This window comes from Aegilops tauschii, chromosome 2, assembly GCF_002575655.3.
Source record: "Aegilops tauschii subsp. strangulata cultivar AL8/78 chromosome 2, Aet v6.0, whole genome shotgun sequence".
Classification (NCBI taxonomy): domain Eukaryota; kingdom Viridiplantae; phylum Streptophyta; class Magnoliopsida; order Poales; family Poaceae; genus Aegilops; species Aegilops tauschii.
The window spans coordinates 58,163,061-58,235,149 of NC_053036.3; the positions used below are offsets into that span (position 1 = coordinate 58,163,061).

Genomic DNA, 72,089 nt, shown 5'->3' on the forward strand with positions numbered 1-72,089 from the left:
TCCATATTATAATTAGCTAGAAGAAACGGCCTATCAAGCTTCCATTTGATTCTTGAGTGCAAGGCCATATTATGAAATGATATAAGCATGTCAGATTCAAGGAAGTTGCTGGTCTGATGTCACGTTATACCATTTGTCCTCCCCGAAGTACTAGAAAAAGAAAATAATGCATTTTCCTCTAATTAATAATTTTATTTTTGATGTTACTGCGAATATGTATGAACTTATCATATACTATTCATAGTATGATCACTGTGGTTGGCGTTTTGTATCTTTGTTTAGTATTGCACCGTCGTTGCTTGATTAACACGTAAAAATCACGATATTTACCTATCTTTGTACAAGGAATGTTTGTCTTGTACCCTTCTACGGTAAGAAGGGATAGAGAATTGTTGGACTTCTAAAATTTCAATGTACGGATATCTTATTTCGTGTAATAACATAAATCATCAGATAATTATATTTAACTCTATGACGTTCTTTGCCATTGTCGTTCGTCTCATAACAAGGTTGTCAGAAGGTCTATGATTACTAACCGAAACATAATCTCCTTTTGGTTGTTTGATTTGCATCAAGATTTGTCCATGTATATGCTTCTTTTATTGCGTATGTTTTCCTCCTCCTGTAGCATCGCACGGACATTGTCCTAAAAGTTGACCTCAAAGTTGCAAAATATTACTCACCAATGCCATGATAAGTGATGAAAAACGCTTTGCATGGAATCTCCCGCCTGGGCCGGCCCAAGGATAGGGACCTACTATACTGTGCTCTGTGCACAGTGAGCCCGTCTGGGCCGGCCCATGTGCGGGCGCCTGTTTTTTTAGTTCCGTTTTTTATTTTTATTTTTCTGTTCCGTTTTTGTTTTGTTCTACTTTAAATAATTTGGAACTTCAAAAAACTTTTGCAATATAAAAAATGATAATTTCGAAATAAAATGTTCAAGAACCATAAAATGTTTCTGAATTCAAAAAATGCTCGGAATATTTCTAAAAATATTCGCAATTTTAAAAACCTTCATAAGATCAAAAAACGTCCATGATTTTGAAAAAAAGTGCGTGTATTAAAAATTATTAATGAAATTGAACAAAATGTGTGCTAATTCAAAAAATGTTCATGCATTTTAACAAATGTCCTAAAATTTAAAAAACAGTTAAAAATTACAAAAGGGTTTATTGATTCATAAAATTTTTGCTGCTTCAGAAAATGTTCATGCATTTAAAAAAATCGACCAATTTCGAAAAAATGTTCATCTATTCTAAAATTGTTCGCCGATTCAAAAGAAAATTCTTAAAAACAATTCCCAATATAAAAAATGTTCACAATTTTTAAAAAGTGTTTGTAAAGAGTAAAAAATGTTCACAATTTTGTAAAAATGTTCACGAATGACCAAATGTATGTAGTTAAACAGTAATGTTTCTGAGTCTTTGTGACTATATACCCGTGTGAATTTTGAAGAATTAACTGCCGGGTGGATCGGAATATTATAGTATTTTTTAGAAAACGTTTCTTGAAAATAATTATTATTATTTTAATTACTAAGGTTTTTTACAACTATGATTTTTTTTCGAAAATGTCAACATTGCTGCAATTTGTGAATAAATTTTAAAAAACATTTTATTGCATTTGTGAACAAATTTTCAAAATCATGCGATGAGATGTGAACAAAATGTCGTCATCGTCATTGGAGTTTATGATTGGTGTGCGCTTTGTGGTATGATTGGACACCTACATACGGAGCACGGGGACGGTGTGCACGCAACCTCTAAACTGATCTTTAAAGAACTTCGAGCTTCATGGAGCGGTAGAGGTGGAGGTAGAGCTATGATACGTGATCAAGAAAATTCTACCCCTGTTGATCCGGGTGGCAGCAATGGTGCAGCCGTTCTAGCAGCTATGGACGTGGATAAAAACGGTCTTGTGCCAGGTGCAGTGGAGGAACTTGATTCCAACAGGAAGCGAGATGTTGATTCGCGCCACCAATTCACACCAGCAAGCGCGTCGAACCAACCTGTTATGCTAGGAACAATGGTGGTTCAGCCTAGTCCGTCTGGTGAGCAGGATCCTAAGAGGATAAGAACAGGAGTGAACTCAGTTACGAGTGGTCTGAACAAATCAAACAACTTGTTATCATCGGCGGGCTCCGAGGAGGGGCGCCGCCGGGACCAATGAATCTCATAAGCTGGAACTGCCGGGGGGCGGGGAACCCCCGGCCAGTTCGTGAAATAGCGACGATTCTCAGTCGCATTCCCCCATGTTGGTCTTTATTTGTGAGACTAGGCAGAAAGCTACGAAGATGAGGAGAATTCGAGGCCGTATTGGTTTGAAAGGCTTCGAGGGAGTAGATAGCAATGGTATGAGTGGTGGATTAGCACTGTTTCGGCATGAGTCGTGCGTGGTTGAAATTTTGGGTAAGGAGGAAAGATATATCGATGCTTTGGTCAGATTGAATGTTGATGCAGAACAATGGAGAGTCACCTTTGTTTATGGAGAGCCACGTGTTGAGAACCGTCATCTCATGTGGTCGAAGCTACAGAGTTTAAAGAACGTGAGCGACCGGCCATGGCTTGTTATAGGAGATTTCAACGAAGCCTTTTGGGACTTCGAGCACCTCTCAGCTTCCCCAAGGTCGGAACAGCAGATGATCGCGTTCAGAGATACGCTTGAAGTCTGCGGTCCGGTTGACTTAGGCTTTTCTGGAATCCCGTTCACATATGATAATTTGCGGGCTGGTGTGTCCAATGTTAAAGTACGCTTGGACAGGGCAACGGCGACAAACGACTGGCGTAATATGTTTCTGGTCTATTCTGTCCAGCATGTTGTATCTCCGTGTTCTGATCACGTGGCATTGGTGATGAAGGGCGCCCCGGATTCTGGCCAGGCAGGCCCTAAAATTCGGCGATATGAGGTGTTCTGGGAACGGGATGTAACACTGCCAGCAGTAATTAAAGAAGCATGGGACTCGGTTGGTGATGTGGACAATTTAGAAAAACTTCAAGCTGCACTAAGCAAGACATTGGCTACCCTTAGTACGTGGAGTAACAAAAAAATTGGTAATATCTCTAGGGAGCTGGCCAAATCACGTACGCAACTTGAGGAGCTTATGTGTATGAATACAGATAGGCAGGAGATTAGACGTGTTACTGACAAGATGAATGAGTTGATTTATCAAGAGGAGATGATGTGGCTTCAACGTTCAAGAATCATGTGGCTGAAAGAGGGCGACAGAAACACAAAATATTTTCAAAGTAAAGCTGTTTGGCGTGCCCGTAAAAATAAAATTCGAGAGTTAACTGATAGTATTGGAGTGGTGCGCTCTAATTTTGAGGATATGGCGTCCTTGGCAAATGAATATTTTCAAGGCATATTTTCGGCTGACCCAACACTAGATGCTTCACTTGTTCTCGATCTCCTTGAGGTTAAGGTGTCAGACCAGGACAACATTCGGCTGTGTGCTCCTTTTAGTGACAAGGAGATATCAGATGCATTGTTTCAGATTGGACCTCTTAAGGCTCCAGGCCCGGATGGTCTACCGGCGAGATTTTTTCAGCGTAATTGGGATATTTTGAAGGATAGTGTAATTGGAGCGGTTAAGGAATTCTTCTCCACAGGGATCATGCCGGCAGGGGTAAGTTCTACCTCTATCGTTCTTATTCCTAAGATTCCTAATCCTACTACTTTCTCCCATTACAGGCCTATCAGTCTTTGTAATGTTATTTACAAAGTTATCTCTAAATATTTGGTGAATCGTTTGTGGCCACTTCTGGATGATATTGTGTCTCCGGAACAGAGTGCTTTTATTCCTGGGCGAATGATCACGGATAATGCTCTTATTGCCTTTGAGTGTATACACCACATCAAACAAGAAAAAGATCCAACCAAAAGTTTTTGTGCTTATAAGCTTGACCTCTCTAAGGCTTATGACAGGGTGGACTGGAAATTCCTGAAGCAGGTGATGCAAAAGTTGGGTTTCTCTCAACGGTGGGTGGACTGGATAATGTCTTGTGTCACATCGGTGAGATATTCTGTCAAACTTAATGGGACCCTCTTGGATTCATTTGCACCGTCGCGTGGTCTTCGGCAGGGCGATCCTCTTTCTCCCTTCTTGTTCCTTTTTGTGGTTGATGGCTTATCTGCAATCCTCAAGCACTATGTGTCTGTGGGCGAGATTTCTTCGTTAAAAGTGTGTAGAAGAGGCCCCGGGATTTCTCATCTTTTGTTTGCTGATGACACCATGCTGTTTTTTGAGGCATCACGTGCTCAGGCTGAGAAAGTTAAATTGGCTTTGGATATTTATGGTAAGGCAACTGGACAAAGTTTGAACTTTGATAAATGCTCAATTCTTTTTGGTACTGCGTGTCCTTTCATCACTCAAGAGGAAGTCAGAGGGGTACTAAATGTGTCTAGCTTGGTGTGTGAGGAAAAGTACCTCGGCCTTCCTACCCCTGATGGTCGCATGTCCAAAGGGCGATTCCAAAACCTACAGATGAGTTTGACTAAGCGTTTGATTCAGTGGGGTGATGGTCTTCTTACCCAGCACGGGAGGGAGACGCTTATTAAATCTGTGGCTCAAGCTCTACCCACGTATATTATGGGAGTTTTTAAGGTGCCTTTTTCAGTTTGCGATGAACTTACTAGGATGGTAAGAGGCTTTTATTGGGGAGCTGAAAAGGGTAAAAGGAAGGTGCATTGGCGTGCATGGAATGATCTAATGCAACCCAAAAGTAAGGGTGGTGCAGGTTTCCGTGACTTTCGTATTTTCAATCAAGCATTACTAGCTCGGCAAGCATGGAGATTGATTTCGATGCCGGACAGTCTGTGTGCACAAGTGTTGAAAGCTAGATATTATCCAGATGGTAAGCTTGAGGATACTGTTTTCTCTGGAAATGCATCTTCGTCTTGGCAGGCTATTAGTTATGGTCTTGATCTTCTGAAAAAAAAGGATTATTTGGAGGGTGGACAATGGAAGAAGCATACGGGTTTGGCGTGATAACTGGATTCCAAGGCCCTTTTCCTATAAACCCATAACGCTCCAAGGAAGATGTAGAATCTGTTTTGTTTCGGATTTGCTCAATGAGAATGGTTCGTGGAATCTTGTCTTACTGCAAGAATTTTTTCTGCCGGCGGACATCGCTGAGATAATGAAACTTCGGGCATCACCGCGGTTGGAGGAAGACACTTTGGCTTGGGGTCCTGGAAAATACGGAACTTTCTCAGTTAGGAGCGCTTACCAATTTGGTTTTGACGAAGCACACAGAAGCACAACAGCTGGTTCGAGTTCTTATCCGGATGGTCGAAGGTTTTGCTGGAGACTTATCTGGTCAGCTGATGTACCCCCAACAGTTCAAAATTTTGCTTGGCGGGTGGCTACAGATTCTCTGCCCACATGGAGGAACAAACACAACCGGGGCCTTGAATTAAATGATCTATGCCCGGTGTGCTCTATGGAACCTGAAGACAGTTTTCACGCACTTTGCCGCTGCACACTGTCAAGGATGCTTTGGGATACAATGACAGATGTTTGGTCCTTGCCTAGTATTAATTCCATGCAGAACATTGGTAAAGAATGGCTGCTACATGCGTTACAGCCTCTTTCGGATATTGAAAGGTCCATGCTACTAATGTTGTTGTGGCGGGCGTGGCATATTAGGAACGAGGTGGTCCATTACAAACCGCCACCGCCTATGGAAGCCTCGAGGCGTTTTTTGGTGAGCTACCTTGATTCTCTTGTCGGTATTAAGATTGACCTGTCCTTGGATGTAAGCAAAGGGAAATCTTTTGTCACTTATGATAACCCTTCTAACTGGTCAACTGCATTTACAAGAGAGACGGGGCCTAAATGGAGTGCTCCCAAGGCTGGCTGGGTTAAACTTAGTTCTGATGGTTCTTATGTAGAAGATGGCTCAGCAGGCGCTGGCATGGTGTTGAGAGATGACAAGGGTGAGATTATTTTTTCCTCTTGTAGGCAACTTTTTTCATGTCGGGACGCTCTTGAAGCGGAATTATGTGCATGCATGGAAGGGTTGTCGTTTTTGATCCAGAAAAGTCAGCTTCCTATCAAGATTGAGATGGACTCTATTGTTGCAGTAAAGTTGATCCAGGAAAAGGAGGTGGATAGATCAGTTTATTCATCGCTCATTAAGGAGATTAGATATCTCATGTCTATTCGTGATTCGTGTATTACTCATGTTAATCGTAGCCAAAATAAAGTTAGTGATAGCATAGCTAGATTTGCTCGTTTAGAAGGCAGAACCATGACTTGGATCGGTTCGGGTCCTATGGCTGCTATGGAGCTTGCTATGACTGATTGTATGAACTTCTTGAGTTGAGTAATACATTATTCACCCGCAAAAAAAAGGAGTTTATGATTTATTTTTTCTCTCGTTGCAACGCACGGGCCCTTTTGCTAGTAATAATTAAAAAGAAAACCCAAAAAGATTTCCCGTTCTTCTTTTGCTTGTTGGGAGCTTTCCTGTGTAAATAGTTTTATTTCTTTTCTTTTCTTTGGGGGTCGATAAGAGAAGACCATGATGAAATTGTTAAAGTGGCTCTTATATGCATTATTGTTGATTTAACCAAGAGCCCATGTTGCCTTGTCTTCTCCTGTTTATTGAATGCTCGCAGATTCCAGCTTAGTCCAATGCACGTGCACTCTTATTATTATTCACATCGTTCGGTCGTGCAAGTGAAAGGCAATAATGACGATATATGATGGACTGATTGAGATGAGAGAAGCTGGTATGAACTCGACCTCTCTTGTTTTTGTAAATATGATTAGTTCATCGTTCCTGATTCAGCTTATTATGAATAAACATGTTTGCAATGACAATTAGAGATTATAGTTACTTATGCCATGCTTAATTAGCTAGGAGCTTATAATGGTTGACCTTGCATGCCAACATGTTATTAAAATGGTTGTGATGTGGTATGATTGGGTGGTATCCTCCTTCGAATGATTTAAGTGACTTGACTTGGCACATGTTCACGCATGTAGTTGAAACAAATCAACATAGCCTTCACGATATTTATGTTCATGGTGGATTATATCCTACTCATGCTCGCACTCAATGTTTATTAATTTTAATGCATGTTCATGACTATTGTCGCTCTCTAGTTGGTCGCTTTCCAGTCTTTTGCTAGCCTTCACTTGTACTAAGCGGGAATACTGCTTGTGCATCCAATCCCTTAAACCCCAAAGTTATTTCATATGAGTCCACCATATCTTCCTATATGCGGTATCTACCTGCCGTTTCAAGTACATTTGTATGTGCCAAACTCTAAACCTTCAAATGAAATTCTGTTTTGTATGCTCGAATAGCTCATGTATCAATTAGGGTTGTCTGTATCTTCCATGTTAGGCGGGTTATTCTCAAGAGGAGTGGACTCCGCTCCTCACTCACGAGAAAATGGCTGGTCATCGGGATACCCAGTCCCATGCTTTATGCAAATCAAATCAAATTAATTGCAAACAAAACTCCCCCGGGGCTGCTGCTAGTTGGAGGCAATCGTTGTTTCGAGCAAGCCATGGATTGATGCTTGTTGGTGGAGGGGGAGTATAAACTTTACCATTCTGTTTGGGAACCGCCTATAATGTGTGTAGCATGGAAGATATCGCCATCTCTTGATTGTTATGTTGACAATGAAAGTATGCCGCTCAAAATATTATTTATCTCTATTTCAAAACCGAGCTCTGGCACCTCTACAAATCCCTGCTTCACTCTGCGAAGGGCCTATCTATTTACTTTTATGTTGAGTCGTCACCCTCTTATTAAAAGCACCAGCTCGAGAGCACTGCTGTCATTTGGATTCATTACTATTAATTTATGTTGGGTATGACTATGACTGGATCTCTTTTACCATGAATTACAATGTTTGGTCAGTCCTTGATCTTTAAAGGTGCTCTGCATTTATGTTTTGCGGTCTCAGAAAGGGCTAGCGAGATACCATCTTGTTATATCATATCATGATTGTTTTGAGAAAGTGTTGTCATCCGAGATTTATTATTATTACTCGCTAGTTGATTATGCCATTGACATGAGTAAACATAAGACCTAAGAGTTATTGCGAATATGGTTAGTTCATAATCTTTGCTGAAAACTTGAATGCTGGCTTTACATATTTACAACAACAAGAGCAAACAGAGTTTGTAAAACTTTTTCTTTATCACTTTCAGTTTATCAACTGAATTGCTTGAGGACAAGCAAAGGTTTAAGCTTGGAGGAGTTGATACGTCTCCGTCGTATCTACTTTTCCAAACACTTTTGCTCTTGTTTTGGACTCTAACTTGCATGACTTGAATGGAACTAACCCGGACTGACGCTGTTTTCAGCAGAATTGTCATGGTGTTATTTATGTGCAGAAACAAAAGTTCTCGGAATGACCTGAAACTTCACAGAGAATTATTTTGGAATATATTAAAAATACCGGAAGAAGAATCCACGTCAGGGGGCCTCCACCTGTCCACGAGGGTGGGGGCGCGCCTGCCCCCCTGGGCGCGCCCCCCTGCCTCGTGGGCCCCCTGACGCTCCACCGACCTCAACTCCAACTCCATATATTCACTTTCGGGGAGAAAAAAATCAGAGAGAAAGTTTCATCGCGTTTTACGATACGGAGCCACCGCCAAGCCCTAAAACCTCTCGGGAGGGCTGATCTGGAGTCCGTTCGGGGCTCCGGAGAGGGGAATACGTCGCCATCGTCATCATCAACCATCCTCCATCACCAATTTCATGATGCTCACCGCCGTGCGTGAGTAACTCCATCGTAGGCTTGCTGGATGGTGATGGGTTGGATGAGATCTATCATGTAATCGAGTTAGTTTTGTTAGGGTTTGATCCCTAGTATCCACTATGTTCTGAGATTGATGTTGCTATGACTTTGCTATGCTTAATGCTTGTCACTAGGGCCCGAGTGCCATGATTTCAGATATGAACCTATTATGTTTTCATGAATATATGTGAGTTCTTGATCCTATCTTGCAAGTCTATAGTCACCTACTATGTGTTATGATCCGGCAACCCCGAAGTGACAATAATCGGGACCACTCCCGGTGATGACCGTAGTTTGAGGAGTTCATGTATTCACTAAGTGTTAATGCTTTGGTCCGGTTCTCTATTAAAAGGAGGCCTTAATATCCCTTAGTTTCCATTAGGACCCCGCTGCCATGGGAGTGTAGGACAAAAGATGTCATGCAAGTTCTTTTCCATAAGCATGTATGACTATATTCGGAATACATGCCTACATTACATTGATGAATTGGAGCTAGTTCTGTGTCACCCTATGTTATGACTGTTACATGATGAACCGCATCCGGCATAATTCTCCATCACCGATCCAATGCCTACGAGCTTTTCACATATTGTTCTTCGTTTATTTACTTTTCCGTTGCTACTATTACAATCACTACAAAACCCAAAAATATTACTTTTGCTATCGTTACCGTTACTTCCATACTACTTTGCTACTAAATACTTTGCTGCAGATACTAAGTTATCCAGGTGTGGTTGAATTGACAACTCAACTGCTAATTCTTAAGAATATTCTTTGGCTCCCCTTGTGTCGAATCAATAAATTTGGGTTGAATACTCTACCCTCGAAAACTGTTGCGATCCCCTATACTTGTGGGTTATCAAGATCCGCCTACGTCTGGACTGGTGACTCGCTCGGTGCCTCCGCCTGCGCCCCTCGCACGTGCGCCTGCGGCTGGCCCTGGGCTGGTGATTCCTTCGACTGCGCTGGCGATCCGCTCCTCTCTCACGCCCTCTGCTCCGGCAACCAATGCGGGTAACTGGGGCGGGATGGAAAGACGTCTCCTCTCGGCGCGCCCAGAAAAACGGGCGCGGCGCCAGGCGCGCAAGGCTGCCCAGTATCCAAAAGATCGGCGCCATGATCGTCCTGCTTCACTGGCTGCTGCCGAAGCATTCAAGAGGCGCTTTGGCAATCGATGCTACCGCTGCCTGGGCTCAAGGCAAAAATTCTTCGAGTGTCGTGACCCTATAACTTGCTACGCTTGCAAGCGACCTGGTCATCTCGAGTGCGGCTGCCCTGAGCGCCTGAAGAACAAGGACAACCTCTCCTCCCCGCAGCTTGCCCCCAGGCCTCCACCCCATCCTGTTGTGGCCACGGCCCCCATGAGCTTGGCTGTGTTGCCCGCCCCGACCTCTAAAGTGCGTCGTTCTATGCCATCGGCTGCGACCAAGGCCTACGTCCCGGGAGAAGCATCTAGGAGGCCGGCCAACTCTAGCTGCATGGTGGTCAGCACTCCGACCATGGAGGCGGAGGCCCATTGCCTCCGCTCCGCTCATCCTGATGGCGGTCGGCCACTGCTCCGGCATCACTGGCAACATGGTGGCGTGCGCGGTGGAGCAAGATTTCCGCTTTCCATGGAGCGACATCGCTGTGGCACCATTCTACCCCGACGACTTCCTCCTCACCACGTCCAGCCCACCCAGCGTGACTTGGCCCTCGAGCAGCGGGGCATTGAAGTGGCTGGTGTGCAGTTCAAGTTTTGGCTGTGGCTTCCTCCCCCTGGCAGCAGCCGCATCTGGCGCTACTACTGCTGTGTGGCGATCGAGAGTCTACCGCTGAACTCGTGGGATTGGCACAGCGTCCAGGAGGTCCTCGGTAAGGACTGTGATCTGGACCTCATCAAGCGGCAATCCACCATCAAGGCCAACTGCTCGGCTCTCTTCACCTGGCTGTGGACGTGGCACCCCGACAAGATACCTCGCGCCTCCGACTTCAACGTTCTGCACCGCCCCGACATCATCCGGCCTCGGGAGTTCTTGCCGGAAGGCACGCCGGCGGAGGAGCGCAAGGAGGGGCCGTCCTTCCCCGTGCTGAATCACTTGGATGTGGTCAAAGATTACACGTCGATCTCGCCGACGGCCTCCCCGATGCATGGCGAGCCCCGGAATGGCCGCGCACTTACCGCTTCAAGGGGAAGTGGCGCTTCGGCACGCGTGATGGAGACGACAGGCCCAGAGCGGTGGGCTCATGCTCTGCCCGCTTCGCCAGAGACGGAGCGATGATGAAGAAGGAGATGGCGGGGGCAGCAGCCGCCGTCGTGGCAAGCGTGGAGGGGTGCGCAAGCGCTTCTTCCAAAATATGTGCGAGCAGGCGATGTGCAGTGACACTGCTAGCAGAGACCCGGAGCCTCGGCGCCATAGGCGTCATTCAGCACTCCCGTCCGGCGAGGCACCTGTGGGTTCCGCCGCTCCGGCGGACTTGCAGGCTGGTCTAGAGAGCCAGCCACCCGCCACTGTCTTCGTCACGCCCGCGCTGGAGGTGGTACGCGTGGACCAGCTTGCGCAGCCGAGGGAGTAGCCGGACACAGTGTAGGCTGCTACTGATGTCAGTGGCGCCATGAGTGTGGCTGAAGGGCAGGCCGATGCTGGACTGGTCGAGGAAGTGCAGCCGTGTGACCTCCCTCCTGCTAATCCAGCTACGAGAGCTCTAATCCTTGGTCAAGGGATGCAGGACATGGGCTGCGATGAATTGCTCAGCTCCAATGCCAACAGTTTTGGCATGATGCAGCTGTACTCTCCCCCTCGGCAGCGGCCACCTCTCTGCTCCAGGCCAAGCACTACATGGCCAGGCCATGCTCAGACAGATGATGCAGCTCTGGCAGCTGCAGGGGTGGCCTCCTACTTTGGTGCTGCTCCCGACAGCTACACCTCGCTCTTCACTTCTGCTGCATTCGACCACAGGCTCAGTCAGGCTGGAACAGACATAGCATCCATCACGGAGGCAGGGTGACCGCCATCCTCAATCAGAGCCGTTGCCCCTTTGAGCTGCCATTGTTGTCGCCCTCTCAGAGCACCACTGGCCCTGCTGAAGAGGAATGGACCCGTTAGCCATGCCGCAGCTGACGACACCCTGGGGCATGCCCTCGATGGGCTGCAACCCACGGATATCCTATACGGCGCGTACCGCGCCCGCGAGCGCCGTGTCGCGTACCCCCCCCCCCTCACCCGCTGCTGTTTCTACAGGCCGGCCCATTTCGGGGTTTAACCCCAACCGGTTTTGGGAAGGTTCTAGAACCTTCCCTGAACCGGGTTTTCTTTCGGTTTTTCTTTTTCTTTTCCTTTTTATGTTTTCTTTTCATTGTTTCTTTACTTTTATGTTTTCATTTTTATTCTTGTTTTTCAATTTCCGAAAATCTATTAATTTGCGATTTGTTTTCTAAAATCATTTTTTTAATGATGAACATTTTTTTCCAAAATCGTGGTTTTATTTTTACTAAATCGTTACTCTTAAATCATGAACATTTTTTTAAACTGTGAAAAACTCACGAACATTTTTTTTGAAAAGTCATGAACATGTTTTTCAAATCATAAAGATTTTTTTGAAATAATGAAAAATTTAAAATTAAAGACTACTTTTTCAAAATCATGAACATTTTTTTCAAATTTGTGAACATTTTTAGAATTAGCGAACATTTTTTGTATCGTGAACATTTTTTCCAAATTCGTGACCATTTTTTTGAATCGTGAACATTTTTTGAATTAGCGAACATTTGTTTGAATTTTTTATATTATGAACATTTTTTACAAATTCGTGAACAGTTTTTTATTTCAGAGCATTTTTCTGTAATCATGATTTACTTATTTTGTGAATATTTTCCAATTTCACGAACTTTTTTTTGAAATCATGAACACTGTTTTAAATTCATGAACATTTTCTAAATTTGTGAACATTTTTTGCCAAATTCATGAACAATTTTTGAATTACAGAGCATCTTTTTGGAAATCATGATTTTTTTTGAAATCATGATAGTTTTATTCAAAATTAGCAACTTTTCTGAAATTTAGGACCTTTTCATATCCCGAATTATTGAAAAAAAAATAAAGAAAGGAAAAGAAAAAGGAAACATCCGCAAAAAAATAGGCGGCGTCCCGGCCACACATGGGCCGTCCCAGAAGGGGAGTGGGGGGTGTGCGCCCACTTGCTTCGTAGCGCATGCTGCGGCCTATAGGCGCCCCCTGCAACCCTTGCTGGCTGTCGTGCTGGGAAGAGGCCAATGCTGCATTGATGCCCCCCAATCCGACTTGGGCCCTTGGGCCGAAAGTGGTATTCGGGCCGTGTCGTGGAATTGACACGGCAGATGTCCTTAGTGTCAGGACTTAGTCGCGAGGACAACGCATCTATGTGGTAGCTTGAGAGGGGTTGAGCGGAATCGAGAGACGCAACACAAGACGAGGATTTAGACAGCTTCGGGCCCCGGGAAACATCATCCGGTAATAACCCTACATGCTGTTTGAGGCTAGGTCTCATTATGATCACGGGAGAGTCGCCGGGAACCGGCTCTCGGTGTTTTGCCCTAGAGATTGTTTCTTGTCTTGTCCCTCTTTGGGGAGCCCTGCCCCTCCTTATATAAGTTAGAGGGGCGGGTTACATGTGGAGTCCTAGTAGGACTAGGACTAGTCTATCTTCTCTTACAAGTTAATTACAAGTCCGGGTCTTGCTTCCTTGTAAAGGAAATATTCGTCATCCCTTTCTTCTTAAGCCGGCCCACCATCTCATGAGCCGGCCATCTGGGCCTTGGGCCTAGTCTTCTATCTGACCCGTCGTTGGAGTCATCCGGGAGTCGTCCGGCTCGTGAGTCGTCTGACAGTGAGCCGTCAGACCCGTGAGTCGCCAGTCTTCTGGCGGGTCACGGTGAAGCGCCAAGTCCGGCCGGGTCATACTTCCGGCCGGGTCATACCGCGGGATATATCCCCGACAGGCCGGGTGCGATGAATAGCAGCCCTTAGACAGCAGCGCCGGGGCCCGAGGTCTATGTTGCGACACAATTTAGAGACATACCTGAAGGTCACTTCTGTTCACCTGAAGAGACCTGTGCCAGGCGCGCGCTTGTGGACGCGAATCTGTCAGGACCTGGACTTATGGCTGCAATCACAAAGAGGGTTTCTATGCTTCAGATCGACGAGCGGCACGCCTTCATCGGCAAGATCGCGGCTTTGCTGTCCACCTCCATTCTTGTGCCCCTCCGGCCACAACCCCATCATGATGACCTTTGCGGCACCGGATCATGGGCATGGTCAAGGGAGCTAGACAGAGCTCAAGACTTCAGCGCCTGAGATCAAACCTCTCTTCCTCTAGGCGATCGCAGGCGGCAATCAGTGTGGAGCTCGGGTTCATCAAGCGCATGGAAGATTTCACTGATGATACACTGCTGGCTTACATTGAGTTCTTCCGCTCACCGATGCCCTCGGAAAACGTGGCCAAGCTGGCACAAATCGCTGGCCTCTCCTCCCCATCGCAGCTGCAGCTCCCTAATGCTGAGCTGCAGGCTATCTTGGAGGAGCTTGCAGGCAATGTCGCCTGATTGCCTTTCACTGTCTGCTCGCAGTTTCCTAGTTTCCATGATTAGTCATTTACTTACCTGCTTCCGCTGTTGTGTTGGGCGCCGTGTGGCTGCCCGGCGAGACCTTGTGCTCGCCCTGTATCCTGTTTACTTGGGCCATATGTGGCCAGACTTTCCCTGTGTACTTTATCTGTTTCTTAATGAACTAGTAAGCTATTTATCTGTGCCATATGTGGCAGACTTTCCCTGTGTACTTTATCTGTGCACGATAACGCAGTAGAAAATTGTTTTCTCATTCATCTAGTTATGAGTTATGACTGGCCATAAAAGAATATAAACTATTGACATAACAATCTCAAATATACATATAATTTATTCTGATGTTTCTTGCTCATTTCTTCATGTTTTTTAGTAGTGACATATATTGACATAACAATCTCAAATGTAAACTATCGCTCACAAGAAAGAAATCATCCTCGAAGCGGCTTTTCCTTTAAAAAAATATTGCAAACGATAATCTCTTTTACGGTTATCTTACTGGAATCTATAATCATGTTCTGCAAATGACAACTATTAGGGAACGAAAACAGATACCTAGCTAAGACCTTTAGTTGTGGAAGGAAGCAACGATGGTGGTGGCTCCTACATCCTCAAAGACAATGAAACCGGGACTCCCAAAAAATCGTTGTTTCCATGTCATGTGTTCAAGGTCTGCTTGGAAGGGAGGTACTTAAATAATTAGACAATAATAATAGTTTTTCTATTTGATTCATATCAACTCATAGAGTACGATAGAAAAATGCAACCAAAAACAGATAACAAGAAATCTAAACGCTATTACTACTCAAACACATGCTTTTTTGGTATTCCAAACTGAAGAGCACTATGAGCCCTGTATCCATCTGTTTATATAGAAGCATTTGTAGATAAGAATGGATCGACCAAATTATGACAGAGAAACAAAATTGTATACAGAGTTATAGACAGGAAATAAATCAAAGGGGTTTCCAACCTGGGTTGGGGAAACCTATCAAACAGGCAATCCAAACAAGCTAAAAGCCAATGAAACCGATGCTCTCACCAAAAGCATGGGGGAAGCTTGCATGTGGTTGGCAATGAGGTGCACAGGTTGAGGTTGTTGCACCAATCACCCATGCAAAATTCAGAATTTTCCAAAATTAAGGATTTTATATGACGTTGTCGGACACATATCATCAACAATGAAAGAGCGACACTCGACAACGCAAGGCAGAGAATATTACAAGAAATTTTAATTTACAATCTACAAATAGTTATCCCAGTGGAAAACCTGCAAGCATCAAAATATAGGACATCGTGGATCAAATTTTGAATAATATTCTTATTGCTGTACGGTGAGAGCAAAATAGGACACAAAGCGTAAATAGCAGACATGAATATTTCACCTTATGGAGTATTCAACTCTTAATGGTAAAGTGTGAAATGATCATGGTTGCATTTAGTTGAAGATGCTCTAGGCAAAGTGTGAAATGCATTTGAAAAATCTGAAAACACATAGTTGTCGTACCATTGCCTTAGGTACTGAACACACATATCCAAAACATCTGAAATCTGTTTTCCATAGTTCTTCGTGGTACACAACCAAATCGTAAACTTATTCGTATATTCCATTACTAATTTTATTGTACAAAGAAATTTTTGGACCCCATTTAGAACATGAGCAGTAGCACTATAAGCCTGTGATGCATACTGTGTATAATTTCTACAGCATGTGTAAGTAAAATGCAATATGATCCGTCACCAAATTATCAAAGACATACCCTGTGAGGACATGGAGGCTGAAAAACAGAGAATATAGAAGACAGAAATAATTGGGTTTTTTTGTGACTCGAATTGAGATAAACATATAAGCATTCAAATAAAGATTATTTGTGACTCCAAAAATAAAAAGCTAGAAGTACCACCGGCACTAATTTTGTTAATGCATACTGTCTATACACTGTTAATGCTATACTACCTTGGTTGTCAACTCTAATATATTAGATGATAGACATATTTGTGCTTACAAATGAGAATAACAAAACAATACATTATATAGACCGTTCCTGTCTCTTGCAAGTTAGGATGTGAACAAAATAGGAGTAACCAATTTTCTCAATTTGGGCACGTGACCTCCGACTAAAAGGAGCACATGAATCAACATAGCAAAGTGATGAAGGCCTATGGCAAACAAACTGAGAACCACCTTGGTGAATGGAAAATCAAGCAAATAAGAAATTCCTATACATTATTGAACCATGTTGAACTTCACGTGTACAAGGTATGTTTTCAGAAATAATCAAGGGGAAAAGTCCACTTTGATTTTTACCTTGCAGACTGAGCTGTGATTTATGAAATTCCATACATCATTGGACCATGCTGAATTTCACGTGTACAAGGTATGTTTTCAGATAACTAAACCTTCTCATCATCTTACATGTCATCTTCTATAAATCTACACAATTTTTTCTAATCTGAACTAAACAGCTTTGAAACAAACTGAAAAATTATCAGCATCTGAACTAAACATTTGTGAAACAAACTAAAAAAAAATCAAAGTCTAAGCACATGTATGCCTCGCAATGGATCACAACAATAAATTTAGTTGCTGATTAATCCATCCTAAAAAATCTAAACTATATTGGAAACAGTGTAGTTGTTGCTCCTCTGTTGGCGCTCTGACCGCTTCACTGCAAGTGCAATCCTTGTGCGTAATTTCTCCATCACGGCCTCTTTTATACCTACAGGAGGGGGTACCGCCTGGTCTTTGACAACAGTGTATGGGCCGCACGACTCACAGCGCAAGCAGGCCTTCCTCAACGAGCTCGCCGACATTCATAACTTAGTGTCAGGGCCTTGGTTGCTGATAGGGGATTTTAACCTGATTGCGGACCCTAGGGACAAAAACAACAACCGCATCTGCCGAAGATGGATGAACAAATTTAGACGAACTCTGAATAGGTCCAGCCTACACGAGTTGCCGCTAATTGGCGGAAGGTTCACATGGAGCAATGAACAAGACTCGCCTACTTTACCGTGCATTCTGCAATGTTGAATGGGAACTCCTTTTCCCAATGGCCAAGCTGCTTCCACAATCCTCCGTGATATCTGACCATTGCCCGTTGCTATTGATCAATGATGCAATCATAAAAAAAAAATAGGCGTTTCCTTTTTGAGGCATACTGGCAATTCATTGCGGGGTTCAGGGAGGTGGTGGACCAATCTTGGGCCAGGGACGTTGGCAATGCATGTCCTTTAACCAGGCTTAACACAAAATTGTGGCGCTTGGGTAAGGCACTCCAGGGATGGAGCCGCCCAATTGTTGGAGATGTTCAGAAGCAACTCTCTCTGGAAACGAGCTTATCCTGCAGCTTGATACAGCCCAAGACTACCGGACACTTTCACAGGATGAAAAATCGCTTCGCTCCAAGCTTAAGTCCAGATCCTTGGGACTCGTTGTACTCCTAAAAATCAAACTGCGACAGCGTGAGATGACACTGTGATAGCTAAGAAAACTCCAGGGTGTCGTCTCTCCCAGGCGACTCGGGCGGGCACCCCGCCGACCGCCGCCAGAGCCTCCCCGTCAGCCACCATCCCCCTGCCGCCGCCGGCAAAACGACGTCAGGCAAATCCCGGCGACGGCCGGCGGCAGCGGGATCCATCCCACCCGCGCGTGCGAGCCCTGCTGCCTCGCCCTCTTCCGCGCAGGGCTCCGTCAGATCTGGGCTCGGTTCTCCATCTGGTCGCCGCCCCGCTGCCGGTTGTCGCCCCTCCCTTCAGATCCGGCCGGTGCGCCGCTGTCTGCGTGCTTCCGGCGCCCTTGGCCGGCTCTGGTGGCTGCCTCGGCGGATGCTCCACCCGCCGTCCCCTGCTGCGCCCCGCCTCCCTGCTTCGCGTCCTTGTGCCAGCCTCCGCCGCCTCCTGCCCTCAACCGCTCGCCGCTGCCACAGCCCGTCCTCGTGGCACCCCGCCCCTGCTCCGCGTCCTTGCATCGGGCCGTCGCCAACTACTGTTCTGCCGCCACGTCTCCCCGCCTCCACCGCCCCCCATCGTCGGCGTGCTTCTAGGCGTGCTCACCAACGAAGGTGGCGTCGTGGCTCCTGCGACTTTGGAGCCCTCCACCTCCCAGTTCCCCAGTGGGTTGTCGCTGTTCATGGCTTTTCCCGATGGGGGCGCCGCACCGGTTCCTCGCTGGTGCCCTCGGTGTCAAGGGTGCCTGCCGGCGTGGCTCCGCCGGTTGGATTCACCTGGATCTGGGGCCGTCCATTCCAGCACTACCCGGCGCTACTGGCGGCTGCTCTGTGACTTGTCGCGTGGCGGATGTGACCATGGATGGGGAGAAATCCTTGGTCGGCCTCCTGCTGGCTGAGACAGCGGCGACGCGTCCCGTCGTTTTCCATCTTGATGGCGTTGTCTTCATCCCCGGTCTTGTGATGTTTTGGGTGTGCTTTGTGGAGCTCTGTGCTTGGTGATGCCCTTCAACTACACCGGTGGCCTTCAACTACACCGGTGGCACACAGGTGCCGTGGCGCAGTCTCGGCCTGGCGTGACCGTTTGAATGTACCCCATGACACAGGTGGTGTCGCGGTGTTGTGCAGTCTTGGTTGCCCGGTGCTTTTCGATTGCGTCGACGGCACAGTGTCGTGGTTTAATCTTGGCTCACCGCTACAGTTCGAGCGCCCGTGGTGCCCCTTGTTGTGATGTTTTGGGTGTGCTCTGTGAAGTTCTATGCCGGGTGATGCCCTCCGACTACACCTGTGGCACACAGGTGCCGTGGCGTCGTCTCGGCCCGGTATGACCGTTCGAATGTACCCCATGACACAGGTGGTGTCGCGGCGTTGTGCAGTCTTGGTTGCCCGGTGTTTTTCGATTGCGTCGATGGTGCAGTGTCATGGTTTAGTCTCGGCTCGCCGCTGCAGTTCGAGCGTCCGTGGTGCCCCTTGTTGTGTTGTGTCCACCCCCTCGCCATGTGTTATCTATGTGTTGTTTTTCTTTATTTCTCCTTCCCGTGCCCCTGTACTTCTGGTTCACTTGAACCCTATCTTGTATTAGGCTACAAAGCCTATAGGCAACAAATGAATACAATTCAGGTGGGGAGGATTTCTTCTCCCCCGATGAAAATTAAAAAAAAAACTGCGACAGCGTAGCAGAGTGCTTTGGCTCAGAGCTGAAGGCGCCAACACAAAAAATTTCCAGAGGAAAGCCAATGCGCGGCGCAATCATGGCACGATTCATGTGCTCCATGGCCCTGCTGGGCCGGTCTCCAACTCGGACGCGATGACAGATCTGGCCCACGATCACTTCATGAACATCTTTGGCAGATCACAACCTTGGAGCACAACTCTTAATTGGGACGAGCTTGGCCTTGATCATGAGGATCTAACGGATATTGAGGGGGATTTCACCTTCGAGGAGGTCAAGCAAGCCATTGATGATATGCCTTCAGAAAAAGCACCGGGTCCGGATGGCTTCTCGGGTTGTTTCTTCAAATCGTGCTAGGAGACGATCAAAGTTGTTGTTCTTGCGGCGCTTCAGCAGCTACACAGAATGGACAGTCGAGGGCTGCTGCGAGTCAACAAGGCGCTGATAGTACTAATACCTAAGAAGCAGGGTGCTGACAATTTGCAAGACTTCAGGCCAATCTCCCTTTTACATAGTCTGATCAAAATCTTTTCGAAGATCCTGGCGCGTCGCCTAGCCCCTAAACTTAGTCGCCTGGTCCATCACTGCCAAAGTGCATTTATCAAGAAGCTAGCGTAGCATCCAGGGGAACTTCTTGTATGTTCAAAACACGGCAAGATTTTTGCACAAGACCAAGAAACCAGCTATCCTGCTAAAGTTGAATATAGCTAAAGCTTTGGACTCCATCTCGTGGGATTACATCCTTGAAATGTTAGAAGCAAGAGGTTTTGGTGCTCGGTGCGTGAATGGATAGCAATGCTGCTGCGCACATCTTCGTCACGTGTACTGATAAATGAACAGCAATCCGAGGCGGTGCATCACCGAAAGGGACTAAGGCAAGGGGACCCCATTTCTCCGTTCCTCTTCATCCTCGCGATGGATCCATTACAGAGAATGATGGCTTTGGCCACCGAGCATCGCGTGTTTTTACGACTGCCGGGCCGCAGAAACCTGATGAGATGCTCCTTTTATGCGGATGATGTGGCTCTCTTCATGAGCCCCACCAAGAATGATGCGAAAATGATCAAACTACTGCTTAACTGTTTTGGCTCGGCCACGGGACTGCATGTGAACAATACCAAAAGTCTTGCGCTGCCAATCAGATGCGCTGGCCGCTACCTTGATCGCGTTCTGGCGCCCCTTGGAATCCCCGTTAAACAGTTCCCGACTATGTACCTAGGGATGCCGCTTTCCCTTAGAAACCTGACAAAGACAGATGTTGACCCCCTGTTGATAAAATTCAGTAACAGATCGGCTTGCTGGAAGGGGCGTTTCATGGCCAAGAGTGGGCGAGTGGTGCTCTTAAAGGCAAATCTAATACCTCTAATGATCTACATGATGACCGTGCACAAACTACCGGCTTGGGTGCTAAAACGCATGGTACAAATCTGCCGGGCATGGCTGTGGAATGGAGATAGCACTTGTAACGGCGGCCAATGCAGAGTGGCATGGAGCCAAATATGCAGGCCTAAGCACCTCGGCGGCCTAGGAGTCGTGGATTTTGCGAAGTTCGGCGCCGCGCTGCGTCTTCGATGGTTGTGGCTTGCGTGGCGGGATCCGGAACGGCCTTGGGCTCAATCTCCGTTACCTTGTGATTCGGCCGACCGCATGCTGTTTTGTATGGCCACTGACATCAAAATTGGCGATGGAAGGCTGGCGAGGTTCTGGCACGACAGATGGTTGAATGGTCAGTGCCCCAAAGTCATTGCTCCGGGCCTCTTCAAGATCTCTGCAAGGAAAAAACAGATCGGTTCACGAGGCCATCCAGGGCGAAACATGGCTGTCAGACCTGTCCCGTGGTCTCGATGTGCATCTGATCGCGAAGCTAACAGGGCTGGCTTCGCTCCTGGAGAACGTTAATCTGATTTCCGGCCAGCCAGCTACAATATCTTGGAGGTTCACGTCTGACCAAGAGTACAGTGCAAGGTCGGCGTACCTGCTGCAATTTGAGGGCGCAATTCCTATGGATGCCTACGGGCTTATTTGGTCGGCATGGGCTCCTGGAAAATGCCGTTTTTTTCATTTGGATCTTGACTGCGGATGCCTTGCTCCGACGAGGCTGGGAAAATAATTACTTATGTCCGCTATGTGAGAGGAACCTCGAGACGCCTTTCCACCTTCTAGTTGACTGCCCTTGGTCCAGACTAAGCTGGGACGCGATCGCTTCCCGAACAGGCCTACTTTTGCTAAAGCCGTTGTCCTGGAGCTTCAACATCAACCAATGGATGAGCAGCTGTTTCCGAGATGCGGCAACGGGCAAGAAAAAAGGAACACTGTCACTAATGCACCTGATGGCCTGGGAAATTTGGCGCGAGCGTAACAGACGGCTTTTCAAGATGGAATCACTCAGCCACAATGCTTTCATTACTCTAGTTAGGGATGAGATTTGCTTGTGGAACCTGGCCGGTGCAGGAATTCCTTTCGATCCTGGCTGACCCGTCTTCGTTGTTTCTTTTCTTCTTATGCTCCTTATTCTGTTTTTCTTTAGGTGCTTGCCCAGTCTGGGTTCTTTGTAACTGGGTTTTTTTTCCTCTGATCAATGAATTTGGTAGCCAAACTACCAACATTTGAAAAAATTATGAAAAATTATCACACTGTAGAGAATTTATCAGAGCTTATTGTGCAAAAAGTTTCAACATTTTATCACATTCTAACTTTTCTCGGGAATTTTTGTAACAGCGATAAACTTTTTGTTTTGAAACAGCAACATGTAGACTTGCAAAATAAGCATGGCAAAAGCTATCATTACCACTATTATTGAAATAAAAGATGCAAAAAATTATTGTAAATAACAGAAATCAAATACAAACAAAATAAAATTATGCTCCAAGCAAAACGCATATCATGTGACGAATAAAAATATAGCCTCAAGTAAGATTGCCGATATTGTTAGAGACGAAAGAGGGGATGCCTTCTGGGGCATCCCCAAGCTTAGGGTCTTGTCACTCCTTATTCTCCTCATATCGATATCTTACCCAAAACTTGAAAACTTCAATCACACAAAACTTAACGGAACTTCGTGAGATAGGTTAGTATGATAAAGACAAATCATTCACTTTGGTACTGCAAAAGACAAGATTCATAATTGTTCCCACACAATACCTACTGTACCTTATCATTTCCACAATTTATATTGAGCAATATAAGCCATAGAAACTAGGAAACAAGCAAACTATGCATTGAAAACAGAATCTGTCAAAAACAGAACAGTCTGTAATGATATGGACAACTACCATACTTCTACTAATCTAAAAATTCTGAAAAATTAGGACAACGTAGACAATTTATATATCAATCATCTGTAAAAAAATCAGAATTTTATCTTGTTCCGGTGAATTTAAACAATTCTATTTCTGAAAGCAAAAGTTTCTGTTTTTGCACAGAATCAAGTCAACTATCATCCACACTATCCCAAAGGCTTTACTTGGCACTTTATTAAAACAAAGGCTACAAAACATGATCACTACAGTATCATAATCATGTGAACACACAAAAACAGTAGGTAAAAGTGTTGGATTGTCTCCCAACAAGCGCTTTTCTTTAATGCCTTTTAGCTAGGCAGCATGATTTCAATGATGCTACCATAAAAGATAAGAATTGGAACACAAAGAGAGCATCATGAAGCACATGGCAAGCACATTTAAGTCTAACCCACTTTTTATGCATAGGGATTTTATGATCAAATAATTTATGGGAACAAGAATCAAATAGCATAGGAAGGCAAAACAAGCACAACTTCAAGATTTTCAACACAGAGAGGAAACTTGATATTATTGCAATTCCTACAAGCATAAGTTCCTCCCTCATATATTTTTCAGTAGCATCATGAAGAAATTCAACAATATAACCATCACATAAAGCATTCTTTTCATGACACAAAAGCATAGAAAACTTATTACTCTCCACATAAACAAATTTCTTCTCATCAATAGTAGTGGGAGCAAACTCAACAAAATAACTATCATGAGAGTGAAAATTAAAATAATGATGACAAGTTTCATGGTTATCGTTATTCTTTATAGCATACATGTCATCGGCACAATCATCATAGATAGTAACTTTGTTCTCATAATCAATTGAAACATTTTCCAAAATAGTGGATTCATCACTAAGTAAAGTCATGACCTCTCCAAATCCACTTTTATCAATATTGTGAAAAGGTACACCATCCAAAATAGTGGGATCATTAGTACCTAGAGTTGACACTCTTCCAAACCCACTTTCATCAATATAATCATCATAAATAGGAGGCATGCAATCATTATAACAAATTTGCACATCCAATCTTGGGGGACTAAAAATGTCATCTTCATCAAACATAGCATCCCCAAGCTTATGGCTTTGCATATTATTAGCATCATGGATATTCAAAGAATTCATACGAACATTACAATCATGCTCATCATTTATGCCAAACATTTTATTGAATTCTTCTTCTATCAATTGAGCACAATTTTTCTTTCCATCATTTTCACGAAATACATTATAAAGATGAATAATATGATGCAACCTCAATTCCATTTTTTTGTAGTTTTCTTTTATAAACCAAACTAGTGATAAAACAAGTAGCTAAAAGATTCAATTACAAGATCTAAAGATATACCTTCAAGCACTCACCTCCCCGATAACGGCGCTAGAAAAGAGCATGATGTCTACTACGTAACTTTATTCTTGTAGACTTGTGTTAGGCCTCCAAGCGCAGAGTTTTGTAGGACAGTAGCAAATTTTCCTCAAGTGGATGACCTAAGATTTATCAATCCGTGGGAGGCGTAGGATGAAGATGGTCTCTCAAACAATCCTGCAACCAAATAACAAAGAGTATCTTGTGTCCCCAACACACCAAATACAATGGTAATTTGTATAGATGCACTAGTTGGGCGAAGAGATGGTGATACAAGTGTAATATGGATAGTAGATATTGATTTTTGTAATAGTAACAATAAAAAACAGCAAGGTAGCAAGTAACAAAAGTGAGCACAAGCGGCATTGCAATGCTTGAAAATGAGGCCTAGGGTCCATACTTTCGCTAGTGCAATCTCTCAACAATGCTAATATAATTGGATCATATAACCATCCCTCAACATGCGACGAAGAATCACTCTAAAGTTCCTATCTAGCGGAGAGCATAAGAAAAAAAAAGTTTGTAGGGTACGAAACCACCTCAAAGCTATTCTTTCCGATCAATCTATCCTAGAGTTCGTACTAAAATAACACCAAGCTATTCTTTCCGATCGATCTAACCAAGAGTTCGTACTAAAATAACACCATATGATACACATCAACCAAATCTAATGTCACCGCGAGTATCCGTGAGTTGATTATACGATATGCATCAAACAATTTCATATTCATAAAACTCAATCCAACAAAAGGAACCTCAAAGAGTGCCCCAAGATTTCTACCGGAGAAACAAAGACGAGAACGTGCATCAACCCCTATGCATAGATTACCCCAATGTCACCTCAAGAATCCGCGAGTTGAGTGCCAAAACACATATCAAGTGAATCAATATGATACCCCATTGACCACGGGTATTCATAGCAAGACATACATCAAGTGCTCTCAGATCCATAAGAGTATTTAATCCGATAAAATGAAATCTCAAAGGGAAAACTCAATTCATCACAACAAGATAGAGAGGGGAAAACACCATATGATCCGACTATATTAACAAAGTCCGCGATACATCAAGATCGTGACATCTCAAGAACACGAGAGAGAGAGAGAGAGAGAGAGAGAGATTAAACACATAGCTACTGGTACAAACCCTCAGCCCCGAGGGTGGACTACTCCCTCCTCATCATGGTGGCCGCCGGGATGATGAATATGGCCACCGGTGATGATTTCCCCCACCGGCGGAGTGCTGGAACGGGGTCCAGATTGGTTTTTCGTGGCTACAGAGGCTTGCGGCGACGGAACTTCTAATCTTGGGTTACCCTGAGGGTTTTTGGAATATTTGACAATTTATAGGGCGAAGAGGCGGTGCAGGAGGCCACCGAGGTGGGCACAACCCACCTCGGCCCCCGGCGCGCCCAGGTGGGTTGTGCCCCCCTCGGGGTACACCTCTGGTACTTCTCTGGCCCATCCTGGGTGTTCTAGTTCATAAAAATTCTTCAAAAAGTTCCATGGTGTTTAGACTCCGTTTGATATTGATTTTCTGCGAAGTAAAAAAAAAGCAAAAAACTGCAACTGGCACTGGGCACTATGTCAATAGGTTAGTCCCAAAAAATGATATGAAGTTGCTATAAAATGATTGTAAAACATCCAAGCATGATAATATATCAGCATGGAATAATAAAAAATTATAGATATGTTGGAGACGTATCACAACGCGCCATCAATGGCGAGCTGCCCAGCCTCCTCCTTTGTGCTATGTTGCAACACTGACGGCGAGTAGCCCAGCCTCCTCATGCGTGCTGCATTGCAGCACCGGAGGCAAGCAGCGTCGTCCTCCGGCCTTCGTGCTGCGTTGCAACACCGGCGATGACGATGCAAGTGGCTCGCGTTGCCCCTTCCCGCTCGCAACAATGGTGGTGTGTCATGATGAGGATCAACAGCTAGTGGTCCCGACGCCCCTCACTCGTGGCAATATGAACTAATTGCGGCGGGATGCAGCAGGCAGTGGTCACCGTCGTCTCTCCCAATTCACAGCAGCGTTGGCTGGTGATCGGCATTGCCATGGAAGCCCTCCCTTGTCGACTGTGAAGAACGAAAAGCCAACTAGATACTACTCCTAAGAGCAACTCTAGCAGACCCCTTATAACGCGTTTACAGTTCATGGAAAACACGTTTTGCTGGCTGGCGCAGACTGCGGCCGAATAGACTCGGCGACGGGGACCCGGGGACGGCTCGGCTCGGCGGATCCGAGGCGCCGGCGAGTGGACCCGGGTGTAGTGCGGCCCGGCGGCGTGATCCCGCCGGCGGAAGTGGCCGGAAAGCAGGCGGCGGGGCGGGCGGCGACGGTGGCGGGTGGCTGTGGGATTTTGTGGGTCAGGGCGATATAAGGGGTCTGCAAGAGTTGCTCGAATAGAGTTAGACACCTTTTGTTGTTATGTCGTGTACAGAATCGCAGGCTTAAGCTGTCAGCTTGTAGGCCTGCTGAGTGCCACCGATTGCTTAAGGTGTCTAACTCCATTACTTGAATTTTGATTTCTTGCAGATCAACTTAAGCCAACCTTATCCAAGCCGTCAGATTAGGGATGCTTCTGAATTCTGTACACGGCATGCACAATGATCTAACTTAGCATAAAAGCATCAGAAGTCGACACTGCACTTCAAGCCGGATAAGCTCATCTGACCGCTCTCTTGTACCAGTTGAGATAATATCTCATCCAACGTACGTATGTTCTAGTCTACACGCTAGGATATCCCCGATTCCCGATACAACTGTGCGCCTGATTCCAACACCAATTCTTGTAGCTTCCTAACGACCGTATCGGTTAGCGCATGGGCGCGACCATCATCTACACACCGTTTGCTCGTTTCCAGTGGAGGCGACAAGGATGATGGCGCCTTCCTTATCCATCAACCATCAAAGCCCCCAATAATGCTTATCGTCACCATGCCCGGTTGATGCAACGGCACATCACAGCTTTTATGGGCCTTCCGTCTCAGCAACACCAATTCGATCTTCTTCCGAACAAACTTCGCCCACGCATGCTGAACCACATGAGTGTGACCTGCCAACAGAAATCCTTCTCAAGAGGGTCAAGCTTACCCAGCACACTGATTCAAAGTTCTCATTACAAGGTTGTCAGAATCACAACCAAAACTAACTCATTTGATTCTACGATTATCGTTCATAAATTCTACTTTTCTACGGTCCTGGTAGTGAAGATTCTACGATTTGCGATCCTGTTATCAAAGCTCTGATCCGATTCAAAATCACTCAACCTTGTCATTAGGCCTCAGTACCCGCATTTTTTCGCCTAAATCTTGGAGAAAGAACAATCTCAGAGAAAGAACAGAGAGCAACTAGAATTCATGGAGATGATCAGTCATGAAGGATCTTAATTCTGGGGAGGCATCATCCCATTGTTTCATTAAACCAAGGATTGCATTGATGAGCAACGGCTAGTTGCAGCAACACGATCACAATAGAGCTTCGGCAGGTTTACAAAAACTAAAACCTTAGCCTGCGATTCTGCCTCTCGAATTCAATACAACACACAACAAAAGAAGAAAATCTGTACAGAAATGGCCGGATTCGGCCTGGTCTCGAGTTACTATCTTCCAGAGGGGATCAGCGAGCCATTCTCAGATCCCAGAGTGAGAGGCTGCGTCGCGGCCGCAGGCAATGGCATCCATGGGCCGCCAATGGAGGCAGCTTCCATTTGGATGGCCTCGGCGATCGGCACCAGCGTCGGCTTCTCGTTGTAGGTGAATTCCAGGTCCCTGTTTGCAGCCAGAGCCAAGAGCTCCGCCTCCTCGAGCCCCCGTGCCGGGCCGAGGCTGCACCTGTCCGGCGAGTGCTTTGCGAGGGCGTCCTTGAACTTCTTGATCTGTAATCGGATCGAATTGCAGCAAGCATGTCAGCATTCATCTCATCTTAAACGTGTATGAAGAACATTTTTGTAGTAAGCAGAAACGTTTTACAGTATACAAGTGAGACTTACGGTTGCATTGGTGCAGCTGAAGCTGCTGACCCTGCCCTGAGCTCCCCTGTAGAACCTGAAGAAAGGGAGGACATGGACATGGAGGCTGTAGCACATGGACTTGTGCTTCTCGTAGTTGACTTGCAGGAACAGCACGTCCGGATTCCGCTCAGCGAACTGCGCAATCTGCACATCAGAAGAACCGAATTCGCTTGAGTATACTTTGCAGTGTTTGGAATCAGAATTGTTGGATCGAACCGGGGCTTTTGGCCAAGAATTTCTACCTTGGGGTGGAGAGCGCGGCAGCCACCGCAGCCGGGGGAGAAGAAGTCGACGACGACGAGCTTGTCGCCGGCGTTGAGCAGGGAGTAGGCGAGGTCTTGCGCGGACTCGACCTCCCTCATGTTGGGGTGCGTCACCTTCTCCCACCACCTCATGGCCTTGCCAATCGTCAGGTTCCCGTTCATCTGCAGCCAACAACCAGCTCTAATTTAGTCCGCGTCCAGCACTGCAGGTCTGCAGCATTGTATTCCCCACCAGCTAAAAACTAAAACTAATAAAACAAAAAAAAAAGTAACAAAACAGAAATTTCAGCCCACAGAACAGATAAAATGGAACTGAAATCTCAAGATCTCGTCTAGAAAATCTCGAACAGGGAACAAGAACGCGGATTGGAACGAAAGGACCGACCTGTCCAGCAGCGGCCGCCGCTTGGAGGCTCCGGGGCAGGGGCCTGTCCGCCAGCGCCACCCTCCCGGCGGGGAAGGAGCTCTTGGAGCGGTACCCAGCGCCCATCGGCAAAGACTCCGCGAGCGCCGCCGCGGCGCCCAAGTCCCCGCACGGCGCCGCCACGCTGCCGCCGCCGCCGCATAGCGCGCTGGCCATGGCTGCCAAGCAGAAGGAAGAGCAGGAAGAGGGAGCACGAGCGCGCGCGCGCACAGAGAGAGAGAGGGGGTCTCGGGGGAGAAGAGAGGCAGGGAGCACGAGTCAAGGGCAATGGCGGATGGGGAGATGCGGCGAGGAAGAAAAGGTCGCCGCCCCTTTTAACGAAGCGAGGAAAAGCGAAAAAGGCACACGCTTTTTTTTACCGTCTTCGCCCGAACGGCTTTCACGTGGGGTGAATTCTTGACATCCGTCGGATCATGCATCGGACGGCGAGGTGGCGGCCACGAGGTGGGGGCGGTTGGGGCGGGCCGTTTGTGCCGGTGTAAAAGGTGCGGTGGAGTGGATATGTTTTGGATAAGATTAGGGCTGGGCCGGTAGGTACTGGAGGTTAAAGCGCCACGTGTTCACGGTGTCTGCCTGCGTGGGACCACACAACGAAAAGGGCGTGGTTCGCATGGCCCACTAGTCTGTTGGAGCATGGTAAAAATGGAGAAAATTCATGCTGTTGGCCGGTTACCACAGCTCGTCTACAGCAGATCTTACAGTTGCCGCGGGGTAAACTGGTAACTGGATAAAAGTCAGATTTTTTGCGCATGTAGTATATTCTCTGTATAATCTAGCCGTGGCTATTTTCAACCAGTAACCATACATATAAGACAATACTAATCAGCGAGCCATTTTCAACCAGTAACTGTATTTTTTGCTAGAATACGCATAAGACAATAATAATCACTAGAATTAGCAGCCACACATCCAACGTGTAGTACGATACATGCAACACCTAGATCCAGCTCGTGCCAATAGCAATGATGAAAAACACGGAGCAACCAAGCCATGTTACAATCAACACCGAAGACCTGTACAACATGACCAAGACCTCAAGCCAACACAAACTAATGTACTCCCACCCATTGCGTTAAGAGAAAGTCAGGGCCTGGGCAGACCTAGAGAAGGTGTCGTCGTGAGAGCGCCGACTATTATGTACATTGCACCTTAGAGGCCCACACCCCAGAACAGTAGCCGACACCGACTCGTGCCGTACCATCGGGACTCCTCGAGCCACAAGACGATGCTTCCAAAGAGAAAACGACGCCATGACATCGCTATCGCCTGGTCCGGAGGTCGGACCAAGGATTTTCCTCAAGCACAAGGGAGGGGAGTTGGATCGCGGCCAAGGCAACACCTTCATGAAGGGAACGGCGCCCACGGGCATCGCGCGCCGTCGTCAGCCTCGGACGCAACTGTAATTTCTCACCAGTTCGTGTAGATGGTCTAGAAATATTTTACGTTAGCTTCGGCTCACGGGAATCAATGAAGATAGGTGAGAAATGTCTCCCTCGTTTTTTCCGTTGGCTATGCTAGTTATAACTACTATAGAATACTGTTGTACTCCCTCGGAGTACTTCTAGTGTGTCGGTGCACTCATTTCGCAATTCGGTTCATGCGTCGACTGTGCGTCTTTGACCACTGGGCTACACTTATCTTCCGTGGAATGATCATGCACCGAACGTACGCTTTGCCATTTAGGCGAGTCAAAATGCACGTTTCGCCTCCACCTAACGCCCGCGAGCGTTGATTCCGCCATCACAGAGCACGATCACGATCCGATAACAGTCATTACCGGCCCGGATACGGCTGCTATGGCCGGTACAGACAGCCGCGATTCTTGCTAGCACTCCGATAACAGTCATTACCGGCCCGGATACGGCTGCTATGGCCCGTCAACAGCAATGGGGTGGCGTGGTTCCCCAGTAATTACCTGCATACAGCCGTGATTCTCGCCGCCATCTTTCTTTTCAGTGACTGAAGCGGCCGGCAAGAATCAGAAATAGAAAAATGAACCCGCCGTTGAAGCGTGTGGCGGGGCTCCGTTCGGCGGCACACAGGAAGACGAAGGCGCCAACGGAAAACCCCACGGATAACGGAGGCTCACTAGGTGCTACGTGACCCATGCACCTGAGCTACGCAGAACCAAACGGAACACGGTCACTGCTGCTGCTGTACTAGCGGCACGGAGGAGCCAGAGGCAGCGGCAGCGGCGGTGCATCGCATCCGCATCTATCCGTGGACATGAGGCGGGAGGAGCCCCACATGGACGTGGAATCATGCATGTTCCGGTGGTGGTATCTCTCTCTCAATATTTCGCAAAAAATAAAACTCTCTCTCTTATGGTTTCTCTCCTCTCTCCTCGTCAGCAACAGGTAGGCGGATCACGTACCAAACCGGGGGGCGCGGCACCCAGAGACCGACCCAACGATCCGCCACGGACAAAATACAGAGTACGCTAGTACAGACAGGGCACCGAGAATTTCACTTTAGGTTCGGCTCATTACATTTCTAGTAAAAACCATGAGGATCAAAATTGAGAAATCACCCGGCTGATACAACCATGTCCGTCGACCGTCTTCTGCGAGCGACACGTCATCCCCATCCCTCCCAAGAAGCATCAACCGCACCTGCATTGTCTTCATCTTCATCTCTAAACCCTAAACCCTAGTGTCTCTCATACCGTCTCCCCCTTCATCTCTCCTTTTCGCCTTCGAATCAAGTGTGCACGCCTCGACGTCACAACTCCGGCTATTCCAGGCGATGTGCTGTAAAGGGCCCGGGCATGGTGCTTCAACACCTTTTCCTATGCCTTCAGATCAAGCATACACATGACCTTTGATCCAGACCTGAGAATGAAGCATGGAGCTGGTTGATGCCTCTGCAAGTTACTCGCCCTCTTCCTCCTCCTTAGGATGACATCGCTGGCCGCCGCTCACCTCCGGATGCTGCCATGCTCGGTGTTGTCGTCGTTGTTGCAGGTTACCACATCATGCAATGGGTGAACAGAGACATATGTGTTTGCAACGTTCTGAAGGTAGAGGTGACCATAACCCATGTTACAAACGTCCACCTGTGGGTGGACCGTGGACAAGATGATGCGATCACATATCGACAAGCGCAAAATGGCCTATGTTGCAAACAGCAAGTGCAACATGGCATATGCTGCAAACCGGCACAATCACACTCAATGGTTGATCAAACTTGTACCTTGCAAATCCATCGGCTCAGAAGGCGGTGGATGTTTTCCTCACGTCAGCCAGTCGGCGCGCAACTCATCCATCAAAAGTACGCCTATATGGAAAACATCTAAAAATCATGTTAGGACTATGTCCTTAGTTTTCCACCGGTTGTCCTAGTTAACAATACGGTCTGTGTGGCAGCGACAATGTCCCCTAGTAGGAATAATGTCTCCCGCGTTCAATGCCCCTTTGGATTGTGCGTCAAGCGTTGTCAGATGACGCGTGGAGGTATGTCTTCGTCGGATCCTGCGAGATTCGATCGATGATGGCCTCAGTGGATTCACTAGTAGGAAAAGGGGCTTTTACCCCGGTTTGTAAGGGCCTTTTGTCCCGGTTTTCGAACCGGGACTAAAGGGTCGTTACTAAAGCACTACCCCTTTAATCCCGGTTCTTACACGAACCGGGACAGAAGGTCCTCCACGTGACCGCTGCTGCCAGCCCAGGCAGGGGGGCCTTTGGTCCCGGTTGGTGCCACCAACCGGGACCAATAGGCAGGGCCTTTTGTCCCGGTTGGTGTCACCAACCGGGACCAATAGGCATCCACGCGTCAGCATTTCAGGGGCTGGGGTTTTTGTTTTTTTAAAAGGGGGGGTTGGGGGGTTAATTTAGGTGTTTCATATATTGTGTTAGCTAGCTAATTAATAGAGAGAAGTGTCCTCTCTTATCTCCGTGCTTGGTCGACGCTACGTACTATATACGTATGGAGAGGACTAGACACGCTAGCTAGTAATCAAATGAAGGAAACAGAAGATCGTCATGAACATATGCATACAGAGAGAAGTGATATCGACCACCTCTCCTTCTCCGAGAGATTGGTCGAACAACAAGTTCTCATATATCTATCCGACAATACCGGCTACATATATACAATAATTATATCTTACAATACAATCTCCTAATTAAATTGTAAGAACACAGGGTCCACATAGTATTCTCCGTTTTCAGCGATCACGTGGTCAAGGAAGAATGCCGCCAATTCCTCTTGAATTGCTCGCATACGATCTGGTGCTACGAGTTCATCCCGCTTCCGAAACATCTAATTTGAAGAAGGGGGTCAATACATATATATATATATATATGAATAAATGAAACTCAACACAAATGATGGTAATAAAATAAAATTGTGAATATTATTGCTTACGCACTTCATATTGTTCGTCAGAGTAGCCCCGCTCACATGTCGTGTAGCGGATGGACTCGCAAACGTAGTATCCACAGTAATTATTCCCGGGTTCCTGCCACAACCACTTTACAAGAAATAGAGGTCAATCAAACTGATAAGCAAGCATGCTAAATGGTATTGATGAAACTAGCACTTGAATCACTAGGAGATGCGCGGAACATGCTACTATAGTACTTACTTTCGGGTGTTTAAATTGCAGCTTCTTCGGCAGTCCCGGAGCTTTTGTGGTGAATTTTCTCCAAACCCTGCCAGACAAAGAAAACAATTACTTGATATCAGGAAATGAAAAAAGTTGCTGATATGGTGGATAATGATCGATTTAACTTACTTCTCGAGCATTTGAGTCATGTTCGCATAGTCCTGGGGATCTTTTCGTCTCGAGTCTAAGACGGTTACTACTCCCTGCTCAAGCTTAATCTCTAGGAGAATATAGTGAAAGCTGCGCATGCATGCATAAGTTATCAATTACATTACCATAACCTGGACTAATAAGGGAAACCGAATATGCACAAGATAGTAACACTCACTTGAAGTTGTAAGGAAAGAGTATTATATCTTTGTTTTGATTTAATACCAACGATCGTAGCAAGTTGGCCTCGGCTTCTTTGGCATGTTTTTCAACCGTATATGCATCTATGAGATTTGTGTTAATGAACCCAATATCACCGATTTGTCTTTTCTTCAATTCGGCGATCTTCAATCAGCATAATATAGTGAGGGTAATTATAAATACATGCAATGAAAGAGCTGACCTATATAGAGAGACTTAATGACAGAAGTAGTACTACTTACAGACAGTAGCAAGTGATCGTTGTTTTATCGAGGGCCTTTTGATTGTAAAACTGGAAGAAATCCTCAAATGGAACATTCAGCAGTTCAATTCCAACGAGGTCATGCTCCGGTTTAACTCTCAGCGTCAAAGTATTCATCCCATCAGACTCTCTGCAGGTTTTCATGTACCAATCATGTAATCTTCGCATCATCGTTGTTAGAGATCTTTCATCTTTGACGAGAGGCTTCCCGTAATGGTATTTGTGTTCGTCCACCTCCATGATTTCATAATGTACATCGTCGGGCAGGTAATCTCCAATATTGCTATAACCGGCCACCATCCTCGGATCATTAGCGACGATGTCTTTTGACACCTTGAGCGGGGGGCACGATTGGTTCGCTTGTTCGCCGAGCTGGGCAATTTTTTTCCCAGCTCGTCGTTCTTTTAACCTTTGATCACTGGCAGTACTTCCCGACCGCTCCGCTTCGGCATATGTCTTTGCAAGAATGCGCTCATAGTTGCCTCTCGGCAGAGACTTTGGTGGTTTTGTCAGGGCAGCCAGAGTGCGCTTTGCTTTCACCGGATCTACCTTCTCCTCCAGAGGTGGATGTTTCTTTACTTTCACCCCTTCAAAGTGAAGGAAATATGCCTTAGAGGCAATAATAAAGTATTATATATTTCCTTATATCATGATAAATGTTTATTATTCATGCTAGAATTGTATTAACCGGAAACATAATACATGTGTGAATACATAGACAAACAGAGTGTCACTAGTATGCCTCTACTTGACTAGCTCGTTAATCAAAGATGGTTATGTTTCCTAGCCATAGACATGAGTTGTCATTTGATTAACGAGATCACCTCATTAGGAGAATGACGTGATTGACTTGACCCATTCCGTTAGCTTAGCACTCGATCGTTTAGTATGTTGCTATTGCTTTCTTCATGACTTATACATGTTCCTATGACTATGAGATTATGCAACTCCCGTTTACCGGAGGAACACTTTGTGTGCTACCAAACGTCACAACGTAAATGGGTGATTATAAAGGTGCTCTACAGGTGTCTCCAAAGGTACATGTTGGGTTGGCATATTTCGAGATTAGGATTTGTCACTCCAATTGTCGGAGAGGTATCTCTGGGCCCACTCGGTAATGCACATCACTATAAGCCATGCAAGCATTGTGACTAATGAGTTAGTTGCGGGATGATGTGTTACGGAACGAGTAAAGAGACTTGCCAGTAACGAGATTGAACTAGGTATCGAGATACCGACGATCAAATCTCGGGCAAGTAACATACCGGTGACAAAGGGAACAACGTATGTTGTTATGCGGTCTGACCGATAAAGATCTTCGTAGAATATGTGGGAGCCAATATGGGCATCTAGGTCCCGCTATTGGTTATTGACCGGAGACGTGTCTCGGTCATGTCTACATAGTTCTCGAACCCGTAGGGTCCGCACGCTTAACGTTACGATGACAGTTTTATTGAGTTTTGATGTACCGAAGGAGTTCGGAGTCCCGGATGAGATCGGGGATATGACGAGGAGTCTCGAAATGGTCGAGACGTAAAGATCGATATATTGGACGACTATATTCGGACTTCGGAAAGGTTCCGAGTGATTCGGGTATTTTTCGGAGTACCGGAGAGTTACGGGAATTCGTATTGGGCCTTAATGGGCCATACGGGAAAGGAGAGAAAGGCCTCAAAAGGTGGCCGCACCCCTCCCCATGGTCTGGTCCGAATTGGACTAGGGAAGGGGGGGCGCACCCTTCCTTCTTTCTCCTTTCCCCTTCCCTTCTCCTACTCCCACAAGGAAAGGAGGAGTCCTACTCCCGGTGGGAGTAGGACTCCCCTCCTATGGCGCGCCTCTCCCCTTGGCCGGCTGCCTTCCCCTTGCTCCTTTATATACGGGGGCAGGGGGCACCCCAGAGACACAACAATTGATCCTTGAGATCTCTTAGCCGTGTGCGGTGCCCCCTCCACCATATTACACCTCGATAATACCGTTGCGGAGCTTAGGCGAAGCCCTGCGTCGGTGGAACATCATCATCGTCACCACGCCGTCGTGGTGACGAAACTCTCCCTCAACACTCGGCTGGATCGGAGTTCGAGGGACGTCATCGAGCTGAACGTGTGTAGAACTCGGAGGTGCCGTACGTTCGGTACTTGATCGGTCGGATCGTGAAGACGTACGACTACATCAACCGCGTTGTGATAACGCTTCCGCTGTCGGTCTACGAGGGTGCGTGGACAACACTCTCCCCTCTCGTTGCTATGCATCACCATGATCTTGCGTGTGCGTAGGAATTTTTTTGAAATTACTACGTTCCCCAACAGTGGCATCCGAGCCTGGTTTTATGCGTTGATGCTATGCACGAGTAGAACACAAGTGAGTTGTGGGTGATATAAGTCATACTGCTTACCAGCATGTCATACTTTGGTTCAGCGGTATTGTGAGATGAAGCGGCCCGGACCGACATTACGCGTACGCTTATGCGAGACTGGTTTCACCGTTGCGAGCACTCGTTGCTTAAAGGTGACCGGCGGGTGTCTGTCTCTCTCACTTCAGTTGAACCGAGTGTGGCTACGCCCGGTCCTTGCGAAGGTTAAAACAGCACCAACTTGACAAACTATCGTTGTGGTTTTGATGCGTAGGTAAGAACGGTTCTTGCTAAGCCCGTAGCAGCCACGTAAAATATGCAACAACAAAGTAGAGGACGTCTAACTTGTTTTTGCAGGGCATGTGGTGATGTGATATGGTCAAGACATGATGTGATATAATGTGTTGTATGAGATGATCATGTTTTGTAACCGAGTTATCGGCAACTGGCAGGAGCCATATGGTTGTCGCTTTATTGTATGAGATGCAATCGCCATGTAATAGTTTTACTTTATCACTAAGCGGTAGCGATAGTCGTAAAAGCAATAAGTTGGCGAGACGACAACGATGCTACGATGGTGATCAAGGTGTCGCGCCGGTGACGATGGTGATCATGACGGTGCTTCGGAGATGGAGATCACAAGCACAACATGATGATGGCCATATCATATCACTTATATTGATTGCATGTGATGTTAATCCTTTATGCATCTTATCTTGCTTTGTTTGACGGTAGCATTATAAGATGATCCTTCACTAAATTATCAAAGTATAAGTGTTCTCCCTGAGTATGCACCGTTGCGAAAGTTCTTCGTGCCGAGACACCACGTGATGATCGGGTGTGATAGGCTCTACGTTCAAATACAACGGGTGCAAAACAGTTGCACACGCGGAATACTTAGGTTAAACTTGACGAGCCTAGCATATAACAGATATGGCCTCGGAACACGGAGACCGAAAGGTCGAGCGTGAATCATATAGTAGATATGATCAACATAGTGATGTTCACCATTGAAACTACTCCATCTCACGTGATGATCGGACATGGTTTAGTTGATATGGATCACGTGATCACTTAGAGGATTAGAGGGATGTCTATCTAAGTGGGAGTTCTTAAGTAATATGATTAATTGAACTTAAATTTATCGTGAACTTAGTCCTGATAGTATTTTGCAAATTATGTTATAGATCAATAGCTCGCGTTGTTGCTTCCCTGTGTTTATTTTTGATATGTTCCTAGAGAAAAATTATGTTGAAAGATGTTAGTAGCAAAGATGCGGATTGGATCCGTGATCTGAGGATTATCCTCATTGCTGCACAGAAAAATTATGTCCTTAATGCACCGCTAGGTGACAGACCTTTTGCAGGAGCAGATGCGGACGTTATGAACGTTTGGCTAGCTCAATATGATGACTACTTGATAGTTTAGTGCACCATGCTTAACGGCTTAGAATCGGGACTTCAAAGACGTTTTGAACGTCATGGACCATATAAGATGTTCCAGGAGTTGAAGTTAATATTTCAAGCAAATACCCGAGTTGAGAGATATGAAGTCTCCAACAAGTTCTATAGCTAAAAGATGGAGGAGAATCGCTCAACTAGTGAGCATGTGCTCAGATTGTCTGGGTACTACAATCGCTTCAATCAAGTGGGAGTTTATCTTCCAGATAAAATAGTGATTGACAGAATTCTCTAGTCACCATCACCAAGTTAGTAGAACTTCGTGATGAACTATAGTATGCAAGGGATGACGAAAGTAATTCCCGAGCTCTTCGTGATGCTGAAATCGACGAAGGTAGAAATCAAGAAAAACATCAAGTGTTGATGGTTGACGAGACCACTGGTTTCAAGAAAAGGGCAAAGGGAAGAAGGGGAACTTCAAAAAGAATGGCAAACAAGTTGCTACTCAAGTGAAGAAGCCCAAGTCTGTACCTAAGCCTGAGACTAAGTGCTTCTACTGCAAAGGGACTGGTCACTGGAAGCGGAACTACCCCAGCTATTTGGTGGATAAGAAGGATGGCAAAGTGAACAAAGGTATATTGGATATACATGTTATTGATGTGTACTTACTAGTGTTTATAGCAACCCCTCAGTATTTGATACTGGTTCAGTTGCTAAAGAGTAGTAACTCGAAAACGGGAGTTGCAGAATAAACAGAGACTAGTAAAAGGCGAGGTGACGATGTGTGTTGGAAGTAGTTCCAAGATTGATATGATCATCATCGCACACTCCCTATACTTTCGGGATTAGTGTTGAAACTAAATAAGTGTTATTTGGTGTTTGCGTTGAGCATGAATATGATTTGATCATGTTTATTGCAATACGGTTATTCATTTAAGTTAGAGAACAATTGTTGTTCTGTTTACATGAATAAAAACCTTTTATGGTCATACATACCAACGAAAATGGTTTGTTGGATCTCGATCGTAGTGATACACATATTCATAATAATGAAGCCAAAAGATGCAAAGTTAATAATGATAGTGCAACTTATTTGTGGCACTGCCGTTTAGGTCATATTGGTGTAAAGCGCATGAAGAAACCCCATACTGATGGGATTTGGAATCACTTGATTATGAATCACTTGATGCTTGCGAACCGTGCCTCATGGGCAAGATGACTAAAAACGCCGTTCTCCGGAACTATGGAGAGAGCAACAGATTTGTTGGAAATCATACATACAGATGTATGTGGTCCGATGAATATTGAGGCTCGTAGCAGGTATCATTATTTTCTGAGCTTCACAGATGATTTGAGCAGATATGGGTATATCTACTTGATGAAACATAAGTCTGAAACATTTGAAAAGTTCAAAGAATTTCAGAGTGAAGTGGAAAATCATCGTGACAAGAAAATAAAGTTTCTATGATCTGATCGTAGAGAAGAGTATTTGAGTTACGAGTTTGGCCTTCAGTTAAAACAATGTGAAATAGTTTCACTACTCACGCCACCTGGAACACCACAGCATAATGGTGTGTCCGAACGTCATAACCGTACTTTATTGGATATAGTGCAATCTATGATGTCTCTTACCAATTTACCACTATCGTTTTGGGGTTATGCATTAGAGACAGCTACATTCACGTTAAAAAGTGCACCATCAAAATCCGCTGAGACGACGCCTTATGAACTGTGGTTTGGCAAGAAACCAAAGTTGTCGTTTCTTAAAATTTTGGGGTTGCGATGCTTATGTGAAAAAGTTTTATCCTGATAAGCTCAAACCCAAATCGGAGAAATGTGTCTTCATAAGATACCCAAAGGAGACAGTTGGGTACACCTTCTATCACAGATCCGAAGGCAAGACATTCGTTGCTAAAAATGGATCCTTTCTAGAGAAGGAGTTTCTCTCGAAAGAAGTGAGTGGGAGGAAAGTAGAACTTGATGAGGTAACTGTACCTGCTCCCTTATTGGAAAGTAGTTCATCACAGAAATCTGTTCCTGTGACTTCTACACCAATTAGTGAGGAAGTTAATGATGATGATCATGTAACTTCAGATCAAGTTACTACCAAACCTCGTAGGTAAACCAGAGTGAGATCCACACCACAGTGGTACGGTAATCCTGTTCTGGAGGTCATGTTATTTGACCATGACGAACCTACGAACTATGAGGAAGCGATGGTGAGCCCAGATTCCGTAAAATGGCTTGAGGCCATGAAATCTGAGATGAGATCCATGTATGAGAACAAAGTGTGGACTTTGGTTGACTTGCCCGATGATCGGCAAGCAATTGAGAATAAATGGATCGCCAAGAGGAAGACGGACGCTGATAGTAGTGTTACTATATACAAAGCTAGAATTGTCGCAAAAAGGTTTTTCGACAAGTTCAAGGTGTTGACTATGATGAGAGTTTCTCACTCGTATCTATGCTTAAGTCTGTCTGAATCATGTTAGCAATTGCCGCATTTTATGAAATATGGCAAATGGATAAACAAAACTGCATTCCTAAATGGATTTATTAAAGAAGAGTTGTATATGATGCAACCAGAAGGTTTTGTCGATCCAAAGGGAGCTAACAAAATATGCAAGCTCCAGCGATCCATCTATGAACTGGTGCAAGCATCTCGGAGTTGGAATATACACTTTGATAAGTTGATCAAAGGATATAGTTTTATACAGACTTGCGGTGAAGCCTGTATTTACAAGAAAGTGAGTGGGAGCACTACAGCATTTCTGGTAAGTATATGTGAATGACATATTGTTGATCGGAAATAATGTAGAATTATTCTTCAAAGCATAAAGGAGTGTTTGAAAGGAGTTTTTCAAAGAAAGACCTCGGTGAAGCTGCTTACATATTGAGCATCAAGATCTATAGATATAGATGAAGACGCTTGATAAGTTTTTCAATGAGTACATACCTTAACAAGATTTTGAAGTAGTTCAAAATAGAACAGTCAAAGAAAGAGTTCTTGCCTGTGTTACAAGGTGTGAAATTGAGTAAAAGACTCAAAGCCCGACCACGGCAGAAGATAGAAAGAGAATGAAAGTCATTCCCTATGCCTTGGCCATAGGTTCTGTAAAGTATGCCATGCTGTGTACCAGATCTATTGTATACCCTACACTGGTTTTGGCATGGGAGTACAATAGAGATCTAGGAGTACATCACTGGACAACGGTCAAAATTATCCTTAGTGGAATAAGGACATGTTTCTCGATTATGGAAGTGACAAAAGGTTCGTCGTAAAGGGTTACGTCGATGCAAGTTTTGACACTAATATAGATGACTCTAAGTCTCGGTCTAGATACATATTGAAAGTGGGAGCAATTAGCTAGAGTAGCTTCATGCAGAGCATTGTAGACATAGAAATTTGCAAAATACTTACGGATCTGAATGTGACAGACCCGTTGACTAAAATTATCTCACAATCAAAACATGATCACACCTTAGTACTCTTTGGGTGATAATCACATAGCGATGTGAACTAGATTATTGACTCTAGTAAACCCTTTGAGTGTTGGTCACATAGAGATGTGAACTGTGGGTGTTAATCACATGGTGATGTGAATTATTGATGTTAAATCACATGGCGATGTGAACTAGATTATTGACTCTAGTGCAAGTGGGAGACTGAAGGAAATATGCCCTAGAGGCAATAATAAAGTATTATATATTTCCTTATATCATGATAAATGTTTATTATTCATGCTAGAATTGTATTAACCGGAAACATAATACATGTGTGAATACATAGACAAACAGAGTGTCACTAGTATGCCTCTACTTGACTAGCTCGTTAATCAAAGATGGTTATGTTTCCTAGCCATAGACATGAGTTGTCATTTGATTAACGAGATCACCTCATTAGGAGAATGACGTGATTGACTTGACCCATTCCGTTAGCTTAGCACTCGATCGTTTAGTATGTTGCTATTGCTTTCTTCATGACTTATACATGTTCCTATGACTATGAGATTATGCAACTCCCGTTTACCGGAGGAACACTTTGTGTGCTACCAAACGTCACAACGTAAATGGGTGATTATAAAGGTGCTTTACATGTGTCTCCAAAGGTACATGTTGGGTTGGCGTATTTCGAGATTAGGATTTGTCACTCCAATTGTCGGAGAGGTATCTCTGGGCCCACTTGGTAATGCACATCACTATAAGCCATGCAAGCATTGTGACTAATGAGTTAGTTGCGGGATGATGTGTTACGGAACGAGTAAAGAGACTTGCCGGTAACGAGATTGAACTAGGTATCGAGATACCGACGATCAAATCTCGGGCAAGTAACATACCGGTGACAAAGGGAACAACGTATGTTGTTATGCGGTCTGACCGATAAAGATCTTCGTAGAATATGTGGGAGCCAATATGGGCATCTAGGTCCCGCTATTGGTTATTGACCGGAGACGTGTCTCGGTCATGTCTACATAGTTCTCGAACCCGTAGGGTCCGCACGCTTAACGTTACGATGACAGTTTTATTGAGTTTTGATGTACCGAAGGAGTTCGGAGTCCCGGATGAGATCGGGGATATGACGAGGAGTCTCGAAATGGTCGAGACGTAAAGATCGATATATTGGACGACTATATTCGGACTTCAGAAAGGTTCCGAGTGATTCGGGTATTTTTCGGAGTACCGGAGAGTTACGGGAATTCGTATTGGGCCTTAATGGGCCATATGGGAAAGGAGAGAAAGGCCTCAAAAGGTGGCCGCACCCCTCCCCATGGTCTGGTCCGAATTGGACTAGGGAAGGGGGGCGCACCCTTCCTTCTTTCTCCTTTCCCCTTCCCTTCTCCTACTCCCACAAGGAAAGGAGGAGTCCTACTCCCGGTGGGAGTAGGACTCCCCCCTATGGCGCGCCTCTCCCCTTGGCCGGCTGCCTTCCCCTTGCTCCTTTATATACGGGGGCAGGGGGGCACCCAGAGACACAACAATTGATCCTTGAGATCTCTTAGCCGTGTGCGGTGCCCCCCTCCACCATATTACACCTCGATAATACCGTTGCGGAGCTTAGGCGAAGCCCTGCGTCGGTGGAACATCATCATCGTCACCACGCCGTCGTGCTGACGAAACTCTCCCTCAACACTCGGCTGGATCGGAGTTCGAGGGACGTCATCGAGCTGAATGTGTGTAGAACTCGGAGGTGCCGTACGTTCGGTACTTGATCGGTCGGATCGTGAAGACGTACGACTACATCAACCGCGTTGTGATAACGCTTCCGCTGTCGGTCTACGAGGGTACGTGGACAACACTCTCCCCTCTCGTTGCTATGCATCACCATGATCTTGCGTGTGCGTAGGAATTTTTTTGAAATTACTACGTTCCCCAACACAAAGAAGTTTGTCACTTCGGCTCGCACGATCTTCCTGGTTTCCTCCTCGGTCCTCTCGTATGGTAACTTCTCTGGAGTCTTGAGAGAAGGACCGAATCTGTATTGCCTCCCGCCTCTGGCAGCTGTACTGCTAGACGCCGGCAGAGCAGACGGAGCGGCTGCGGCTGTCTTCTTTCCTTGCTTACGAGGCGGAGGAGAAGGACTACGACGCGCTGGAGCAGTCGGAGCGGCGGCGGGTCTCTTCCGCCCTTGCCGACGAGGCGGAGAAGGAGGAGGCTGGCTGCTGTGGCGCGCCGGCGCAGGCGGAGAAGGAGGCGGAGTGCCGCCACGCGCCGGAGAAGGAGGCTGAGTGCCCTGATCACTCGCCGGAGGAGGAGGCGGAGGAGGAGGCGGAGTGCCGCCACGCGCTGGAGAAGGAGGCTGAGTGCCCTGATCACTCGCCGTAGGAGGAGGCGGAGTGCCCTTACTCGCCGGAGCCGTCCAGTTCGGAAGGTTGATGAGCTCCTTCCGCCATAGGCACGGAGTCTTCAGAGCTAAACCCAGCCGAGTCTCCCCTTCACCGGTAGGGTGGTCAAGCTGGAGGTCCTCAAATCCCTCCGTTATTTCATCCACCATCACCCTAGCATATCCTTCTGAAATCGGCCGGCAGTGGTAGGTTGCGCCGGGTTCAGGAGGTAAAACAGAGCCAACAGCCGCCTTGACTTTGAAGTTCTGCCATTGCGCCATAAGGTGGCAATGTTGAGACTCCGTGGTAGCATCCACGGGGTAGCTAGCAGGAGCCGTCAAGACATGCTCCGGCTGAAGCAGCTCGGTGGAAGCCACGCTGCTTCTCCGCTGAGATGGCGGGGTAGCTTCAGGGGTAGTTTCGGCATGTCGATTGCCATCTCGTTCCTCTAGCGCTTGAACCCTTTCGTGCAGCTTCTGAATTTGGGTCTGCTCCATTTTTTTCCTTCTCTCCTGGCTTTTGTAACCGCCTGCGTCCGGAAAACAAGCCTTCCACGGAACGGAGCCTGGCGTGCCTCGTGTCCGTCCAGGGTGCTCAGAATTCTCGAGGGCCATTGTGAGCTCGTCGTTCTCTCTGTCTGGAACGAACGTCCCTTCCTGCGCTGCATCGATATATTGCTGAATCTTCTTGACTGGTATTCTCAAAAGCTCGTTCGTCCAAACGCACCTCCCTGATACAGGGTCCAAGGTTCCGCCAGCCCGAAGAACCAAGTCCGGCAACGGTCTGTCCAGTTCATTGTTTGTGGTTCGATCCCTTTTTCAAGCAGATCATTCTCAGCCTTGGCCCACTTAGGCCGGGCTTGGAGGTAGCCACCTGACCCCGTGCGATGGTGAAGCTTCTTCTTCGCAGCATTCTTCTTGTTTGTCGCTGACATCTTCTTACTCTTTTCCGATGTCTTGTGGGCCACAAATGCGGGCCAGTGATCTCTGATCTTCTCATACCGGCCGATGAATTCTGGTGTCTCTTCTTTGTCGACAAACGTTTTCAGCTCATTCTTCCACCTCCTGAATAGGTCTGCCATCTTCTTAAGAGCATGAGACTTGATTAATTGCTCTTTAACTGGCTTCTCCGGATCCTCCTCTCGCGGTAGGGTGAAATTTGCCTTCAGCTCAGTCCAAAGATCATCTTTCTGCATATCATTGACATAAGACACCTCAGGGTCTTCCTTCTTAGGCTTATACCATTGGTGGATGCTGATCGGGATCTTGTCCCTAACTAGAACCCCGCACTGAGCAGCAAATGCATCCTTTGTCCGGATGGGTTCAATCGGTTGGCCGTCGCGCGCGATTGCTGTGATCTCAAACCTTTCATCCGAGCGCAACTTTCTCTTCGGGCCTCGTCTCTTTACCGAAGTTGTGCTCGATCCGGAGGGCTAGAAAAAAGAAGAAAGACGAGTGTTAATTAATATGTGTACATACCAAAACAATGAATGCATCAATTACCTAGTCAGCACAGGCTTAACTAATATATTTACCTGGCCGGACTCTGTTCGGTCACCGGAGCCGTCACCACGGGCTCCTTCTTGCACCAGCATTGGGTCACCGGAGCCATCATAATCATGTCTTTCCTCCTCCACTCTTCGATCACCGTAGCCTGCTTCTTCACCCTGTTCTTCCAGACCATCATTGTCGTTAAGATACGACAAGATATCACCTCCGGCTAAGATTATGTCCCCCAACACCTCTTCTGCTTGCTCGTCTCGTCCGTGCTCCATTGTTTCTGCAAATATTACAACATGGCAATTATTACACAAACATGACAGCAGGTGGTTAGTGCAAACGTAGACCTAGCTTATTCCGGGTTTGGGGTGGCCTCGGCAACGCTTCAAGGGTAGGGGCGCGGCGGGAGGGGGTAGGAGACCGACATCGTTTTTTTCTAGGGTTTGGGTGTCCTCGAGAGTTTTGGTCGAGCGAGAGGGCCGGGGGGTGCTCCCGTGGTATAAGTTATCACGGTCGAGAGGGGGTATAAATATCGACCGTCCATCATGTTGAAGTTATCTGGGAGGGATATATATATATATCGACAACGACGACATACATACATGGGAAAATAATGTTATCGGGGAGGGGGTATATCGACCCCCCCACGTGTTGAAGTTATCGGGAGGGGGTTATATCGACAACGACGACATACGTACATGGGAAAATAATATTATCGGGGAGGGGGTATATCGACCCCCCTCGTGTTGAAGTTATCGGGAGAGGGGTATATCGACGACGACAGACCCGATAAAACATAAGAAAACGAAGAATAAATAAAAAGAGGAGAAGAAGAAAAGGAATAGAGGAGAAGATCGAAGAAAAAAAGAAGAAAAAAAAGAGGAGAAGAAGAAAGGAATAGAGGAGAGAAGAAGAAAAAATAGAATTTTTTCTATTTTTTCTTCTTCTCTTCTATTCCTTTCTTCTTCTCCTCTTCTTTTTCTTCTTTTTTCCTCTTCTTATTTATTTCTCCTCTTCTTCCTCTCCTCTTCTTCTCCTTTCTTCCTATTTCATCATTGTTCATATTTCATTGTTCATATTTCATTGTTCATATTTCATCATGTTCATATTTCGAAAAAAGTAAAGGTTTTGCCTAATGCATTGTTCATATTTCATCATGTTCTATGAACAAAAAAACATCATATTTCATCCACATCCATGCATACATCATATATGTGATCATCTATGAAAAAAACATCATATTCTATAAAAAAAATCATTACATATATATATGAACAAAAACAATTATGATAACAAGCATATATATCATCATATATATAAAAAACAAGCATATATATATGAAGAAAAAAGAAAAAATGCTAGGGAGGGCGCCGGCCGGACCAAGGTGAGGTGGACCGCGGGGTCGGCGGCGAGGATGGCGACGGGGCAGTGGGCGCGCGCTCGGGGTAGGGGGTGACGGCGGCGAAGGGCGGGGCAGGGCGACGGCGACGACGGGGACGGGCCGGGGCGGCGCGCGTCGAGGCAGGGGCGCGGCTGACGGCGAGGGCGCGGGCAACGGCGACGACGGGCACGAGCGACGGCGACGGCGGGGGCGGCGGGCGGCGTCGGGGCAGCCTGGCGGCGTCGGCGTCGTCGGGGCAAACTGCAGATGAACTCTGAAAAATTTCCTAAGTGTTTGCTTATATAGCAAAGCCTTTAGTCCCGGTTCGTGGCACCAACCGGGACTAAAGGTAGGCATTAGTCCCGGTTGGTGCCACCAACCGGGACCAAAGCCCTCTTTTCAGCAGCCCAAAGGGAGGGAAGCGGCGGCCTTTGGTCCCAGTTGGTGGCACCAACCGGGACTAAAGGGGGGCATTGGTCCCAGTTGGTGCCACGAACCGGTACCAATGCACCCCTTTAGTCCCGGTTGGTGGCACCAACCGGGACCAAAGGCCTCTTGCTGCTCGCGTCGCGGCCAAAAGTTTAGTCCCACCTCGCTAGCCGAGGGGCGCCCGCACCAGTTTAAAAGCCCCGGCGCGGCTGCTGTCTCGAACTCCTCTCTATAGCAGGCTTCTGGGCCTAACTTTGGCGCGCTGCCCGTTGAGCCTTCTAGCCCTTCTGGGCCTGTATTTGCAAACCCGAGGGTTGGAAGGCCCAGCGGGTAGCGCCCCAACAATTTCTTTTGCTGTATTTAGTTTTTTTGTTTTCTTTTTTGCTTTATTTATTTTGTTTTGTTTCTACTTACAACAAAAAACTTTTTTATTTTATTTTGTTTCTAATTACTTATTTATTTTACTTTATGATAATTCTTTTTGCTATTAAAGTTTCTATCAAAAAAAGTTCTTTATGAAAATTCTTTTTGCTGTATTTAGTTTTTTTGTTTTCTTTTTTGCTTTATTTATTTTGTTTTGTTTCTACTTACAACAAAAAACTTATTTATTTTATTTTATTTTGTTTCTAATTACTTATTTATTTTACTTTATGATAATTCTTTTTGCTATTAAAGTTTCTATCAAAAAAAGTTCTTTATGAAAATTCTTTTTCTTTTAATGATTTTGAACAGAAAATACTTCGATAATTTTAGTTGCATCAATTTCATCACTACTGTATAAACAAAAAGTTTGAGAGTAAGCATTACATAATCTCCAAGATTTTTTTTTAAGGAGTATTCAGAGTTTGCCTCGATTTGGTACCGCTCGCGCAGCCCGCACCGCCTGTATTTTCCATATCCATACGATCGCGCTCTACCACTGAGCTAATAGCCCGTCGCGCGGGCCTCCCAAAGGGAGGCCTGCTACGCCCGTAATGGAATGGTAGGGTTAAAAAAAAGGAAGTGTGGAAAAAATAAAGTGTTCGGAAACATCAGGAACGTAACAGATATTTCTTGGTTTCAACTTTGCGACATCAAAAGAGAAAGCGGCCCCCTTTTGTGAGGGGGCACCCCTTCTCCCGAAGTTACGGGGCTATTTTGCCGGAATTTTCCCATTTTTTCTTCTGCTCTTAAGTCTCTAAATTGAGAAAGTCTAGTTTTCGATATGATTTTAGTTTCAATAATACTAGAGGTTTCTTATAATATTTTGAACAGAAAATACTTTGTTAATTTTAGTTTCATAAATTTTATTAAAGTTTATTTTATTTTGTTGTAACACAAGAAGTCCGGAGTTGTAATAAGTTATTAAAAATAAAAAAGAGGCGCAATGCTTGTTGATTAGCTTCAAGCCTTTCGGAATAGTGTAGACTGCACTGCACATAGCTCCATGCAGCCTACCTTATTCCTCAAGGCTTGAAGCTAAGCAACGTGAAGGTGAGCATTGCGCCTCTTCTTCATCGTCTCTGCACTCAGGGCTTATAAACCGCTCCTAGTGCCTCTCAGCTAGCGAGGTGGGACTAAAAAACTGCTTAGTAAGAAACTCTAGTACCGGTTCGTGCCACGAACCGGTACTAAAGGTGCTCGTGGGGCCACAGCCTCATTAGTACCGGTTCGTGGCACCAACCGGGACCAAAGGGTGGAATTGGTCCCGGTTCGTGCCACCAACCGGGACCAATGGCCTTGCACAGCGGCGTGGTGGTGGGAGTTTAGTCCCACCTCGCTAGCTGAGAGAGAGCCGCACCTGTTTATAAGGTGCGGTGCGCCTGAGCTGTCGAGCTCCTCTCTAAAGCAGGCTTACGGGCCTAACCTCTCTGTACGTGCCTGTGGGCCTACTGGGCCTTCTGCGGGCCTGAATCCTGGCCCATGGATGGGTTTCTAATCGTATTCAGGCCGTGGTGGCCCAGTAGGTAGCATAATTTTTAATTTTTGGCCTGTTATTTTTCATGCATTTACTAATTATTTTGAGCTAGAAGACCCTAAAATTGAAAAGCATTTCAAATGAACTCTGAAAAGGTTGGCATGGTATCATCATTTCATCCACATAGCATGTGCAAGAAAGTTGAGAGGGTTACGGCAAAAACTAGATGCACTTCGTGTACAAAATGGACAATGGTATCATACTCGTCTGTTACAAAGTTGGCATGGTATCATCATAATAGTTGCGGGAGAAAGTCTTCACTTTTTCTTCGCTTGTGTCATTTGCTTATTGCGCCGTAACCATGGATAATCTTCATCGTTTATCAGGATGCTTGGGTCAGCCTTGACTTTCAAGGGAGGAATTTCATGAAACTTTTCATAATCTTCAGACATGGCTGTCTTGCCCTCCACTCCCACAATGTCCCTTTTTCTGAAAGACCTATGTGGCGCTTTGGCTCATCGTATGATGTATTCGCTTCCTTATCTTTTCTTTTTCTCGGTCGGGTAGACATGTCCTTCACATAGATAACCTGTGCCACATCATTGGCTAGGACGAACGGTTCGTCAGTGTACCCAAGATTGTTCAGATCCACTGTTGTCATTCCGTACCGTGGGTCTACCTGTACCCCGCCTGTGACAGATTGACCCATTTGCACTTAAACAAAGGGACCTTAAAATCATGTCCGTAGTCAAGTTCCCATATGTCCATTATGTAACCATAATATGTGTCCTTTCCCCTCTCGGTTGCTGCATCAAAGCGGACACCGCTGTTTTGGTTGGTGCTCTTTTGATCTTGGGCGATCGTGTAAAATGTATTCCCATTTATCTCGTATCCTTTGTAAGTCAATACAGTCGAAGATGGTCCCCTGGACAACGAGTACAACTCATCACAAACAGTGGTGTCACCTCTGAGACGTGTTTCCAACCAACTGCTGAAAGTCCTGATGTGTTCACATGTAATCCAGTCGTCACACTGCTCCGGGTGTTTGGAGCGCAGACTGTTCTTGTGTTCATCGACATACGGGGTCACCAAGGTAGAGTTCTGTAGAACTGTGTAGTGTGCTTGAGACCAAGAATATCCGTCCCTGCATATTATTGAGTCCCCTCCAAGCGTGCCTTTTCCAGTCAGTCTCCCCTCATACCGCGATTTCGGGAGACCTATCTTCTTAAGGCCAGGAATGAAGTCAACACAAAACCCAATGACATCCTCTGTTTGATGGCCCATGGAGATGCTTCCTTCTGGCCTAGCGCGGTTACAGACATATTTCTTTAGGAATACCATGAACCTCTCAAAGGGGAACATATTGTGTAGAAATACGGGCCCCAGAATGACAATCTCGTCGACTAGATGAACTAGGACGCGCGTCATGATATTGAAGAAGGATGGTGGGAACACCAGCTCGAAACTGACAAGACATTGCGCCACATCACTCCTTAGCCTTGGTATGATTTCTGGATCGATCACCTTCTGAGAGATTGCATTGAGGAATGCACATAGCTTCACAATGGCTAATCGGACATTTTCCGGTAGAAGCCCCCTCAATGCAACCGGAAGCAGTTGCGTCATAATCACGTGGCAGTCATGAGACTTTAGGTTCTGAAACTTTTTCTCTGGCATATTTATTATTCCCTTTATATTCGACGAGAAGCCAGTCGGGGCCTTCATACTGAGCAGGCATTCAAAGAAGATTTCTTTCTCTTCTTTCGTAAGAGCGTAGCTGGCAGGACCTTCATACTGCTTCGGAGGCATGCCGTCCTTTTCGTGCAAATGTTGCAGGTCCTCCCGTGCCTCAGGTGTATCTTTTGTCTTCCCATACACGCCCAAGAAGCCTAGCAGGTTCACGCAAAGGTTCTTCGTCACGTCCATCACGTCGATTGAAGAGCGGACCTCTAGCTCTTTCCAGTAGGGTAGGTCCCAAAATATAGATTTCTTCCACATGGGTGCGTGTCCCTCAGCGTCATTCAGAACAGCTAGTCCGCCGGGACCCTTTCCAAAGATTACGTGTAAATCATTGACCATAGCAAGTACGTGATCACCGGTACGCATGGCGAGCTTCTTCCGGTGATCTGCCTCGCCTTTGAAATGCTTGCCTTTCTTTCGACATTGATGGTTGGTCGGAAGAAATCGACGATGGCCCAAGTACACATTCTTCCTGCATTTGTCCAGGTATATACTTTCAGTGTCATCTAAACAGTGCGTGCATGCGTGGTATCCCTTGTTTGTCTGTCCTGAAAGGTTACTGAGAGCGGGCCAATCGTTGATGGTTACAAACAGCAACGCGTGCAGGTTAAATTCCTCCTGTTTGTGCTCATCCCACGTACGTACACCGTTTCCATTCCACAGCTGTAAAAGTTCTTCAACTAATGGCCTTAGGTACACACCAATGTCGTTGCCGGGTTGCTTAGGGCCTTGGATGAGAACTGGCATCATAATGAACTTCCGCTTCATGCACATCCAAGGAGGAAGGTTATACATACATAGAGTCACGGGTCAGGTGCTGTGATTGCTGCTCTGCTCCACGAAAGGATTAATGCCATCCGCGCTTAAACCAAACCATACGTTCCTTGGGTCAGCTGCAAACTCTGCCCAGTACTTTCTCTCGATTTTTCTCCACTGCGACCCGTCAGCGGGTGCTCTCAACTTCCCGTCTTTCTTATGGTCCTCACTGTGCCATCGCATCAACTTGGCATGCTCTTCGTTTCTGAACAGACGTTTCAACCGTGGTATTATAGGAGCATACCACATCACCTTCGCAGGAACCCTCTTCCTGGGGGGCTGGCCGTCAACATCACCAGGGTCATCTCGTCTGATCTTATACCGCAATGCACCGCATACCGGGCATGCGTTCAGATCCTTGTACGCACCGCGGTAGAGGATGCAGTCATTAGAGCATGCATGTATCTTCTGCACCTCCAATCCTAGAGGGCATACGACCTTCTTTGCTGTGTATGTACTGTCGGGCAATTCGTTATCCTTTGGAAGCTTCTTCTTCAATATTTTCAATAGCTTCTCAAATCCTTTGTCAGGCACAGCATTCTCTGCCTTCCACTGCAGCAATTCCAGTACGGTACCGAGCTTTGTGTTGCCATCTTCGCAATTGGGGTACAACCCTTTTTTGTGATCCTCTAACATGCGATCAAACTTCAGCTTCTCCTTTTGACTTTCGCATTGCGTCCTTGCATCGACAATGACCCGGCGGAGATCATCATCATCGGGCACTGGTTCCTCTTGATCTTCAACAGCTTCCCCCCTTGCAGCATCATTGGGCACATCGTCTGGTTCCTCTTGATCTTCAGCAGCTTCCCCCGTTGCAGCATCACCGTATTCAGGGGGCACATAGTTGTCATCGTCCTCTTCTTCTTCACCGTCTTCCATCATAACCCCTATTTCTCCGTGCCTCGTCCAAACATTATAGTGTGGCATGAAACCCTTGTAAAGCAGGTGGGTGTGAAGGATTTTCCGGTCAGAGTAAGACTTCGTATTCCCACATATAGGGCATGGACAACACATAAAACCATTCTGCTTGTTTGCCTCAGCCACTTCAAGAAAATCATGCACGCCCTTAATGTACTCGGAGGTGTGTCTGTCACCGTACATCCATTGCCGGTTCATCTGCGTGCATTATATATAATTAAGTGTGTCAAAAACCATTACAGAACATCATGAATAGATAATTAAGTGACCAAATTAATAGAAGTTCATCATCACATTAAAACCAAAGTACATACATAGTTCTCATCTAACAACATATATATAGCTCTCCAGAGCATCTAATTAATTAAACCATACATTGAAACTATGTAAAACATTTCAATGCGAAAACAAATGCGATCATAATCGCAACCAAGGTAACAATTGATCCAACGGCATAATGATACCAAGCCTCGGTATGAATGGCATATTTTCTAATCTTTCTAATCTTCAAGCGCATTGCATCCATCTTGATCTTGTGATCATCGACGACATCCGCAACATGCAACTCCAATATTATCTTCTCCTCCTCAATTTTTTTTATTTTTTCCTTCAAATAATTGTTTTCTTCTTCAACTAAATTTAACCTCTCGACAATAGGGTCGGTTAGAATTTCCGGTTCAACCACCTCCTAGATAAATAAAATCTATGTCACGTTGGTCGGTATATTTGTCATAAACAATAAATGAACCAAATAATTATAAAAAGATAATATATACCACATCCGAATCATAGACAAGACGAGGCCCGACGGGGGCGGATACAAAACCATCGCACTATGTAATAAGAAGGAATAATAAAAGTAACAAAATTAGACAAGTAACTATCTAAAGTAAGAATTTTTTTCCTTTCAGAAAGAAGATAAGAACAAGAGGCTCACCACGGTGGTGCTGGCGACGAGATCGGCGCGGGCGATCAACGGCGGTGAAGACGGGGACGGGACGTGACGGACCGCTAAACCTAGACAAATCTCGGGGAAAATGGAACTCGGAGGTCGAGTTTCGAGAGGAGAAAGATTAACTAGTGTGGCTCAGACATTTCATCGAACACCTCATTTGCATAGGAGGTGAGCTAGAGCACCCAAATGCCCTCCCTTCGCCGGCTAGAAAAAACAGAGCACTATGGAGTGCTCTGCTGTGGCGATGGGATATATATAGGGAACTCATTGGTCCCGGTTCGTGGCACCAACCGGGACTAAAGGCCTTTGGTCCCGGTTGGTGCCACGAACCGGGACCAATGACCCCCTTTAGTCCCGGTTGGTGGTACCAACCGGGACCAAAGGCCTTGTGCTGCCCCGCATCAAAAGTTTAGTCCCACCTCGCTAGTTGAGAGGGCTCGAGAGTGGTTTATAAGCGCTGCTGCGCCCACCCTCTCGAGCTCCTCTCAACTGCAGGCTTTCGGGCCTAACCGTTCTCTTTGCCTGTGGGGCCTACTGGGCCTTCTGCGGGCCTGAATCCTGGCCCATGGATGGGTTTCAAGTCGTATTCAGGCCGTGGTGGCCCAGTAGGTGGCATAATTTTTTTCTCTGTTTTTTGTTTTCTCTTTTGCTTTATTTGTTTTGTTTTGTTTCTACTTACAACAAAAAATTTATTTATTTTATTTCTAATTACTTATGTATCTTACTTTAATTATTTTATTCTTATTTATTTACTGCTGCTATTTTTATTTATTTTACTGCTGCTATTTTTATTTAATTTATTAAGGTTTATTTATTTTAGTTACTATAGTTTATTTTATTTTATTAAGGTTTATTTATTTTTATTTATTTTATTAAGGTTTATTTATTTTGTTTACTATAAAAAATGAACATAGATGCGCCTATAGAGAAAATTCAACCTAAATTCATAATAAATTTCTATGAAATTCAAAGAAATTTACTGTGAATTTAGGTCAAATTCCCTGTATAAGGGCATCTATTTTCACTTTGAGAGGAGCTCAACAAGGCAGAGAGGGACGGGCTTATAAACTGGTGTGAGCGCCCTTCGGTTGGCGAGGTGGGACTAAACACTGGCCGCAACTAGGACCAGCCCTTTAGTCCCGGTTTGTGGTATGAACCGGGACTAAAGGGTGGTGGGCCAGGAGCGTGGCCCATTGGTCCCGGTTTGTCCCACCAACCGGGACCAAAGGGGCCGGACGAACCGGGACCAATGCCCCCACGAGGCCCGGCAGGCCCCTGGCCGCACGAACCGGGACCAATGCTCGCATTAGTCCCGGTTCGTAACTGAACCGGGACTAATGTGAATATTGCCCTGTGACCAAAGCCCAGTTTTCTACTAGTGATTTGTTTAGATCTAGTCTTTGGTAGTGTGTCTACAGGTATGATCCTTTTGATCTAGGCATCCTCATCGGTATTGATTGTTGTTCTCGTGCGCTGGTTTTGTGAGGCCTTAGGACGAGGACTTCCCAACTATCTACAAGAAAGTTTACCCGGCTGCGACGAGGGAGGGGTGATTACGGAGGCATGCCTTCGGCCCGCTCCAAGGATTGTAGTAGTCGCTAGGTGGTCCACGAACCTAATTGTAATTTTTGATACTTTTAGTGTTCTTTGTATTATCACGAGAGATGATGAATAAATTAGAAGTTTCTCCCATGAAAGGAAAATAATAGAATTCTAGTACCGCTCATAAGAAAAATAATACTAGAATTCTAGTACTACCAATGTGTCGGTGCAACATCGACGAGCTTTTCTTCACAGTGGTGTGTATGAGATATCTTGTATGTGCCTTTTTAGTCATTTTTTATTAATTAATTAGGCAACTCCCTTTTTCTTATTAGTGGATTGACTCCTAACTAAAAGTCCATCTAATTCCTAAGATATATTTGGCAATTCATGACAGCATATCTCAAAGAACTAATAATACATCAAAATATATTTGACAAGAAAATAATTATTTTTGGTACAACGTTGGAATGAAAGAAGACCCCGACACTTAGGCTTGGGGGCCTGGTAGGCTTGGAGTTTTTTCTGTTAAAAGTGCATATGACTTTGCCTTCGAAGAGGCAAACAGGGCCGATTCTATTGCTTCAAGTTCAGCACCAAATGGCCGAAGATCCATGTGGAATCTCATATGGGCCGCTGAAGTACCTCCTACTGTTCGCAACTTTGCTTGGCGAGTTGTTACTGACTCATTACCTACCTGGGAGAATAAGCATAAATGAACTCTAGAAACGATGAACATTTGTCTGGTATGTGGTCTGGAACCGGAGAACAACTTCCATCCATTGTGTCGCTGTCCTATAGCTCGCTATCTATGGAAATATATGGCGGTGGTCTGGAACCTACCAAATGTGGATAGGGTTGAGCACACAAGGAAAGAATGGCTATTTCATGTGCTGCACTGCAACCCATGCAAGATATTGAGAGGAACATGCTGCTCATGACACTTTGTCGATGTTGGTTCATATGCAATGAGATTGTCCATCAGAAGAAGCCTCCCCCACTTGAAGTATCAAGGAAGTTCCTCGTCAGTTATCTTGAATCCTTGATCGCTGTCAAGACCAACTTGAATGGTGAGCCGTTGAAAGGGAAAACCGTTATCAGCTTTGATCGATCGCATGTTACATAATACACCGGCCAGGAGGGTGGAACCCTTGTCCTCTTGGGCGCCCCCTCCTGATGGCTGGGTGAAACTTAACTCGGATGGATCCTATTCCGCGGAGAACGCGGGAGCTGGCATGGTTTTGCGTGACTCTCGGGGAGCCATTATATTTTCTGCTTGCAGGACTTTCTTCTCGTGCCGAGAAGCTCTAGAGGCAGAGCTGGGCGCGTGCATGGAAGGTTTATCTCTAGTGACCCAGAGAAGCGACCTTCCGGTCATCATTGAGATGGACTCACTAGTGGCCGTCAAGATGATCCAAGGACGAGAACAAGATAGATCGATTTATGCTTCCTTAGTTAAGAAGATTAGATATCTCATGTCCCTTCGTGAATGTTGTATTACTCATGTTAGCCGCCTTGTTAATAAGGTTAGTGATAGCTTGGCAAATTCTGCCCGCATAGAGGGAAGAACAATGACTTGGATAGGGTCTGGTCCCTCTGTTGCGGTAGAACTAACAGCGGCTGATTGTAATCTTCTTGGTGGTTGAGTAATACAATTTTTAACTCGCAAAAACATATAAATTAGTATAGGAGGTTAGTGTGTCCTCTGTTTTTTACATTGTTTTTTAAGTAAAAACTTCGCGGCGGTACAAAGAACACGAGAAATAATAAAAATTACATCCATGTTCATAGACCATCTAGCGACGACTATAAGCACTGGAGCGAGTCGAAGACGCATCACCATCATCGTCCCTCCCTCCTCAGAGCCGAGGAAACCTTGTTTTAGTAGACAACCGGAAGGTCGTTGTGCTAAGGACCCAAAGGACCAGCGCATCAGAAAAAATAACCGCCGCAGGTGAAGAGAAGCGTAGATCGGTCCAACCTATAGACACATGAACCAGACAATAAAGATTGAATCCACACGTAGATCCACCGAAGACAAATACTAACGGAATCCCGTGAGATCCGCTGAAGACATACCTCTACATGCATTCAAACGATGCGAGAGGCACTGCCGGGACGAGGCCTAGAAGGGGAGAATCTTATTCCATATTCAGAGAGTCGTTGCCGTCTCGTCTTTCTGATCAGGAAAGAAACCCTAATCCCTAATCCCTAAACCCTAATCTTATTCCATATTCAGAGAGCCGTTTGCCTCCGCACGGTGACTCTGGAGGCCCCTGAAACCCTAGCCTAGTTTCCTTCAGGACAGCTCCCGCCGCCGCCGCCGCCGGCAGTGGCGGCGCCCGGTTCGCCGAAGGCGGAGGGCAGAGGAGGCATGCAGTTGTGGCACACCTGTGCGGAGGTGAACGGCGACAGTCGCGCGCGGAGGTGGCCTGTAGAGGTGGAAGACGAGGTGCAGCGGCGCCATGGTTGCCGGATCGGACGTGGCCGGCCTCGGCGGCGCGATCTACCCATGGCGTGCGGCGGCTGATGCGGGCCCATCTGTGCCCGATCTGGCCTAACGAAGGCGTGCATTAGGCGAGCGTGTTTCACAAGTCCAACTCTGATCCAGGCGGCGCAGTTCGGGTTCGATGATCCAACACCCAATCATGGCCTGATCTGGACCCATGATCGAAGCTTCTCGGATCGGGTTCGACCATGTGCACCTTCTATGCCGGAACACCATCGAGTTAGCGGCGTTCATCTTCCCTCTACTACTGGCCGGCAGCGTGGGGGCTGCGGGCTCGGCCTAAATAAAGGTGGTTCGGCCCTACTGTCTTTCGAGCGCCATGTCGTCGATCTGCTTCATGCGGACCTCCTCGATCGAGACATCAACGAGTTCCGGTCTTCCTCTCAGTGATTCCGCCAATTGGCGCATGACACCACTGGATATGAAAATGGGAATCGATCGGGTCTCCCGTTCCTGATAGTTGGCCAGTGATGCCTCATGAGGGAGTGGTGCGAAGCTTTGCTTTCTTGACAATGCCATGGGACATGTCTAAATATAGATTTCCATGGCAGTGACAGAGGGGGAGAAAGTCATGGTGTCTGTAATTGGAGGTTTTGTCATGGTGGAGAGATGTCGTGGCAGTGATGAAGAATGGCGGCACAGGTTTTTCCTGTCTGTCGGCTTTTCGACACTTGCAGCAGTGGCCTTGGAATGAGAGGGTGGCAGCACAGGTGGATTGCATTTTTGTGGTGCTCCTTGAGTACCGAGTCGCGAATTCCAAGGTGAAAACCTAATGTCTGGCCTTCATTGGTTGTGCTTGGCAATGGCCTTGCTGAAGACATTGTTTTAGGAATTCGGACTTTCTTCAGGGTGAAAACTCAAGATCTTCGATCGGGCGACGACAACGCTTGTGCTTTCCTTTCTTTTTGGAGGCGTCGTTTTTGAAGAATCTCTTTTGCGATCCAGGTGTTGTCTTCGGTGGTGGTTTAGAGTGTTGCTGTTGCGAGTGCTTCATCATCGCGACGGGGTCTTTGTTTTCTTTTTCTCTCTTTTTTTATTTTTTTCTTAGCTGTGTGCATCCTAGTTGTCTTTGAACAACTTATTGATGCAGAGGCTGGGTATAATAGGTATCTTTGCGATATTAATATATTTCCCTTGTCGAAAAAAAAACCTTAATCAAACTAAGAGAAACACATTAAAACAAAGCATGAGCCCTCCCATCGGTAAGGACCGGAACCATCGCTTCTTTATGGCCCTAAGACCATACGAGACCAGGCGGCACCGGCGGGAGGCGGAGAAATCTTAATCGCCTGGGAACCTTTTTTTTTTCATTGTTATATCCCCGATTAACTATAGGTTCTAGCTTGATAGTGCGTCGGTGCACTCATTTCGCGTTTCGCTCCATGCGTCGACTGTCTTTCTTTGACCAGCTTATCATCCATGCAATGATCACGCACTGAATGTATACCATTTACGCAATTCAAAATGCACGTTTAACTTGCACCACCTCACTTCCTTCCCTTCGCTTTGATCAGACGGGAAATCCTCAAACGTCCACGACCCCACGACGATTGCCCCGTCCGGATTAAGCTCGTCAAACAGTCATGGGGGAGCGTGGTTCGAGGATCCGCTAACAGTAAGGTTAATTACTTGGACATGGCTGTTACCTCCAGTACAGACAGCCGCGATTCTTGCTACTGCCGGAGATAATAAAAACAATAAAAAAACAGTATCTTTTTTAGCACTACCTTCGTCCTGCTTTATTGGTCCTTTTAGTATTTTATTAGTGTCAAATTTTGACTATAGATTTAACTAAAAAATAATAATGCATGTCAGCAAATATAGTATTATATTGTTGGTTCATATTTGAACATAGTTTTCAATGATATTATTTTTTGTTACATGCATTAACATTTTATTAGTTAAATTTAAAATCAAAATTTGACACAAAATACGAGGGGGACCAATAAATCAGGACGGAGGTAGTAACTGAAACGGCCAGCCAGAATCGGAAATATAAAAAATAGCCCACGGGCTAAGCCTGTGGCGGGGTTCCCTTCGGCGGCACACAGAAAACGAAGGCGCCAATGGAAAACTCCACGGATAACTGAGACTAAATCCTACTACCTTCATCCTGCTTTATTGGCCTCCTTTGTAATTTGTGCTAAATTTTGACTAAAGATTTAACTGATAAAATGTTAGTGCATGTTAACAAAATTTATATTGTTGGATTCGTATTTAAACATAGTTTTCAATGACTTTTTTGTGATATATATAAACATTTGGTTAGATTATCATGAGGTAGTATTGTTTTTTAGGAGCTACGTGAGGCATGCACGTGAGCTACCCACAACCAAACGAAACGCAGTCGCTGCTGCTGGTGTACCAGCGGCATGGAGGAGGCAGCGGCAGCGGCGGTGCATCGCATCCGAATCCATGACCACGAGGCGGTGGGGGGGAGGCCCACATGCGTGGCGCCGCGGGAGAGATACGGAATCATGGACCGGTAGCGGTATCTCTCCAATTCTCCATGGTTCCTTCCTCTCTCCTCGTCAGCGACAGGTAGGCGGATCGCATCCGAAACCAGGGGGCGCGGCACCCAGAGACCGACCCAACGATCCACCACGGACAAGTACACAGTACGCTGGTACAGACAGGGCAGGCGGCTAGCTGTAGCCGCGCTGGTCCTGACTCGGACGCCTGTCACGAACGCGCGGGGCAATTCATTCGCTGGCCTTTTTCCTCGACCCAGGCCTACCGCGGGTACTGCTAGTACTGGCGTGGTGGCTTGCGAGAATCAGAGCCCGCATGTACGTACACGAGGTACGTGCCCTGCGCTGCGGCTGGTGGCCGATTTTGGTATTTTGACCTTCGAAAAGCTAAACAGGATCTCTGACCCTTTTTCTATCGCCGAGGTTCACGGCGGTAGGGTAAATCAACCTACCGCCGAGGCCTTTGGCGGTACTTCATTTAAAGCTATTTTAAGTGGGTGACTCATTTCGTCCGCCCACGTTCGTTTAGATCGCCGTGGACAAAAACACTGGCCCAACGTGCCGACCCATTTCCAGAATTAGTCTGCCTTGCATTCGTGCGGACCCATTTTCGGCCTTAATTTGCGCCTGAAATGCGTCGGCGCGGACGCGCCGCGCGTCCCTTCGGTGTTCGTCGCGGTCCCACATGGCGGCTGGCCAATGACCAAACCCGGTCATATTTATGGCGACTACCGACACTGGGCCCACTCGCCCGTTTTAATCCACGCGTGCGGGAAGGGGGGGCTCATCCACTTCCGTCCACCTCTGCCCCCCCCCAACCACCCTCGTGCTTCCTCGTCGGCGACAACCAAAACCCTAGACACGGGTTTGTTCAGTGGTAGTGGCTCCGGCAAGAGCAAGGGGAACTTCACCCCCGGCGCTTCCTCCTCCTGTGCTCCTCCGGCACCGCCGGCGCCTACCCGCCCCGCTTGGTAGCATCTGCACATCCCCGTGCACCAAAGCGGTGGCACTGGGAGTTCAGGCAGCCGCTACCGTACCCCGACGTCACGCTGCCGCACCACTGGCACCTCGATCCGCAACGGATCCTGGTGTCGGCGGTACCGCGGACATAGCGGGCGCACGACGAGGAGGTGCGCAGGCGTCAGGCGCAGCTCACGCCGAGCAGCGGCGCATGCCCGAGTACGCGGTAGACTCTCCTCTTTGGGAGGTCTGGTTTGCCCTCGAACACGAGGAGCAAAGGCGGCTCGGCGTGCAGCACCACCAAGGCCGGAGGAGGACGAGGTTGCCTACCAGGCGGCGCTGGCGGCGGCCTTCGCGAACTCCATCATGGAGGAACGGCTGAAGGCGGAAGCGAACAAGGCCGACTACCAGGCGAGGCTGGCGGAGGCCATGGCCCTCTTTGCGGCCGGCGACTACATGTTGCCGCCGCCGCTCACCCTCACGACGCATGCGCCCGAGCCGGCCGATTAGTACGTGTGGACCCGCCAGCTGTGGGAGTTGGTCAGCCCCCCCCCCTTGTTTGGCTCGGCGCGACGCCGGCACAGGAGGCCATGTACCTAGAGCACTGGTGGCAGCACAAGCTGGCGGAGGAGCACGCCGATGGCGAGCAGCGCATGCAGAGGGAGCGGCAGGAGGAGGAGGAGCGCCCCGCGTCACCGCATTGCTGCCGCAGCAACAAACGCCAGAGGAGGCAGCCCTGGCGGCCTATCAAGCAACCTTCTGCTGGGCTGGGCTACCTCCCGTCTTCATCGACCTCACTGGCTGCGATGACAACGGCAAGGGCAAGGGCAAGGCGGACGTCTAGGGCGGGGTGCGGGTGCAGACTATTTTTAGTTTTAATTAATGCTTAATTGTGTTTTAAGTGGACTTTGGCCGGCGGTTGATCGGCCACATATGGTTAATTAAGTTTCTATTATGGTTATCTGTGCCACATGTTTTTCATTTTCTGCTTTTTTGTACATGTGCAAATTTGGGTTGACCTTCCGTTGGGCGCATCAGCCGACCCATATGAAAAAGCGGACGAGCCCGTTCGCATAGCCTACCCAAACTGACAAAAACGGGCAAACTGCGCGTCCGTTTGGGTCGCTCGGTTGGAGTTGCTCTTATCCACGTCAATGCAGTGCAGCCCTACCGCCACACAGGCTGGCGGTAGCCAGTGCAGCCCTACCGCCGAGTTGCCCAGCGATAGGTGTGTGCAAGCAATGTATTTGTTACTTAGAAAAAAATATGGTAGGGCATGCGCCCCTACTACCAAGAGCCTTGGCGGTAGGCTGGTTTGCCCTACCGCCATAGACCTCGGCGGTAGGGAAAGGGTCGTAGCTTGCGCAGGATCCGTAAGGGCATCTCCAATGGCAACTCGCAATTTCCCTCCGCATCCGTTCGCAGACCCGAGGGGGGGACCAGTCCGTGGACACGGATGTGGGAGGACGCCATCCAACCGTAGCCGCATATATTCGGACTTCCTCATTTTCTTCAAGTCTGCGCGATCAAAAAGCCGCATGCAAAGGGTACAGATGTTCAAATAGCTGCATACAACACTACTTCAAAATTTAAAAAGTTCAAATATTACATCCCAACATTGTTGTCCCCTTTCACAGCCGACTGATACTCAATCAGATTTTCCTTCAACTGCTCGTGAGTTGGTTGATGTCAAATTTGTTGATGCATTTGAATAAACCCTTCGAATGTGGCCGGATTCTGGTATGGAAGTTGGATACGATCACCCATATTTTCAAATTCCAGAGCTGCGGCAACATCGTCACCCTCATCCTCGACGATCATGTTGTGCATGATCACACAACATGTCATCACCTCCCACAAGGTTTCCGGATCTCATTGTTTAGCGGGTCCATGAACAACTGCAAAACAGGCCTGTAGAAGTCCAAAGGCCCTCTGGACATCCTTTCTAGCTGCCTCTTGTCTTTGCGCAAAGTGAGCCTTTTTCTAGCCAACTGGGTTTGAGATGGTGCTGAGAAAGGTAGCCCACGGAGGATAGATACCGTCAATCAGATAGTATCCCATGTTGTACTCATGTCCATTCACAGTATGGTGGCAAGCAGGAGCTTTTCGTTCAATCAGCCTCGCAAACAATGGCGATCGCTGCAGCACATTGATGTCATTGTGAGACCCATGCATGCCAAAAAAAGCGTGCCAAATCCAAAGATCATGTGATGCAACTTCTTGAAGAATGATTGTGAGCTTCTTAACATGACCCTGATATTTCCCTCGTAAAGCCTTCGGGTAGTTCTTCCATTTCCAATGCATGCAGTCAATAGATCCAAACAAACCTGGCCACCCTCTTGCTTCTGCGATTGCCAAGAGCCTCTCGGTGTCTGCCACAGTTGGTTATCTTAGATACTGAGGTCCGAACACCTCGACCACGACAGTTGCAAACCTGACCGTGGCCTCTCCACATATGCTCTCAGACATCTGTAGGTACTCGTCCCACGAATCAACGGTCGTGCCATATGCAAGCATTCGGAGAGCGGCCGTACATTTCTTGTAACCAGAGAAGGCAATCATTCCCACGACATCCTTCTTCAGGATGAAGTAGTCATAATAGGACCAGACGCCATCGTACAAACGATTGAAGACAGTCTTGTGAATCCGAAAAGGACGACGAAAATGGTCAGCGAATAGTGCATCGGGGGCAAAGTAGTCGGCCATCAATGTCAAATGATCACGCGCCCTGTTGTGATTGAGCACTCAGTGACCCTTGATCGAGCCCTTGAAATTGAGAACATGCTCCTATGCACGCTCCGCGTCTTCAAGGACCACGCACATCATCACTGTCTCATCTGAGTACTCCTCGTCCGACGAGCCACCGGACAACTCAACATACTGCTCGTATATGTACCCCAAATTGGAATCCATTGCTAGAAAAAAGAAGGGATAACTGTTTTCAGCTCCAGATTCATGATATGTCCATTTTGCATCATGTTTTTCTATTGTTATTTATGCTGTTTTTATGCATAATAATGCTTTTTGGAGTAATTCTAATGCCTTTTCTCTCATAATATGCAAGGTACACACAAAGAGGAAGAATTCCGGTAGCTAGAAATCTGAACCTGGAAAAGCTACGTTAGGCCACCTATTTTGCACAACTCCAAATAAGCTGAAACTTTACGGAGATTTTTTATGGAATATTTGAGGAATATTGGAGCCAATAAGTACCAGAGGGGGCCCACCAGGTGGGCACAACCCACCTGGGCGCGCCAGGGAGCCCAGGCGCGCCCTGGTGGGTTGTGCTCACCCAGGCCCACCTCGAGTGCCCATCTTCTGGTATATAAGTCATTTTGACCTAGAAAAAAATAAAGAGAGGACTTTCGGGATGGAGCGCCGCCGTCTCGAGGCGGAACTTGGGCAGGAGCACTTTTGCCGTCCGGCGGAGCGATTCCGCCGGGGGAACTTCCCTCCCGGAGGGGGAAATCATCGTCATCATCATCACCAACAACTCTCCCATCTTGAGGAGGGCAATCTCCATCAACATCTTCAACAGTACCATCTCCTCTCAAACCCTAGTTCATCTCTTGTGTTCAATCTTTGTATCAAAACTATAGATTGGTGCTTGTGGGTGACTAGTAGCAGTGTTGATTACATCTTGTAGTTGATTACTATATGGTTTATTTGGTGGAAGATTATATGTTCAGATTCAATATGTTATTTAATACCCCTCTGATCTTAAGCATGATTATCATTTGTGAGTAGTTACCTTTGTTCTTGAGGTCACGAGTGAAATCATGTTGCAAGTAATCATGTGAACTTGATATGTGTTCGATATTTTGATAGTATGTATGTTGTGATTCCCTTAGTGGTGTCATGTGAACGTCGAGTACATGACACTTCACCATATTTGGGCCTAAGGGAATGCATTGTGGAGTAGGTATTAGATGATGGGTTGTGAGTGTGACAGAAGCTTAAACCCTAGTTTATGCGCAATTTCGTAAGGGACCGATTGGATCCAAAAGTTTAATGCTATGGTTAGAATTTATTCTTAATACTTTTCTCGTTGTTACAGATGCTTGCGAGGGGGTTAATCATAAGTAGGAGGTTTGTTCAAGTAAGAACAACACCTAAGCACCGGTCCACCCACATATCAAATTATCAAAGTAGCGAACACAGATCGAATCAACATGATGAAAGTGACTAAATGAAATTCCCGTGTGCCCCCAAGAGCACTTTGCTTACTATAAGAGACCGTTTTGGAATGTCCTTTGCCTCAAAAGGATTGGGCTACCTTGCTACATTTTTGTTACTACTATCATTACTTGCTCATTACAAATTATCTTGCTATCAAACTACTCTGTTACTTACAATTTCAGCACTTGCAGACATTACCTTGCTGAAAACCACTTGTCATTTCCTTCTGCTCCTCGTTGGGTTCGACACTCTTACTTATCGAAAAGAGCCACAATTGATCCTCTATATTTGTGGGTCATCAATTCATCATACAGTTGCCGGGCATGGTGAGAATAGCAGTAGTGGATGGTATCTGGCTGGGCGGTCGAAGGACAGGGGTTGAACGGAGACGGAGGAGAAGCGGGGTGGAGCCCCGGAGGTGACGGAGACGCGGAGTTCCAGCGGGGGTGTGACGTGGTGGCCGGGGTGGTGGAGTGGCGGCGAAGGCAAGAGATAAAGAAGGAAGGAAAGAAAATAGGGAGGTTGGAGTCGCGGGGTCCGTGAAGGGTTTTTGGGTGGGCCGGGGGTGTCAGATTCCTACGTTTCGCGAGTGTCAGATTCCTACGTTTCGCAAAGCTCCCCACTGTTGTCTCCTGTTTGCAGGAGAAATCGCGTACAGACCGCCCCGCGGACCGATACAGGTCCGCGTTGGATGACTTCCGCTGTCTAGACAGATGCGGGCGGTTTGCGGGTCCGCCTTGGAGATGCCCTAAGGGCAGCTCCAAATCTGATGCACAATTTTGCGTCGGCATTTGTCCGTGGACTGGTCCCCGTCCGCGGACACTGATTGTGGAGGCCGCCATCCAACACTGCCCGCATACATTTCAAAAACCATTGGAACAAACCGGAAGAAATTCATGCAAACAAGGCCCGTGGTGGAGCTAGCAAATTGTTAGAGGATGGGCACACCGCAAACTAAAATACTCCACTTTGTTATACTAAAAAACATGTTTGGAAAAAGTGTGTAAAACAAAATCTAGGAACGAAAAAGTAAAAGATGTGATAATGTGAAATAACTAACAAATAATGTTGAATGTTTTCGTAGCTCCTCAATGAAATTGAATTTGGGTTTGAAAAATTACATATTTTATGAAACATGTGACACTGTATTTTCTCCAGAAATTTTAAAAACATCTGAGACGAGTACTTTTCACCAATTGTCAACGCAATTTGGTTTTCACTTTGCCGTCCGACGAAATCACTAATTAAGGAGTACTCGTTGCAAAGAACAGTCCATCTTCCCAGGTCACGACAAGTGGCGCAGATGCAGCGCGCAACTTGTCGCAACCTGGGAGTTTTCCCTTTCTTAGTAGATTTGTTTATTCAAAACGTTTTATCTCTTAAACCGTGCGTCCAAATCTCAAACCGTTTTCACCATTGGATTCCTTGCGTCGAGATCTTCAAAACTAGATTCCATGTTGATAGGTAATGACGAACTTTTTTTTTCACGAAAAAATCAAACCGGGAGCACGGTTTTTTTTCCTTTTCGAAAGAGGCACGCTCGTGCCTCTCGCGAAATCACAACCGTGCCTCTCGTGGAAGCAAAACCGTGACTCTCGTGGAAAGAAAAAAAAACAGGAAACACGTTTTTTTTCCTTTCCGAAAGAGGCACGCCCGTGACTCTCGCGAAAGCACAACCGTGCGTCTGGCAAAAGCAAAACCGTGACTCTCGCGAAAGAAAAAAAAACAGAAAACGCGCATTTTTCCCTTTCCGAAAGAGGCACGCCCGTGCCTCTCGCGAAATCACAACCGTGCCTCTCGTGAAAGCAAAACCGTGACTCTCGTGGAAAGAAAAAAAAATAGAAAACACGTTTTTTTTGTTTCCGAAAAAGGCATGCCTGTGAGTCTCGCGAAAGCACAACCGTGCCGCTGGCAAATGCAAAACCGTGACTCTCGCGAAACAAAAGAAAACAGAAAACGCATATTTTTTCCCCTTTCCGAGAGGCACGGCCGTGACTCTCACGAAAGCACAACCGTGCTTCTCGCGGAAGTAAAACCGTGACTCTCACAAAAAAAAAACAAAAAACGCGTTTTTTTCGTTTCCGAAAGGCACGGCCGTGACTCTCGCTAAAGCACAACTGTGCCTCTCGCAGAAGAAAAAATGTGGCTTTTCACGAAAGGAAAAAAAAAGTAAACGCGTTTTTTGCGCAAAAAAAAAATTTCAAGAGAAAGAAAAGAGAGCGCGGCCGGACTCAAAACTTGGTCTCCTGTATGATTGTGACAGCTGCTACAATCGTGTTCGTGATGGACTAGTAGTTCGGCCCGTCTTAAGTCAAAACGAGCTGCGATTTCATTGTTTCTTCTCCATTTTCAAGGTTTTTTTGTTTACTTTTTTTTCTTCATTTGTATCCGTTTTCCTCCTTCTTATCTCTTTACCTTTTCTTTTCTTTAGTTTTGTTTTTTTATACATTCTCCTTTTTTGTTTTTTGTTTTTGTTTTTCTTTTGTTTCTTTCATTGCTTCTATCGGTATTTTCATTCTCTTTTGCATTTGTTTCTTCAGTTTTATTTTTCATTTTTCTTTTTCTGTGGTTTATTTTTGTTTCTAAACATTTTTTGAATACATGCTTAATATTTTCCCTAAACATTTGTAACATTTTTTCATACATGGTCAATTTTTTCCTTTTTTCCATTTCTTCAATTTTTTATTAATAGTCTTCAAATAAAAAATAACATTTTTAATACATGATCAATATTTTTTTCTACACATTTAAATTTTTTCAAACATTTGTTTAAACACTTGTTCAACATCTTTATCAAAAGCTTGAATAACATTTTTATGTACATGATAAAAAAATTCAGCATTTATTTAATACATGGTAAACATTATACTTGATTAACATTTTTCAAATACTTGTTCAATATTGTTTTCAAATGCTTGATTAAAAAAAATTCAAATAGTTGTTCAACATTTTTTTTCCAGCTTGATTAACATATTTATATACATGATCAAAAAAATTCATCAACTAGGCGATGGCCTAATATGGCCCAAAGAGCAAACAAAATTCGCATGGTGGCTGGCGGAGCAACTAGTTGACGAGCGCTCCTTCGGGATCTCACAACGATCAGCGCCACTTGGCGTGTTCCCAGCCGCCCGCCACATGTCGCGCTCTAGGTGCTCCCTTCGGATTTTTTTCCGCACGAGTTTTTTTGCCTTTTAAACGTTTTTTCGGTTTTTTTGACGTTTCGGTTTTCCACCGGTCTTTCTTAGCTTTTGGCTAATTTTTTTTCTTTTTTTGCGCAAAAAAACATGTTTTTTTTTCGCGAGAGTCACGGTTTTGCCTCCGCGAGAGGCACGGTTTTACTTTGGCGAGAGTCACGGCCGTGCCTCTCAGAAACGAAAAAAACACATTTTTGTTTGTTTTTTTCCTTCCGCAAGAGACATGGCCGTGCCTCTCAGAAAAAAAAACACGTTTTCTGTTTTTTCCCTTTTGAGAGAGGCACGTTTTTTGCTTCCGCGAGAGGCACGGTTGTGCTTTCACGAGAGGCATGGCCGTGCCTGTCGGAAACGAAAAAAACGCGTTTTCTGTTTTTTTCGTTCACGAGAGACATGGTTTTGCTTCCGCGAGAGGCATGTTTGTGCTTTCACGAGAGGCACGGCAGTGCCTCCTCGGAAACGAAAAAATGTGTTTTTCTTTTCTGCGAGAGGCACGGTTTTGCTTCCGCGAGAGGCACGGTTGTGACTTCGCGAGAGGCATGGGCGTGCCTCTTTCGGAAAGGGGAAAACCCGTGCTCCCGTTTCGGTTTTTTCATCCGATTTTTTTCATAAAGAAAAGTTCGTCAAAACTTATCAACATGGGATCTAGTTTTGAAGATCTCGACGCGAGGAATCCAACGGTGAAAACGGTTCCAGATTTAGACGCACTGTTTAATAGATAAAACATTTTGAATAAACGGATCTTGATTTCGGGTGGCTGGTGGTAGCGAGTACTAAGGCCCATGTGTCCAGGGTGCGTTCTAGTTGGCCCAGTTAAAGAAAGGAATTGTTTTCCAGTACCAATCATCGAGAGCTCCTATGTGACACTCTTTGCGTCAAAGAGTTGACGTTTCGCATAGGGGCGGCTCACCTGGGTCGGCCCATTTGTCGTTCGCGACGTGAAAAAATGCGAAAAACTGAGCGAGCTACATCTGAGGATCCGAACCCCTGACTACGTAGTCAAGCGTGCGCGCTATGCTAGCCGCTGCGCGAACCTGGTTCTTGTGCTAGTTATCCATCGCAACACTTGAAGAAATCCAACGACAATGGCAAAAACCTGACCATTCGCAAAAATTCAATCTAGGTGAGGGATCAAACCAAGTACCTCCTGAAAGCAAACAAGGATGATAGCCACTATGACTCCTTGGTGTCTACATCTGTAATGGGAACCTGTTCTATATCAACTATAAGCAGCAACAGACGTAAACTTTTTTGAAATTTGGAACGTGATTATCTTTTTGAAAAAGGTAAAAATATTTTGAAACACAAACATTTTCAAAATTTCAAAAAAAAAATCAAAACCTCGAAATTTTTGTGAAAATGCGAACATTTTTTAGACTCTCAAATATTTTTTTTTGAAAAAAAGAAATAAAATAAAAAATGAGAACATTTTTTGAAATTACGAAGAGTTTTTAAAAAGAAGCAAAAAATTTCAGAGAAACAGGGAAAAAATTGAAAATGTGAACATTTGTCGAAATTATGATTTTTTTCGCGAAGCACGAACATTGTTTTTGAATTTGTGAAAGTTTTTGGAAAGCTAGAATATTTTCTGCAATTTCTGAACATTGTTTGAATTTGCGAAATATGTTCGCGTTTCTTGGTGACCAATATTTGAAAGTGGGAACATTTTTAAAAATTGTTTGACAACATGATTTTTCTTAATTTGCGAAAAAATAGAAAGTAGGTACTTTTTTGAATTTACGAAGCAATTTTCAAAACGTGAACATTTTAACAATTTGTGAACAAATTTTGAAAGTGAGAACATTTTCTGATTTTATAAAGTGCGTACATTTGAAAATTTTAGATTCTATATTTTAAATTTTGGAAAACATGTCGTATAAGAAGCGAGCAAATATTTGTAAATCTATTTTTTTTGGAATTTCGTATTTTTTTGAAAATAGAAACAGTTTTTAATTAATATATAAAAAAATATAACATGCAAGCATTTTTGAAATTTCTGCACATTTGTTGAAAAGGAAAAAGGAAATAAAATAAAAAAGGAAAGGAAAGAAAAACAGAAATAGAAAAAATGAAAAAAATGAAAAAAATGAAAAAGGAGAATAAAGAAGAGAAACGAAAATGGAGGGTGAAGAAAAAGGAAACAGGAAAATAAAAAAAAATAAAAAATAAGCTAGAAACAGAAAAGTAAAAATAAAAAACTTGTTTAGGAACCTTCTAGAACGTTCCCAAGACTGGGATTGGTGTAACGCACGCCTGGCTTGTAAATGGGCCAACCTGTCTCGGTCGAGGCATGTGCATGTCCCGGTCAATTTGACCCAGAATGTGTCAAATAGAAAAATCCCCGATCAGGCGAAGAAAAAAAAATGTCATGTTTATTCGTGAGAAAAAGTTGGAGTCGAACTCGTCTGGCCGAATTAAATCCGAGCGCTTGCAACGAACGGGTTGCGAGTTCGAACACCCGTCCCAGCACAGTTTTTTGACGCTTCGAAAGCAGAATGGGCCGGCCTAGGTTGAAGTGCTTCACGCTCCTGTTTGCAAAATGCACTGCAAAATAGAGATCGGTGCCATTTTTGAGCGTTTCTGCGAGTTTGGTCGCTTTGTCAGCTCTCCAAAGCCAGGAAAAAATAGAGATCACATACGCGCGGGAATCGAGCCTGGGCACGTGCACTCGGACGGTAAAATTGCCGGACTAAGATAAAACTAGTCTACATTTGATATAAACTAGACGAAATTCATTACATTTCAAACATTTTTTAGCTAAGCATTATACTAGACTAAGATAAAAACTAGTCTACGGCCGGCGCCGACGGATATCCATTCCCATGACACAGATATCCTTGACTAGTCTACTGCCGGCCACGACGGATTTTCATTGTCTTCCCCATGTCTAGCAGCCCGTTCATCGTATTGCCGTGAGCCCTAGAGGTATATGCTTCAATGCAAAGGATGACTCGCTTCTCCATCTTCCGTAGCGCTGCTCATCAGAGTGGAACCGCCCGGATGTGCCTTAGCCGGAGAGGAAGGGGACGGCGGTGGCCTGCGACCGGGCAAGACACCAGCTGTGTATGCCGGCGTCGTCTTGACGGTGGCCTTCATGGGACCCAAGCAGCGGCGACCACCCATGTTCTACTTTCTACTCGATGATGGTGGATGGCACGGACGTGTTGGTCACCGTTTCGTTGATCTGCGTGAAGCCATCTTCTTTCTCCGCCGTAGGGCGCGGTTATGTGTTTGTTGATGGTGGATGGCGCGGTGGCAGGCACGGGAGGAGCGTATGACAAGGTGTCCTTCATTGCAACCAAAATGCCTGCCCCGCCGTGCTCTACTGTGTGTCGGCCTGGAGCAACTCACCACTCCCCGACGAGCTGGCTTGGAGGGTGTCGTGGAATTGTCACGGCAGCTGTCCTAGTGAAAGGACTTAGTCGTGGAGCCATCGCAACTAGGAAGCAAGAAGGGGTTAATCGGGACAAAGGACACGAGGTTTATACTGGTTCGGCCCCTTACGGTGAAGGTAAAAGCCTACGATCCAGTTTTGAGTGGGATTGCGTATGTCTCGATAACCAGAGAGCGAATCCGCTTGACCTAGCTCTCGATTTGATGTTACTTGCCCTAAGCCGCCGCTGGGTCGTCCCCTTATATACACGGGTTGATGCCCTGCGGCTTACAGAGTCCCGGCCGACTTATAAACAGTGTCCAGCTTGGTGACTAGTTATTCTTGCCTTATAACATAAGTTACACACATATGGCGGTTTATCTCTACGGGCCTTAAGTCACCCTTTGGGCCTCGGGCCCTTAACTAACCCGCCATCTCCAGGAGTCGTCATGGGCTTCATGAGTCGTCATAAGTATAACCTGGCCCCTCCTGGGCGGGTCATACTAATAACTATATATATATCCCCAACATTAGGCCCCAGATTGATTTGAACTGGTTCATGTCAATCTTCAACACTTAGAAAAATTCTTCTGCTTTTCACCTGCGCGAGA

General features: G+C 46.1%; 2 protein-coding genes across 7 annotated transcripts in view; one reads left to right on the forward strand and one right to left on the reverse strand.

Moving 5' to 3' along the window:
- The window catches only part of LOC141041527 (uncharacterized), a 3,882-nt gene extending 3,718 nt beyond the window's left edge, over positions 1-164 (forward strand). For all 6 annotated transcript variants that reach the window (XR_012201760.1, XR_012201761.1, XR_012201762.1 and 3 more), the window contains one exon: positions 1-164. This exon is cut by the window's left edge. The gene's annotated coding sequence lies outside the window, so the exon portion shown is untranslated.
- Positions 165-27,506: 27,342 nt separating this feature from the next.
- Positions 27,507-29,167, reverse strand: LOC109759839 (thioredoxin-like 1-1, chloroplastic). Its single transcript, XM_020319306.4, has 4 exons — positions 28,786-29,167; positions 28,380-28,562; positions 28,117-28,281; positions 27,507-28,002 (listed from the first exon to the last, which is right to left on the reverse strand). The coding sequence occupies exons 1-4, from the start codon at positions 28,978-28,980 to the stop codon at positions 27,727-27,729; spliced, it is 819 nt and encodes a 272-aa protein (XP_020174895.1). The 5' UTR covers positions 28,981-29,167; the 3' UTR covers positions 27,507-27,726.
- Between the last annotated feature and the right edge of the window lie 42,922 nt (positions 29,168-72,089).

Coding starts and splice junctions, on each gene's coding strand:
- LOC109759839 (XM_020319306.4), bottom strand. CDS start 28,980: ATGGCCAGCGCGCTATGCGGCGGCGGCGGCAGCGTGGCGGCGCCGTGC. Junction 28,282..28,379: donor GCCGCGCTCTCCACCCCAAG/GTAGAAATTCTT, acceptor TCTGATGTGCAG/ATTGCGCAGTTCGCTGAGCG. Junction 28,003..28,116: donor TCAGCTGCACCAATGCAACC/GTAAGTCTCACT, acceptor ATCCGATTACAG/ATCAAGAAGTTCAAGGACGC.